General features: G+C 34.3%; 1 protein-coding gene and 2 long non-coding RNA genes across 3 annotated transcripts; all 3 read right to left on the reverse strand.

Annotated features, from left to right (window-relative positions):
- Nucleotides 1–14,562: 14,562 nt before the first annotated feature.
- Nucleotides 14,563–16,532, reverse strand: LOC120260503 (cytochrome P450 86B1). Its single transcript, XM_039267989.1, has one exon. The coding sequence runs from the start codon at nt 16,313–16,315 to the stop codon at nt 14,717–14,719; it is 1,599 nt and encodes a 532-aa protein (XP_039123923.1). The 5' UTR covers nt 16,316–16,532; the 3' UTR covers nt 14,563–14,716.
- A 1,683-nt stretch (nt 16,533–18,215) lies between these two features.
- LOC120262099 lies at nt 18,216–18,728 on the reverse strand. The gene is made up of 3 exons (XR_005536705.1): nt 18,600–18,728; nt 18,346–18,435; nt 18,216–18,270 (listed from the first exon to the last, which is right to left on the reverse strand). It is a non-coding gene; the product is annotated as an uncharacterized LOC120262099 (long non-coding RNA).
- Nucleotides 18,729–20,005: 1,277 nt separating this feature from the next.
- On the reverse strand, nt 20,006–25,462 carry LOC120260797. Its single transcript, XR_005536494.1, has 3 exons — nt 25,440–25,462; nt 21,738–21,891; nt 20,006–20,086 (listed from the first exon to the last, which is right to left on the reverse strand). It is a non-coding gene; the product is annotated as an uncharacterized LOC120260797 (long non-coding RNA).
- Nucleotides 25,463–72,089: the final 46,627 nt, after the last annotated feature.

Genomic DNA, 72,089 nt, shown 5'->3' on the forward strand with positions numbered 1-72,089 from the left:
CTTTACAACCATGCAATGTTCTCAAGAGCGGATCAATCCAGGTACACTATTTCCTAACATGTATCTATACCCTTTGATTGATATCCCATATTCTATGACCTATAAAACAAGGTCATCTCACAAAAGACATACTAGTCTTAATTTATTTTCATTCCCATGAAAATAATTAACTAGGGACATTTAGAATATTGTTCTAGTTTATGCTCCAAGGTTTTACTATCCAAATCATGCATTTGATAACTTTAGTAGAACTAATATTTAAGGATGTTTTATCTTATTCACTATGAATAGAAATAATAATAATAGATAGAATGATGCCTCATAATAATTATCCAAATAATAAGAGTTCATATAATGTATTGGGGCTAGGGCTTACACTAACCGAAGGTACACTTCATTTTTCTTGGTAGCTCTTATGCCACCTCTAGTTAGGATGAACACACCATTTTCAAGCCTCCCAAGGTAAGAAAAAGGTATATCGAGCTAATGATGTTAAACAAGCGCTTTTTGGGAGGCAACCTAAGTTTTAACTTCATGTTCTTGCATTTTTCATATTCTAGTTGTGTGATAGATTGTTGTGTTGTTGTATTTCCTATACTTGTTGTTGTTTGATTGTTAGGTTGCTTGATTTTTAGGTTGTTTGTTTGTTGTTTGAGTTAAATCCATGCTTGTTCTTGAATTTTTATGTTTTGTCCGTTGATTTGGTGCCTCGTGGATGAACTTTTATGCTTAATTTGATGTGGGAAAGTGTGTAGTTTTACTTGGTTAAAGGTTATTAGGAAGGAATGTCAAAAATGGTCTTTTTGAAGCTCTCTGGAAAGGTTCACAGGTTCATTCACCACCGTGAACCAACCCTTGAACCCATCCCGCAAGAACCACAGACAGCCTTTAAGTTGGGCGACCGTCTTCACCATTTTCTTCATAAATCTCTCATTTCTCCTCCATTTTCCATCATTTTTTTACCGTTTTTCTTCATTTTGTTCCTCTTAAATATTATCCTACCTCTTGCAACTTTTATCTAGTGGTTTATTTGAGGTTTCACAATCTATTTCACCGATCTTCATCAATTCATGTTTTGAAGCCCTAGCTTGTGTTTTGAAGCAATCTTGACTTTTATTCTAGATTTTGTATGTTTTTATTATTTAAAACCATGGGGAATGGATGTTTGGTTGTTTTATATTTAATTTACTTGAATTTTAAGTCAATATTTGTAAATTTTTGGCTTCAAAAACAAGGGGAAACTCTAGCTCTTTCAAATCTGTGCTATAGTAACTTTTGGATGATGCCATCTTTGAACTTGTTGGACACTTGTAGGATCTTTTCAAATCCCTAAAAACACTTGCAATAGAGATATTTTGGCATTTTGTTATTGATTGATAAGAGAAATTGCATGGAGTCGTGTTTTCGTATTTTTGTTTAACTTAGTTGTTTTTTTGTGTTTGCTCCCTACTTATGAAATGGTGAGATGAGATATTCTTGTTGATATTTATAGGACTATTATGAAAGGAGATTCCCTCTCACCAAACCCCCCCAATGATTGAACTTACCCTCGTATTCTTGTATGTATTGTCCACTTCTCACCGAAAATAGGGGAAATTTCTTTACTCCATCTCCTTGTGCTTATTTGATAGTTTTCACCTTGTACTGCTGACTTATGTACATTGAGGGCAATGTACAAGTCTAGGTGTGGGGATGATGTATTTTATTTGATTTCATGCTTGATTTACGTATGATAACTATGATTCTTAGTTCAGAACTTCCTGGCTTGAAAGAATGATAGATGTGAGTTCCTTCTATATTTATGCTTTCATGGAAGTCTTGTTTTATCTCTAGTACACCTTTATGCTTTGGCCACGAAAACTTCTACCTTATACAATCCTGCCAACCCATCACTTTGTTATTGCCGTTAGTTTGTTAAATTCTACACTCAATTTTCTTTTAAGAGCTTTTAGTTCCTTTATTGTTTTCCTTTAGCCTTAAGTGAAGTTTTATAGCAGGTTTTTATACCAGGGGACATAAGATATAGTGTGTATATACGAAAAAAAAGGGGAAGAAAGAGAAAAAAAAGAGAACAAAAAGGAGTTTGTGATAGTATTCCTCTGCTAATAATGCACGAATGCGTCTATGTAGACATGTAATTGAGTAAGTTGGGTGGCTCTTGTGCCTAATCAGCATGTGCATCCTTCAGAAAGATTTTTTGTGCAGTCTATGTTAGTCGGGTCAAATAAAAAAATATTTATATACGCATAAAAATACAATAAATTATCTCTACTAATCTCCTAGAACCTATTGTATAGTCACTTCAAGGCTAGAGTTCTATTTAGGAACCGAAGGACTCTTAACTGATTGTTGAGGGTGACTTTAGCATTTCTAATGCTAGTTTTCAATGTGTGTAGGATGAATGGACACCCTGGGGTAATCCATAGTGTGGAGTATACACACGCTCACAAGAGCACTTTAGATGAAACATGACTATTTTTCTACTTTGTCACTCATAGAACAACTCACTATCTTGATTTCTTCTCATTTGTACTTGTGAAGTTCTTTACTGTTGAGCATGGGGTCATACATTTAGCTGTTTATCTTCTTGTACTTGTTCTTCATGGTTGTTTGCTTGGGGATAAGCAAACGCTTAGGTGTGGGGGGATGTTTGATAAACACCTAAATGTGTGTATTTTATGGGTATTTATGTTGCACTATTCATATATAAATTAATGATTCGATGTCATTTTTGTGGTTTAATTGGTAATATTCACGTTACAAGCATCAAGGATGCCCTAATGAGCTCAGCAACGCAAATGAAAAAGAAAACAATACTGAAAATGACGTTTTAGAGCCTGATACTGTAGTAGTCACTGTAGCACGAAGGAGTGAGAAAATGGCAACATCTTAGGTTTCATTGACGGGTTTCCTAACGGCCATGAAGACACTAGTAAACTGGATAAAGAATGTGCACTATACTGTAGAAGTTTGCTATAGCATTTCATTGTAGCACTTTACGAATTTTTTTTTGCAGAAATCCCGAGGCTCTTACGGGTTGCTTCACACCCGTGAACAAGGCCATGAAGCTAACCCGAGAAGGACTTTAAAACAAGTTTTTAGGGCTTTTTGAGTGGTTTCTTCTTCTTGGGCCTTTTGGGCCGCCGCCCCACCCTTCTTGGTGGTGATTTCTGATGATCCACTGCGCAAAACTTCACCAAGAGAGAGCCAAACATCAGAGGAGGGGATTGGTGGAAGATCCAAGGCATCAAAGCGTCGTTTGAGGAGAGATCTCAGCGAACCTTCAAGATCTTCACAATCCAAGGTGATTTAAACTTAGAGGGAGTAGTTCTTGCTTCTTTGCTTGTTTATTTGTTCCTTGGAATTGTGTGAATGCTCCTCTTTCATGAGGAACTAACTTATTTGTGGTTTGGACATGACGAACTCTAGGTTTTCTTGTATGTATTTTGGATGATCATCTTTGTTGATGTATTGTTGGATGTTGTATTTCTTCTATGCAATTCGTAGTTTGTGGTTCAAGCTTTGTGTTCATTAATGTGTTAGATTGCATGAGAACTCTGTGGTTCAACTTCTAGATTGTACTTGGCTACGTGACCATCATCCTTGTACTAGACACACTTAGCTTGGAAGGGATAATGTATGAAAATGCCGTGACCATAGCGTATTTCGTACCCCTCCAACCATTATATTTTCACCTAGTTTGAGTATGAACATCTCTCCCTAAGAGTAATGCAATCATAGGAGGATTTGAGCAGAAGTGATTTTGATCAAATACTTATATGGGATTGTGGGTTAATCGTCATGACCATCGGGGTTGACCTACTTTTGAAGTCTCTTGGTCCAAACTAGCATCTCAACATATCACCCTAAGTTCAGGACTCAATGACAACCCTAGCGGGATTCGTTGTCCAAATCACCCCTTCCTATGTTTGGTTCTCCCTTGATTGCCAATTATGCATAGTAGTAGTAGTAGTAATTCGGATTTCATTCTAGTTAGTTTTTTCTCGTTTTGTAATTATTGTTCATCTTTTGAAGTATAGGCTAGGAAATAGACAAAAGGGAAGTAATAGTAGCTCTTTGGCCCCATGGAATATGACTCCTGTGTCACACATAGGGTACTACTTGACGACCCTGTGTACTTGCAGGTGTCACACCAACCAGCTTACGCTTATAAGCCAGACTGTAAGAACAATTCAGAGACTTTTACGACCCACAGTGTTAACTCTCTTACCGCCGTAACGTAGGTTATAAAGGAGATGGAACCTTTTTGTTGGAGTCCTTATATCCTTAAGCAACCTGTAAAGAGTGAATAGAGAGGTTTACGTTAATACTTATGCCCGTAAGCCACCCGTAAGCAGCTAGGGTTTAAAAACCGTAGGTGATGTTTGGTGTTAATTTTGAATTTTTGTCTCAACTATTCCTCATCACCAACAATCCCTTCTTCACCCATTCTCTTCCCCTTCTTTATTTTTATTTTTAAGCACTTTGGAAGGGGTTTGGACTCTTTTGGAAGCTCTTCACCACATCTGATTTTTTATTTTCTCCTCTTGCTTGAAGGGTATATTGCTTTTCTCTATTTTCAAGGTGAATCTTCAATTAAATTTAATTGAACACTTGCTTACATTTTTTATAAGTTAGTTCTATAGTTTTAATGTAGTGAATGTAAAATATTTGAGCTTCAATGTACAGGAGGGGTCCTTACGACTTGAGCTCGAGGCTACGACTATAAGTTTGCTCGAAAGCAGGCTGTAAGAACTCCTATTTTCAGATATTTTCATTTTATTTTTAACTAAAATGTCATATTCTTTTCTTCTACAAGATGACTCTAGCAAAGAGGACCATCATTGGCCCGTTGAAGAAGGCGAGGATAGAGGTATCCACCTCTAAAGCAGAGGATACCTCTCCTTCCACCCTAGCTCCACTTGCGGAGTTGGCATTCTTTGTACCACTTTCTATGAATGGTACGGTTGCTTGAAGATGAAAGGGTTTGGATAGGCTTACCTTATAGACTAGTTGGTGCTTGCGCTCTTGGGGCTGGAGGACGACGTTCGCCGTATGGTGGATTTTGGTCTATGGAACCGGCTCCTATACATAGAGGAGCCAATCTATCGTGATGTTACTTTGGAGTGCTCAACATCGTCAAAGTCTACAAGAGTTCTATAGGGTTTTTTAGCTTGGGGCCATTCAGTTTCAGATTTTTGGTGAGTCCTGACGCTTGAGCTAGACACAGTTTTCCCTACTAATCGGTCTTTACGACACCAATTTAACAGAGAACCAGCAGTTTGAGGATCTCCTAATCGATTTTCCACCTAGAGTTGGCCTGACAGCAATATGGCATCACTTGAGCCACGGGAGCAACTACGAGCTAGGGATGATAAAGGCGACCTTCCTCTATCGATTGCCACTTTAATATCTGTATGCAGTCATCACTAGATCGATCGTGGGCCGAGCTGACATAATGGGGTGGTAGGGGCGGTAGGCGGTATATTCTTGTATAGCATGATAAAGCGCCGCCCCATTCCTCTAGGATACATGTTGGCTGACTTTCTCGCAAATCAGGGCCAACATGTGTGCCTCAGCGCCATCTTCACCATGTTCTACATCACACGGCTTGTGCAAGAAATGGGACTCATGGAGCAGCGTTTGGAAGTCACACGATTGTCAGCACCTTAGCTCCCCTAGGGAACAAGATCGTACGCTCCATGGGGATGATCATTACAAGCGGATCCCGGTACATCCTTGCCACCAGTACCTCTGGGCTTCCACTAATTCAGGCCGAGGAGGATTCAGATGATGAGTCCAGCGATAGCGACTCTCTACTCTCATCTGCCACCACCGGTCCAAGCACATCCAACCCAGAAGTGCCTCTACGACAGACTACATATTCAGGAGCAAATTGAGGTGCTACTGGATGAGCATCAGCAGAACTGAGTTGAGATGCAGCAACTTAGGGCAGACCAGCAGGGGATCTTCGCCTGCTAGCCACGAATCGAGGCTGACCTCGGCCATGCCCTGAACATCCTGAACCTAGTTATCCTACCTCCTCCAATCGCTACTCCACCGAGCACAACATAACACCCACCAACAGGCTTCGCATCCTCTAAAAAAGTCACCGAGCATTAGATTTTCTTTGATTCATTTGTATCTTTTATTTTTAATCACTTGTATTCATCTTTAATGGCAAGGGTTTGACCTGCCAATTTTGTACTTATTTTTGGACATATTGGTGGATTTTTATTTTTTTTTTGTTATTTTATTTTATTGAGCTTTAATGCTTTCCCTTAGCTTCGCAGGACTAGTAATGCAGCACCCAACACCCTCAACATAAAAGGGATTTACTCAGTCGGTCTTTTCTTAACCTCGAGTGAACCCCAACCACTTGGATACTACAAGGAATGCACCATGTCAGTTCAAGGAGTATTCCCATTCTATTCTAAACAGGCAAAGTAATCATTTTCCATCCAACTCCCATATTATTATTGCATTGTCACCTCTTTTATTCTCATATACACACATTGAGGAAAATGTATGATTTTAAGTGTAGGGAGAGGGGTGTAGGATTATTTGAACTCTTTAACATGCCAAGTTGTTGACTTATGAAGGTAAACTTGAATGATTAGTGGGAGGAGTTTCTTAGTATAAAGGTGGACACATGCTAGAATGTTTCTTTTTGGGTTCTATTTTTTTAGTTTCACCCTACTCTTGGTTAATTGTTCTAAGTAAAGCACACAACTTCTCTATTGTAGCAACTTAGAGCCTTAATGACTTTATATGGTTTCAATTTTTCTTTGAACTTCAAGTGGAATATTTGAGAAAAGTTTTTCAAGTGTAAAAGGATTTTTTTGGAAAAGGAAATAATAGGAATAGAAAGAGCTACCTCTATTAGATATGTGAAGCTACTCTAGACAAGTCGGATGCTATGCATGCCCTAATGAGAGAAAGAGCTACCTCTTTGGGTGAATGAAGGCTACCATCCTCTAGAAAAGATGTGAAAAGAGAGACCACTTTTAAGCGTGAAAGCCACTCTATGGGGCCCCAAGAGAAAAGGCTACCTTAGGAGTTGTGTAAGGCTACCACCTTGAAGAAAAGAGAAGTTATTTGTGAATTTTTGCAATTAAAGTCTCGTAGGTCGAAAGAAGGGAAGTAAAAGTTGTAACACACACACACATACACACACACACAATAACCTTGAATAGAGTTTAACTATTTTTGGAACCTTAAATTTTTAGCATTCTTGCATTGTACTTGCCCGATTACTTTTGGAGCTCCCCAATTTTCGATTACTTGAGGTCATGCACTTATTCCTCTTTGTTTGTAATGTTTATTTTTGCTTGAGGACAAGCAAAATCTTAAGTGTGGGGAAATTTGATAAGTGTACATTCATACATTATTTAACATTATTTCGTACACTTATTCGGCATGTATTAGAGTATTCTTATTGAAGATGGTGCTAAACATGGTGAAAATTGTATTCTCAAGTACTGGGCAATGCTAAAGGATGAGAAAGATCCAAAAGAAACAATCAAGAGCTAAAACGAGAAAGATGGAGCTCTCTCGACATTAACAAATAAAGAACAGGCTAGACAAAACCACTAATAGGAATCTTACGACCGTGCTTACGGCCATAAGCCTCAGGTAGAGAACTTTATGGGCATGCTTATTCCTATAAAGGGAGAGCAAAATGATCAATAGTGGGATTTACAGGCAGGACTTACGCCCGTAAGTCTGACCACAAGGGTTGTCCCAAGGAGCTTACGAGAAGCAATATACATCCATAAAGTGGTCGCAAATGCAATCCAAAAAAGATTACAACATAGTGCTTACGATTGTAAGTTGGACTGTAACACCAAACAAAAGACCTTATGGATGAGACTTTCAGCAAAAAGGTGGCCTGTAAGGCACGCAATCCATCATCTCCAGCTCCTTACGACCTCATTCTTCAACCCGTAAGTGGCTAGGTATAAAAGATTCTAATGGGGGTTTTGAATGTATCTTTGATGATGAAGCTTTTCAAAAAAAGGGAGAGTTTTCTCCAAATCTTTGAGGATGAATCATCAGAGAGAGGTGGCTTACCCACCTTGGAGGAAGAAGATTAGAGCCGTCGAGGAGCACCTTCGCGGTTTTTGTGGAAGATAAGGAAGAAGTTCTTTGGCAATCTCAAGATGAGCAGTAGAAAAGAGGATTTTAATGTTTTCAATGAAACTTATTGTCTCTTGTGAATTGTATGATTGTTCTCCCTTGATGGAGAACTAATTTTGTATTTGTTTGGTCATTGATGAACTCTAGGGTTAGATTTTATTGGCATTTGGTTGTGGATCTTTCATGCCTTATTTTTGAATTCAATCATGTATTCTTATTGTTTTAAATTATATTGAGATGAAAACCCTAGTTTCATATATGATGTGCTTGTGTGACAAGTTGAGAGACCCACCAAGCATTGGCAAGCTGCGATTGGAGGGGATTTGTGAGTAAACCTAGAGATAGGGTACTTTTGAATTAAGAGCTCTCCTCCCACAACCCTCCCAAGCGACTTAGCAAACAATTCCGTATTCTTTGCAATCATAGGGAGTAGATCTAGGAAGATCTCATTTCTACTATGTATGAGATTAGGGGTGATCACTTCGAGAGAAAGGTTGTCTACACTTTGAATTATTGTTGATTCTCATAAAAAAAATGTTGTTTCAAGTCCATGATGGAGTATGTGGATCACATCAAGCAGGGCATAAAATGTATTGGCTAATCAAAAGGCATGGCCATTACTTGTCAACCATCTCGTCCGATTGTATAAAATATGGTAAGGGTGCCAGGCTTGTCAGAAACATGGACCAGTCCAGCATGTACCAGCTTCAGAATTGCATCAGATCCATCAAACTTTGCGCCTCAAGCTTTGATCCATTGTTTAAGATTTCATAGAGTGCAACGTGATCGTGGGGTTGTCTGTATCAACACTATAGTAGACCAGTTACTATTCATCTTTAGAAAGAGGATAATATACTTTAGGATTTCTTTTGGTTCAAATAGGATTGCTAACTTACAACCTTTATCCAGACTTATAAAACCTTAGAGGGAGTCTATGTCCGAGCACCCCGTTTCCCTTACTTGTGTAGCCGTAATCATTTCAATTTTTTGATTTCTCTTTACTTTTCATTATTTGTTTTCACATCACATATTTTTGAGTAGGCTAGCTTTCGAATTAAGGACTAATTTTAGTAGACTCTATTTTCCCTGAGGATTGATACATTGCTCTTTAGTACACTTTATTACAAGATCGGCATGTACACTTGTAACCCTATCAATATGTCAAAGTCTTTGACAAATAAGTTGTATCTGAAGCAAAATCTGTACGCCCGAAAGATGTAGGAGGGTATAGATTTGGTACAACATATCAATTTCTTCCATCACATAGTTAATGATTTGTAGAGAATGAAGATCAGGATTAAAGACAAAGCCAAAGTTATAATTTTTCTACATTTTTTACTGCTATAGTATAAGCATCTGGTGACTACACTGGCAGGGAGAAAGATACAACTAAAGTAGATGAGACCACTATGACATTATTAGCCTATAATCAGCGGAATCAAAATAATGTTGAAGGTTCTCAAACCATAGCGCTATATGTGAAGGGGAACTAGGAAAGTGGGAAAAGGAAGGGAAAAGATGGTTTTAGCAAAGGAATTTCAGAGTCAAAAAAAAATGTTCGAAGTTATAACAGTCAGCAGATGAACATATTAGGAAGGATCATTAAAACAAGAGGTAGCAGATTGATGAAATGAGTGATGATTCATCAAAGTTTGCTAATGTTGTCCAGAACGGTGGTTTAAATTGTAGTGATGGGGATCTGCTTTCAGTTCCATCACATCAAACTTTATATTTATGGCTTTTTGATACGAGATGTTTGTTTCACATGCTTTGAACAAGAACTAGTTAGATCAGGTGATTTTAGTTTTGTCTACATGGACAATGATAAAGCTTGTGCTATTGCTCAAAAGGGGCAAATCAAGATTCGGACGCATAATGGTGTTGTTCGGACTTTGTGTGATATTAGACATGTTCCAGAATTAAAGATGAATCTGATTTCTCTCAATACTTAACATGAAAACTATTTTGGAAATAAAACCAAAAAATTAATATCTACAAGCTAATGGGAAATATAGTTGTAGGTGGAGTTGTAGTCGCATTTGCAAAATCAGATCAAGACTGTAACCATAGAGAAGTTTAGGGATGGCAATTTAAACCCTACCCGATGGGTATACCCGTACCCATACCCGTACCCGGTCAAAGAGGGTATTACCCTCTTTGACCAGCTACGGATACGGGCAAGGGTATTACCAGTTATTTTTTGAGCGGGTACTACCCGTACCATTACCCTTAATCTTACCCGTTGAAGAGGGTATGGGTTTTACCCATACCCATACCTTTATCCTCTCATATATATATATATATATATATATACATATATATATAATTTTTTTTATTAAAATAAACATTTACCCATAATTTACCCAAGTTCTATTTTTATGGTGATTAATTTGAAAATAATACTTCAAATTTTCTCTTAATATATTATTTTAAATTTTATTTAATTTTTATATTTATATTTGATAAAGTATAATATTATCAAAATTGAATTTTGGATATATATATATTAAGAGTTATAATTAAATTAAAAAATAAAATTATAAAAAAAAATTTAAAAATAATGTTATAATAATTTATTCTATAAATTACAAGAACATCCTGAAATATAAGATAATAATATAAAAATCAATTAGATATAACTTATGAGAATTACTTATATGTTTTTTATATTCAAAATCTTACTAGACATTTATAAAATTTGAAGCTATATAAAATATAAATAATAGATATATGAAAATTTTAAAACAAAAACCAAAATAGTTAAACATAAACAAAAAAAAAGGTTGAGTTACCATTGAGTCCTAAATAAACGTCATTTCTATGTGATTATATAATTTAAAATAAACAAATATATATCAACTTATAATTTTGAATTTATGGACATGAGTTTAAAGATTGTAATGTAATGTATAATTAATTTATTATTATTTATTTAAATTTATATTTAAATTTAATTCGATAATTTGAACAATGGGTAAGCGGGTACCCTGCGGGTAAGGGTAAGAGTATGATTTTTTTTACCCTGAAAGGTATGGGTAAGGGTACGGGTATGGGGTAAGGGTTATGGGTGCGGGTAAGGGTTTTTGGCATACCCTACCATACCTTACCCGTTGCCATCCCTAAAGAAGTTTAAGCATTGCTTGGACTTGATCAATGTCTCTAATGCTAAGAAGAAATGACACCCAATCTATCTAGATGATAAAGAGCTCCCTGGTTTATATCTTCATGGGGTATTTTCACCAAGATAGAGATTGTTGTGTATGGCTTATATACAGAAGTAAACAAGCAGATGCACGAATAGAGTATGGAGTGGAACGACAACATCTGTCTTATTGGGGAACATTGGTTTGATAGGTTAGAGGTACGAGGGCAACGCCCATGCAGTACAATACAAGAGTAATTTGTATCTGGATAGAATTAAGATTTTAGTAATCCTGTAAATTGTATCCAGATAGATTTAGAATCCAAATAGAATTTGTATTCAAATAGAATTAGGTTTTTACCTATAGATTCAAATAACCCTGGTTTTTGTTGTGAAAGATTGTGAATAAGAGATGTACAGCTGCTCAACTCTCGGGGACGTAAACACATTGCCGAACATCGTAAATTTTGTGCGTTTGTGGTGTCTTCTTGCTTCTCTTGATTAATTTCCCATGCGAATTCTCTATTTTTCAAACAAAATTGTTCAGTGAAAACCAAAGTCTGGTTAATTTTTGTGAACAGAGGCTTTTACTTTCAAGATTCAATTACAAAACACATAGTTTTGATCAAGTAAACTATTGGAAGGGTAATCTGTCACTCAGTCATGCTCAAACTTTGTTTGTTTACAGAAGACACTTTATTTATTTATTTATTTATTGTATTTATTTTTATTTTTTTTCCTGGTTTGAGGCTAGGTTTGAACCTCTGTTCAATGAATTTCTAGTGGAGTCTAGCTGTCATTCTTCCTGCTATAACCCCCATGCCGTTAATATGGTTGTCGACCTGGCTATTGCAAAATCCAGTGAATGATTTCTAAAAGTTGATTTAATATATTGAAGCTATTCGGATGGACTTTCTAGTCTTATAACCCATTCAAGTAAAAATTCATGTCCTACCCCACAGAAAGCCTGAATTCCAGACATCTATGTTGCATTTGATACTTGGTATGTTAAGACAAACTCATCACATCATTTTGACAACAAAATCCATCTTTGAACGAGCATCTCATGTGCGTTTGGACCATGAGACACAACATCATTGATTGTCTCCTCATATTGTCTAAAGTGGATATGAAAGTTAATAATATTCCTTCTTAAAAAAATTTCTTTCAGGTGATGATGGATGGATTTTACTTCTCATACATAGTTCTCAAATCAATTTGAAAAAACAGCAACCACCTGTTACCAACTTTGTGAGAGCATATTAATTATTTATATATACAGATCCCTCCAATATTGTTAATAAAAACTGTGCAGCCAATATTCCCTGACAGGCATGTAGGTTTCTTTTCTTTATTAATCTTATTGGTTGTAAGTTTGGCAGGCTATAAATCCATGGGCCATCTCTTATACATGATTGCATTTTGTAGAAATGTTATATATTGTGTGGTATCACATGCATGCATTTATATGATGCATTGGCCTCTTAATATGTACTGCACCTTATTATAGTATGTTACAGAAAAGAATGAGAAAATGATATATACACGGTGGGAGGGTGCATCATCATCTTCTCATGAATGAGTGCTCTTTTTCTTTAGTGAAAAGGGAGTGGAGGACTTTAATATTGAAATTCTTTACACTGAACACATGTAAAGCTGTAGAATGTGCACAAGCAACAGATGATGATAATATTAATATGATGTAGACATGGCATGAAGAGTCTATACGCATGACAAGGACACATCAAATGCAAGAACAAGAATTCAAGGCCTCAAAAATATTGGTGTGATGGTCTAGGTATTCATGCAAAGGCGGTTTCTCCTTATTTACCTTCCTTTGCTTCGCTCATGAATAAGATGTGTCATATTTCTTTTATCTAATTACCCTTGTTTCTTCATAAAAGACATTTTGTTCTAATATTTATTTTTAATCTGTACTTTTAAAATTTTCAAAGTGGTTTTTGTATTTTATTAATTTATTTTTCTCAATATTAATTTTATCCTTAATTTTTACAATTTTTTCTTGAAAAAGAATTTTATAATTTTTCATTATAATGTTTGTATTTTACATTTTCATTTATTATGGTCCGTAAGTCTTAATGTGGAAAAATCTAATCACTTCCGTAAACTACGTTACCATCATTTGTCTAAAATTTTAGATCAATTAAATTAAAAGTAATAATAATAATAATAATAATAATAATAATAATAATAATAATATAATTGTACAACTTGGATTTTATAGCAAGTGATGGATATAATTTTTTAAAAATACTATAAGTGTTATATTAAAGATTTTGAAAAAAAAATATATATATATATATATATATATATATATATTTTGTCGACAAACATTTGATGTGTTGGCAACATGTTTTACTGAGAGGGTGGATTCAACACATGTGCACATTTTTAACCAGTAGCTCCTTCATATTAATAAAAAAATTAAAAATAAAAACATGAAAATACAAAATTATTGTAAATAAAAATATCAAAAAAGATTTAATGATTAATTTTTAGCTAAAGATTTATGTTCACTGATTTGATGCACGCAAGATTCAACGGTTCACTGATGTACGTGAGACGCTTTCATCGCTAACGCATACACAAGTCGTGTTCTAAATGAAGGTGTGGTCCTTTAACTCGTCTAGTTGTTATCCTCTAGTCAGTCCCTTCATGAAACTTTGTGCCATAGGGAATTACATTAATATGTGATGTTACGTCATATTTAAAAATATCATATCATCAATTGGAGAAAGTTATGATATCGTGTTTGAAAAAATAATTTTAATTTTTTTTAATAACATTTAAATTTTTATTTATATTACTTATAATATTAATAATTAAAAAACATTAATTACACATAATTATTTATGTAATAAATGTCCATAAAACTTTTAAAATCCAACTTATAAAATAGTTTATATGATAGGAGCTATTTGATTATATTATTTTATATATAATATTGTTTCAAGACTCACAAAATTTTAAAATACCTAATTATTTATGCATGAAATGTCCATAAGATTTTTGAAATCCAAAATATAAAATAATTTCTATGGTATGAGTTATTTAATTGTATAATTTTATATATGATATTGCTTCAAAACTTACGAAATTTTTAAAACTCCGATGCGAAGCCAGGGAGAATACCCGTGTATATATATATATATATACTGTTTAATTAAAGAAGTGCTTCTTCCTTGAAATAATAAAAATAATCAAAAATCTTGAACAAGACACCAAGGTCACAAGTTTGTGATTTTTGCATCTCAGACACTAGATAATTTTAATTATTTTCAGAAATAGAAAACTGAACAAAATCACAAACAACAAACCCTTCATACAGTCTTGTCATTTATTCAGTGTATGCTATGTATATATAACTATGTAAGTCTAACTCTAAACATAAATTCACACTTTTAGCAAGGAAAATTAAAGAAGGAAATTAACTGAAGCTTTATCTCTGGGCTTGAATCGAACTTTGAGACCGTTTTTCATGTAAAGAGTGGTGGTCATCTTTGGTACCACCTCTTGACCAGTAACAACCTCAACATGATACCTTAACAATATATTGGCAGCCACCATCTTCATCTGCATGTACGCAAACTTCTTTCCAATGCAAAGCCTTGGCCCTGCATTAAACACAGCATACTTAAATTGGCTCTCACTGATGAACACCCCATCCCGGAGCCACCTCTCCGGCCTGAACTCCATGCAATCCTTCCCCCATATAGACTCTGTCCTTGCCATTGAATATATTGAATACAGCACTCTGGCTCCCTTCTTCACAAAGGTTCCATCTGGGAAAACATCATCTTCTACTGCTTCTTTAAAGTCGATTGGCACCGAAGGGTAGAGACGGAGAGATTCTGATAATGCCGCTTGGAGATACTCCATCTTCTTAAGATCATTAATAGAGAACACAATGTTATCTGTACCCTTCTTACCTGGTCTTTGCATGATAATTTTACTGATCTCATTGAGAATGTTATTCTCAACATTCGGATGAGAATGCAGCATCCAAAAGAACCAAGCAAGTGCAACAGAGCTAGTATCTCTCCCAGCCAAAATAAAACTAATGCAAAAATCCTTCAGAAACTTATCAGAGAAACGAGTTTTCAATTCATTATCAATTCGCATTAACCTTGACAAAAGATCAGCCCTGTCATTCACACCATTAAGTTTCCGAAACTCAGCTTGGCGAGCCGCCACTGTTTTCTCTGCAAATTCATGAACAATCCTAATCACAGCCTTAAGCTTCTTCTCGGACCCAACATCCAAAACCTTCATAGGCTTCCACACAAAAGGAGGCACAGTGAACCGAAACAAAGTGAGTTCCGTTGCCTGCTCAAAAGCCTTGGCAAATGGAACCACAGGAAGATCAACAGCAAGACAACCAGGATCAACACCAAACGCAGCGGTACAAATGTTATCAAATGTGAAGCGGAGAAACACGTCTTGAAGATCAACACATCCTTCATCCTTAGCCACCTTATCAATGAACCTTAAAAGTTTATAATGAACCAGTTCTCTTATAGTCTGCATCGAGTACTCAACAAAACGGCTGGAGTGCATCTCAGCAGTGGCAGCACGGCGTTGTCCCTTCCAAACCTCATCGTCGGCGTTGAAGATCCCTTCACCGAGGAAGTCAGCAAAGCGTTCACGGTAATACTTTCCTTTGGGGAAGTTGCTGAAGTGTGTCTTAAGCATGTACTCAATGTTGGCAGGATCAACAGTGATCACACCGTGGCACCGGCCAAACCACATTCCCCGGTACAGGAATGTGCCGCCGGAGCGAACGAGTTCATCGGTGACCCAGTCATATATGCGGTTGATGTTGATGAAGATGGTAGGGAGGATGCCGAACACCGGCCATAAGAAAGGGCCTTTGTTTGTGATTTTTTGGATTGTGACGCTTGATAAGAAGATAAGGACTGTTGCCACGGCCATGTCGATGAGGCCAACGTGCTTGTAGAGGAAGTTCCATGAGGGATAGGTATCTTGTAACAAGCTGATGATGATGAGATGCATGGTTTAAGGTTTGAGATGGTAGGAATGGAAGGGTCGTTAAATAGACTGTTGGAGAAACAAATGCAGTGTGTGGCATTGGTTTGGTAATTAGCGATAACTAGTAATCCAACTGCTTCATTGACCTGATTGTTGAGGGAATTAAGTGGAGGACTTGATTTAGTTGGGGTGGCCATTAATGGCCTCCCAAACAAGTAGCATTAAGGAACCTAGCCCATGATATTTTCTCTAGCTGGCTAACTTCTTGCACTGATTTTTATATTCTTTGAGTGGATTGGTATGAAGCATGGGCTGGTGGAAGTCATCTCCCTTTAGATCTGGAACCATGACAGATGACTTCAAGGCTTATGAGAGGCACCTCAAAATCTTTTATTTGGCTCTTTTTCATGGTTGATTTCACTACAAGAAAAATCATAAATCAGCACGGTAAAATTGGCATGGAAATGGAGTTAAAAACCGTGCCAAACTAATTTTGGCACTGTATTTGGCACCAAAAATTAACCGTGCCTATAGCCCCCGTCACAAATACATTTTGGCACCGTTTTTTTAATACCGTGCCGAACTTTGTGACGGTTTTCGGCACGGTTTTTTTACGATTGTGCCAACCATATATTGTCATTGATGTTTGGCACGGACTTTGATTCTACATTTGGCACTATTTTGGCACTGTTTTATTGGTTCAGTATTTGGCACGATTTTTAACACGAATTTATATAATATACTTTTTTTTCACGGTATTTGGTACAGTTTTTAATAAAACTTTTTTGTTACGGCTTTCGGCACACTTTTGTTTAATCTGTGAAAAAAAATAATTTATATGAAATTAATTTTATTTAATTTTTTTTTAATTGCACTAGTTAAAAATTTTGAATTACCAAACAAAAATCATCTTATTAAATTAACAATCCATATAGATGCCCTATATATACATTGGAAATCATGTAGTATAACTATACAAACACTTGTATCAAAACAACATTAAAACTCCATTCCTCATGCAACATTAAAATTTATTATTGCAGCCTTGTTGCTGGGGAACAAACAAGATCCAGGCTGATAACATTTGTAGAACAAAAATTTTAATTAGATTATTTTGATCACCGAAAACAGGGTCTCTTCCCCGGAAATTCATATAATGAACATTAAGAGTGGCACTCTAGGTAGATGATTTCACGGTCACGGATTTGATGATGTCGATGAACTCCGGCTGCGAGGAAAACAAAGAGAACAAAAATGAGACAAGTGAAAGTTAAACAAACTAATCTTGACAAGCAAAGTGTTGAAAACCAGATTCTCTCCAATGGTTTTTGATGTAAATTAGATGAAAGGAAAAGTAGTACTTCAAAGAAGCTCCACCGACGAGGAATTCATCTACGTCAAGCTTTGCTGCTAGTTCTTTGCAGTTTGCACCGCTAACGGAACCTAAAATAACCATGAACACAACATTAATGAACTAATGCCCATAAAATCATCATATTAAAAAATAAAAATCTCACCAACTGGTACTGCTAACCACAAGAGCAGGCCTATTTGGCTTCAAGAAAAAATCATTGCCGACATGGCCAGTAAATATGCTTTGGCTTAATCTGTCCATTACATGGACTGAGGTACAGCCTTTCAAGCCTTCAGCTCCTACCACGTTGGAGATAGATGAAAGTAATAAGGTTATAACTCAAAAAGATCAACTCACAAATTGACAGTAAAGCTGCTGACTTTATAACCATTAATGAAAAAATTTTACCCATAAAAATTATCAAAAGAAACACAATCACATATGTTGTCTTGATGACAGATGTTGTTCCCTAACCAACAAAACAACTATGATATTTCTGAAGATCATGCATTTGAACTAGAGATTAGGCAACTTGCAAGCAAACTTAGAATCAAGTAAACCTCATGTTTCTCCTCAGTTGAAGCAGGATGGAAAAATTTAGGAGGCTGGTCACAGAGGACAGTGGCTATGAAACATGACAAAATGACTGCATAAGAAATTGGATTTTTCTGGTGAAAATGCCTGCAAATATCTAACTCACTTGATTCCCCAGTTTTGAGCAAGCTCATGTTGCATTGCCTGTGTAACACATAAGGATCCATCGGCAGTCCTCCCAAAAAATTTCTCAAACCTAGAAAACAGAAAACCAGTAAATAATGACAAGAATTTATAAGACCAAAGGTGATGCTCTATGAAACAAGCTTCTATGACGGAGCAAAACGATAAATTTTTTTTATTCTATAAATAGGAAAAACATGCAAAAGCAAACATCAGTATAAGAAACAGAGAGACTACCAAAAATGTAAGAACTATATGAATTGACTGGTGAATATTGACATCAATTTTTGCTGTGTAAGAACAAGGTCAGGCTTCCATCACTGCATGTAATTTGAAGCTTAATGTAAGTACAAATACGAAAAAAAAGAGACATACTTATCCTACAAATGAATAAGGAGTATATTAAGAACAAGTTCTGCGAGCTGAAGCAATAGCTTAATGTAAGTGCAGTCACCAAAATTTACATAAATTTAGAGCCTGTGACCAGAAATCTTAAGTTACTTGTGAAATTAGCATTCCAGGCATCTTGTTTCCTTTTTCTTTTTCTTTGCCTTCTTTTTTTTTTTAATAATTTTTCCCAAAGCCGTCCTAGACATCTTAAGTTACTTGTAAAATTAGCATTCCAGGACTCTTGTTTTCTTTTTCTTTTTCTTTGCCTTCTTTTTAAAATTTTTTTTCCCAAAGCCATCCTAGACATCTTGTTTGCTACATAAACTTCCTACCGCAAAACATTAAGAGACAAATTTAAATGCTCATTTAGATTGTCAAAGCAAACAAACATGAAAGTAAACCCCGACCTTTTTCAAATGTTGTCAGATGGAGTGATACAATCTTGTCTCATGTATATACTGATGATCATTTCGTCAACTTCCTGCCTTAACAGTTCATTGATATTTTGAATCTAGGACAAAACAAATAATAGATCAATACAATAGGACATGGAAAAACCAGTAGAGATAAGCTACATAACCATAGAAATTTTATGTTAAGAATTTTCTCAAATACCACATAAAAATAATGATTAGCCATTCCCATGTATGTATCAAAAATTTTACTAAATTGACAAATTCTATATTTCTTTAAGAAAAATTTAACTAATGAAATTTACTGCTACGTTGCACCAGATCTTGGTCTGTTTGGCATAATTATGGGCTACTACCATAGATTTCACAACCACAGCTTGAAAGTTCAGAAAAAAGCAAAGTTACTTTTAATCCTTCTTACCTTATTAAGCAACATAAATCTCTCTTCACCAGCTTTTTCCAGAGCAACATTCACTGAATTAAGAAGGCTGGTAAGTAAGAATAGTGTCGGTTGCTGCTGACTTCCAGATACACCAAGTTCACCTGAACTTTCCAAAAATCTACTTTTAAAAAGTGTTGATGAGGAAAAACCAAAAACATGAAGAAGAAAAAAACAGCGCTCAGGGCATTAAATACATGTTGATATTTAAATTATGAGAATGCCAACCATCAAATAAATTTTAGTTAAGAAGGTGAAATAAATCAATAATGGTATTGCGTATTGAACAGAGGACCAATCAGTTGATTCTATAGAAAGTACAACAAAGGACTACCATCTGGAACATCAATAACACTATGCAAAGATACTAAGCAGCTCAAGGTGAGAAAGGAAGAACCATAAAAAGTGAACCTTTTGCTTATATCAATCAACTACCAGAACTGTTTTGATGACACCACAACTTCCTGTGATAATGCTATCTCCTGCAAATACATCATAAGAAGGTGAGGTTAATCCATATATATATATATATATATATATATATATGTTACTTTAAACATAGACTGGAGTTATGAAGAATAACCAAACAACACAACCCTAAGATTCACTTATTCATTAACAGAACAGTAAGAGACCTTATGACTATGTTTGTCCTATAAAGATATAGCCTTATGACTCCTAGGATTTTCAAATTACCTAGCATTGATAAAGGCCTTAAATTCAATGAGTTTAAAATTTGTTTTACAAATCTCAAAAACAACAGCCCAATAACAGATTGTCCTCTTAATATTCCTTCTTAGAGCTATTAGAATTTTTTTACAACATTCAAGTTTCAACACTAATACAAAGCAAACAATATAACTCAAAAAAATATATACCAAAATAAATGACAGGGCAATAACCTTGAAGACTTATATGGCATTAAAAAAAAAGATCTTGGTGAATTTGAACCACCATCTTCTCCAGCATTTGTGAGTAAACTTATAAAAGTTACAACCACAAATGCAAGAGCACTCTGCCAATTTTGAGTTTAAGTTGCTACATCAGCACCAGAAAGTGAACTTCTAAATGACACCATATACAGCAAATCTTCAAACTTACCCTAAGAAAAGAATCTTTCCAAAGAGAAATGGATATAAGTTCATATACATCCAAAAGGATAAAGGAATATTTTTCATGTATAAAAGCATTCAAAATGAACATTAAAAATGCACCATATAGATAATACTAAGCTAATCTTGAACAATAGAATAATTTAAGGAATATTGATAAGGAACCTAGCATAATTCCAACTTCAGCATTTCAAATTCCACAAAACAACGGGAATAATCCAGTACTAGGTGTAAGAAAATTATTAGTTAGAGCTACTACCTTTTTTTTTTTTAATTTGATAAAATTACTAGATTACCTCTATAAAAGCGAGTAATGGAAACTATGGTTTTATAAAAACCATATTTATTCACATACCCTCCAGTATAATTTTATTTGCTTATAATGAATATAAAATTAAATTAATTAGTTATTTATAAATTCATCCTTATGGATAATAATCAATTTAAGCACTCTGTTAAGAGATGACCAAATTTCAACTCAGTAAAGATGCATTTTGGCACTTTTCAGTTCATCCTCATTTTGTTCAATAGTATATTTGTAGCTACACATGACCCAATAGGTACATAACAGATCTTTTAACTCAATGTACACTAAGATACTTTTAAGACATCCAACTCCCTTCAATCAAACAAATAAAAGAAAGTCCCACCAAAGCTCCAACCAGTGAAAAGCACATAAATGAATAAATAATGAAAGACTTCGACATAAATGAGCTAAACTTACTACTAAAATGAAACATCACAACCTGGTCAGACATTTGAATACTAACAGTTCATAAGTTTCACAACAAATTGATAATTAAAACAATTTTTGCTTTCACTTAGCAAATAATTGTTTCTATTTAATTTCTTTTCCCCAACCAAACGAATCATCAAATGCTTGTTGCCTAGTTTTGAGCCCAAATTTTTATAGATCTATCCCTGTCAAGGGCAGCAAAAACAATTTTGTTCTCGGTCCGATGGCATGATACAGAGATGACAGCATCCTTGTGACCTTCCAGTTTTTGAACCAAATTTTTACCTTGCAGATCCCAAATGTATATACAATTGTCCTCTTAGCCACTGACAATGTATTTACCATTTGTAACAGAGAACATGGATGTGATGCAGTAAGCTTGGTTGACATGGCCTGTATATACTTTCAAGAACTTCCCAGATGCATAGTTCCAGAGTTTCTGCAAGGTGATCAAAATATAACTCAAAACAGATAACCACATAAGATAAAAGCTATAAAGAGAATAAATCAAAACAGGTAACCACATACGATAAAAGCTAGAAAGAGAAGGCCAAACAGGGAGTGCTTAAATAACATGCAACATCATCAACATACAACAAACAAGTAACAACAGCTTGAACATCAGGGTTTTGTCAATCAGATTACAATGGCATCTGATCAATAACCTTGGAAAGGAAAATCCAAGGATCATTCATTGACAGAAATTCATTTATTATAATGAACCTAATGAAACCAGGTTCTATTGTTTATTCTTTTGGCAATTTTTATGCAGATTGAGGTCGGATCACATTGTGATCTCTAAGGGAGGAGGAAGGTTGGGTGAATCTTAATGGGTGGAAAGATAAGTCAATTATTTATTTAATGGCTTTTAGCAAAAAAATTTAACAAATTAAATATAATTGCACTTAAAAGTAGATATTAATAGATTTCTGGAGATTAAGAAGGCAGTTTGCGATGAACAGCAGCAGCAGATATGAGCATGATAAAAGATTACATTGGACTATAAATCTAAGTTCCTTGATTCTCATGAACTATTTTACTGCACGCCACTGGAAAGTAGTTGTCCCTTCCCTCTTGCGAGAATTTTGATTTCATTTCATCAACAAAGTAAATCAAGTTATGGATAAACACACACAAAATATGCCAGGTATCAATACATAAACATCCCACTGCATCTCTCATTTCCCTGTCATTCTTTCGCAATACAAATTGTTTAACGAACTCACACCAGTGGGTTGAATTGTTAGCAGTCTAATTTTGTGTGAACATAGAACCAACTCTGATCGAATACATAAACTACAATTCCTATGTTAGGATCGGGATCAAGGATGAGCAGCACACGCACACTCAGTTTTGGGATGTACCAACTCACAAAAGAGTTGGAAAGAACAAACACCAGAAGTGACGCTCAATTCTCACTTAATTGAATCACAACATATTCATTCAATGATAACAAATGGAATGAGAAAGAACTCAGAAGTATTTCCACACTCAATAATTCACTTCTTTCATTCATTTAAACACCAGACATTTATACAAACACCTGGCAGACCAACCATCATGGTTGCACAGTACAGAGCTAGAGAATATTCAGATTAACCAAACATTACAAACAAACTTAACAATAAATAAGATCAAGCATCTCTAGATGCATTACAAACAAATACATTGAGTTAAACAGCATCCAAATCTTCCTTGTTTTCGGTCCCGACAAGCAGCGCAGCAAAGCTGAATTCCTGGAGACAAACTGGAGCAGCAGCAGTGTGAGCAACTTGAGTCCTCGGGATCTGATCAATATCTCCAACATCCTAATCATAGTAAAAACATCTAAAATGATTCATTGCGAAGTAAGATAGCTAAAGGTTCATGCTTTAAGCAATAGATAAGCAAAACAGAGGAAATTCATGCAACTTCACAAACATTTAAAATTTCAACCAACTAATTGTAATTCACCTGAAAAAGAACAGTGAATGAACATACATGCAACTTCACAAACATTTAAAATACTGAATGGAATAGCCTAGTCTCGTTGATGGAATTGATATACAAAAAGTCAATATTCAAAGCAAGAAACGATAGTAGCTTATTTATCTGAGTGAGATATGCCCCCTTGAAAATAAGGAGGAATAGTACAATAGTACATTGCATTACAGCAGTGAATAAACAGTTTGACATATCTCTAAATCAGGAAAACAATTAGAATAAACCTTAAAATAAAATACATGGAGAAAGTACTAGAATAAACCTTGATTTTTGTGCCTGAAGAGAGATTAAATACCACTACAATATTTTAAGGGTAGTATAAATTGAGATTCTTGTTATGTTTCCTATGATAGCGTTATATAAATTGATTAGTTTAGACATATAATATGCTATTCTAAATTAGTTTAGACATATATATTTTTCTTAAGAAACCTCATTTTGTTTCACATTAATTAGTTAATGTGATGAAATTATGCCACAAATAAACTATAAATGGTTAACTTTGAGGCTTAGTATACACTTAGCCTTGACAAATAAACCATTAGCTTAATTAAATTAGACCATGGTGTCAATCATAGAGTACTAAGCTTTGGACTCACAACAAATTAAATATAGGCAGTATTATTTAGTGTACTGAGCCTTAATTGGTACCTAGGCTAAATTATGGAGTTAAACACAAAGCTTATCAAGCTCGGCATGCATTAGAAACTAATAAAGGACAGATTTTTGAGGCATTAGCTTAATTAAGTGGAGATGTAATTAAGTTAAGACGTCACAAGTAAATCATATACTTAGATACTTGGGTCTATGGGTAATCAAGCATGTCTATATGAATGAGTCTGCAATCATTCAAAAACTAATTGGACAAAGATTACAATAAACGTTGTTAACATGAAAGCATACCACTGGCCTATGACTACATGGAATATAGGAAACACCTCATCAAGGATATCTACTTCTAATAATCCACTATCTATTATGTTGAATTGATTTACCAATTATGCATGATTTAGTTTATGAAAAAAAAAGGACCATATGAATTCAAGTTCAATGCTTAATGAGACTATTTTAAATTACATTTCCTACATAAACTTAAATATTGCAAGAATGAAGTTGTAATCTACTAATGTTAGGTCCCTTATCATTTATACTTATCACAGCTGTAATAAGACATAAGCAACATGTTAGTTTTATTATTAGTTAAGCCCAAAAAGAAAGATGGATTTTTAACAAGTCTGTTAATTAAGTTTTAGAAGAAGATTAGTTGCTTGTGTCCTAAGAGATAGCTATGGATAAGGCTGGAACTATATTCCAAGTTCAATAATATATAATTAGTATATAAACCAAGTTCAGACATTAATAAATTAGTGCTGTTCTAGTTAAATCTAAATGAGCATATTCCAAAGTTTTAGGAGAAGATATGTAGTTAGGGTTAGGATAAGAATAAGGTTCTATTATGAATTTTAAGCATCCTATATATACAAAAACTAAGTTCAGAATCCGGATTCAAACTTGAGAGATACCATGCAGGATATATTATTGTATACAACTTTCGAGATGGCAAAATTAAATAGAGCAAACTGTTTACATAAGTAACAAAATGTGATAGACTGCAGCAAATCCAGATTCAAACTTGAAAAATAATTCAGACTCATAAGCCAATAGATGTAAAGAATAATCTTGCTCTAACAAGAGCTTCATTAAAAAGAAAAGGTAAATCAAACACAAGATACAGGAAAACGATTCTGGCAAACCCATGAAGCAAGCAACCTAGCCTAATTTTTTTTTTTTTTAAACAAAAAACTTGTGCAATTCTAACTCAAGTTCTAGTAACGTAAGCTTTTCAAATAACCCATATCAAAAGCAAAGTGCATGCCTCGAATATTTATCTTCCCCGAAAAATAGATCATTAAAACCCAACTCAACCTTGACAATCATTGTGCATAAAAAAAGAGAAATCACCAAGCGAACTCAATATTTTTGAAAGGAAAAAAATCATCATACCTGGCAACTTTCTTGGCTTTCTCGATGGGACAAACTTTGCACCAATAGCTAGTGCAATGGGTGATCCAAATATGAAGCCTCTGGCCTCGATTCCTAAGAAACTCAAACCATCACCAAGTTAGTCATAACAATAACAACATGAAATGAAATGAAGAAAAGATCTAGAGATCGCATAGAAAAACCCTTATAAGGAAAAGAGCTTCTCCACCACCATCATCTTCTCCTTTGAAAACAATATTTGATACCTAAATCAATGAACCCTAACCCTAGAAAAAGTTAATTAATCACCAAACCAACAAAAATTTAGAAATAAATCAATCAAAAGGTTTATAGATCACAATACCACTTCGGAAGCACTCTAGGCCAAGATTGTCAACTTGCGATCAAAATTATAGTCATTCGTTAGCAGATCTAGAACCAAAACACCACAAAAATTAGGAAAACTCATAAGAAAAATTAGGTAAAGAAATTGCAATACTTTAGATAGATCTCCGGCGAGGTAGGCGTCAGTCGAAGTTGAGGGCGTAAAGAGGATCATACACGAAATCCTCGAAATGGCAACAATGGTGATGATTGTGGGACATCCGAGACACCAAGCGGAGAAGCAATAGCGGTCGCCCGATCGGATCCAAGTAGAGTCATCACTCGGGCTTGGCTGCTGGGCAGCCCCGCCCCGCCAATAAAAATGGGCGGGTCGGGTTGGTCTTTTATAGGCCCGCCGAGGCGGGCTTTAAATGGGCCAACCCGCTGGGCGCGGGTTGGGGCGGGTCGACCGCTGCCCGCCTCTAGTTTATATATAATATATTTTATATAATATATTTTATATAATATATATATATATATATATATATATATATTGATATTCAAATATTGTTAAGGATTTAAATTAAAAAAAATAAATAAATAATTTTTAATGAAGTTTAATATGCATTTAATTATGTTTTTAAAAAGAAATATGGAGATAACAAAAACATTTTTAATGACTTATTGATTTTTGATGAATATTATGATTGTAATGGATGTTTTTTTATTTTTGTGCTTTGTTAATTTTTGCTAAATTTTTTTGTTGATTGTAATGGATGAATGTTATAATTGTAATAGATGTTTTATCTTGTGGTTTGTTGTTGTTGTTTTTTTAAAATTTTGTTGATTGTAAATTTATAATAGTGTTTTTATTTAGAGATTTTGTAATTATTGTTGATTTTGTTAGGTTTTGAATATTATAATGGATGTTTTCATTTTGTTAATTATTGCATGTTTTAATTTTTAATTTAGTTTTTTTATGAATTTATAATGAATGTTTCAATGTTTCATATATTACAACATTTATAAAAATAAAATAAATTATTTATTTTGATTTTTTAGGTCGCTCGCTCGCCCTAACCCACAACCCGAAACGGGTCGGGTTGAGTTGGCATTTTGCCGGCCCGCCCGCCCCGCCCCGCCAAATGGCGGGTTTTATGGCCGCTGGGCCACCGCCCGCCAAACCCGCTTTTGATCGCTCTAGATCCAAGTGGAGGAGGAGAGGATGAGGAAGGCGGCTCGGCGATCGTCGGCGCCACGATCGATCACGGAGATGGAGGTGGCTTTGTCTGAATCTCGAGAGAGGGAGAGGATAAGACAAGTATAATAATTATATAATATAATTAATTATAATTAATTAATTATAATTATAATTCCAACCGAGGCATCAAGCGGATGGAATTATAATTATATAATATATTATATATATAATATAATTATATATAATAATACAAGTATTAAAAAATTATTATATTTATATTTTTTGCACTGTATTTGATACGACATTAATCAATTTAGTACTTTTGGCATTGTATTTAGCACGGTATTAATAATTTACTATATTTATATTTTTGGTACGGGATTTGGTACCGTGTTAATATATTATTATATTTATATTTTTGGCACCATATTTGGCACGGTATTAATATATTATTATATTTATATTTTTGGCACCGTATTAATACATAAATATATTTATATTTTTGGCACGGTATTTGGTACGGTGTTAATATATTATTATATTTATATTTTTGACACCGTATTTAGCACAGTATTAGTATATTATTATATTTTATATTGTTGGCACGGTTTTTGGCACGGTTTTAGTATATTATTATATTTTATATTGTTGGTACAGTATTTGGCACAGAAGTAATATAATATTATATTTATATTTTGGTATGGTATTTGACACGGTATCAATATACTATTATATTTGTATTTTGGAACGACATTTGGCACAATATTAATATATTATTATATTTGAGTTTTTGGTACGGTATTTGGCACGGTAATAATATAATTATGTTTTTTTAAAAATATGTTTGGCACTGCATTTGGCACTGTAATGTAAAATTATTAAATTTATATATTTGGCACAGTATTTGGCACCGAATTAAAAATTTTTTTTAAAAAAATTCATATATTTGACACTGTTTCTTAGTTCCGTACCAATTTTACCGTGCCAATTTGAAATTTTTCTTGTAGTGTTTGTTAAAAAGATATTATAAATATTGGGAAACATTCTTTTGTTTATAGATTTTTTTTATATAAACTTAAAATAAACCTTTTTTTCAAAAATAAAAAAAAAATCACTTTGCAAATCTGAAAACAATTTTTTTAACAAAACAATATACATATTTTGTTTTTGTTTGAATTGTTATATATAATGATTGATTTTTTTTTTTTTACAAAGTGGATACAAATTATTAAAAAACTGAACAAGAGAACAATAGTCTATCTCAAAATAATAGTATATAATAAAAAGTCTACTAGTAGTGGAATACTTATAGGAAAAGGCACATAAAATAAACATAACCAAGGCTAGACCTAGAGAATCGTGTTACCCTAGATGGCCTAACAAATTGACAATCATACTGGCCTAGTGCTAATGTGCATCTCTCCAAGGCTACTCGGCTCAATCCTTCCGGGGTCGATGAACTCCAAGTTTCTCTTCACAATTTGAACACACTCATCCAGCCTTTGCCTTTTACACTCAAGTGTTGTATATACCCAAAAAATAAACATGTATGTGATTTTAAAGATCAAGGTATGAGAAGATAGAAAATAAGAATTAAAAACGTGCATATTCTTTTCTAGCCAAACATTCCAAAGAATGGCTTTGGCTAGAGCATCCCAAGTGTCTTTCATAAGTCCTCTAAAGTGGGCCCTCCATAGACTCCACACATTAGTAAGGGAATTCGGGAGGTATGTCAACCCAAGCTTCGACCAAAGTGTTCCTAAATGTATAATGTGAAGGGGCATCACAAGAATATGTGATGCATACATGTGTTCCCAAATGCGTATATGTTAAGTATTTTTTAATATATGTGTAATTTTTTTAACATTCTCTATTTTTTTAAACTTACCCTTAAAATATAGGTTATAACATTTTGGTCCATTTATTATTTAATTTAGTTATGTCAATCTCTCTAAACCCTAAGCCCTAACCCTAAATTTTGAAGAAGGATTGACATGGCTCACTTAGAAGTAGTACTGGAAGGAGTGAAAGATTACAATTTAAAATGAAAATATAGAAAAAAATTAAAAAAAATAAAGGGACTATTTAAAAAAATTATACCTTTAAAATATAAATATGAAAAAATAAAAGTCGTGTAAAAAAAAAAAACAAACAAACAAAGAACACCTTTACAATATGAGAGTTGATATTTTATTTTATTTTATTTTATTTAGAGGTTGAGTGTGACATCCCAAGGTTTGTCCATACCTTTTAAAAAACAGAAAATATAAAAGATTTTAATATTTTGATTTGTGAAATTAAATTTTGCATTTTTAATGAGTTATTATTAAATTAACTAGCAGATGTATTTGACATAAAGTGACTGATTTTTAATGAAATATAGAAGGACAAAGTTGCATCACATTGGAAGGAAATTTTATAGAGTTTCATCGATATATAGTCCAACTTGGAGACACGTATATTTGAGATAGTGGTGTGGATGAGAACACATTTATAGTGGTTGATGCATGCATGGAGAAGGAAAAGGCCTAAGTTGTGGACATGTGGTACATTGGACGGAAATTTTACAGAGTTGCATTCTGATACAGCGGTATACTTGAACCCGTTGATTCGCCTTCGAATGCTGGTAACAAGTTGTCCAAGCCCTGTTGATAAAAGATAGCCATGAATTGGGAAGAGTAAAATCTTATTACACAAGAAAATGATGATCACAAAACTGATTTTTCTTTTGCCCGTAGACTTACATTAAATAAGCGAAAATAGCACTAAGAAAGGAGATAATTCAAAAATTTACCAAAAATAGTAAATTCTCAAATATCAGCAAGAAATAAAAGATCTAACAAAATAAATACTATTGCCACAAACGGCTCACGAATCAGAGATTTCTATCATAAGATATGACGAAATTAATTATTACTAAAAAGGGCAAAATTAGGGTTTTCGAGGCCTAAACGATGGAATTTGGCCAAATTTTGGTATGACCCAGTGACTTTTGTTCCTTGACCCGTTTCCCATCAAATAGACCAGGTACAACCATAAAATCCCGTCACCCACCAAATTACCAAAATGCCCTTACCTCGTACTTCTCCATGTATGCACATGCCACGTTGTCAATACGCCCGTTATCACATTCAATATATATTCTAAGTTGGAGACTCGTATGTTTGAGACAGTGGTGTGGAATCTGCGGATGAGACTACATTTATAGTGGTTGATGCATGCATGGAGAAGGAAAAGGACATGCCACTTGTTGCCGGTGCCATGCCCGCCGCTTCATTTTGTACACACATGCATACATCTAGGGTATAGTGCATTATTATGGAGTTGTTTTTTAGAACATATAATTAGATTACAACATATAATCAATTAATTAAAATATTATATCCAAATTAGAAACTCCAAGCTTGAGATTATGTATGCTTAGCATTATCTTAGGATAAATATTTTGAGCGAGTACCGTACCATGGTCATTTTTCATTTTGAGCATTGAACATCAATTTATATTATATATTTTGATCACTCGATATTAATTTGTATTCACCGAATCATTGAAAGAGCAATGAGAGGATTACCAGAAGAATTTAATGATATGTATACTGAATTTGTCATATTAACACCAATTCGCCGTGTCATCTACACACATGGACACAAGGGCAGTCTTATTGAAAATGGGTTCTTAGGCATGATAATTTTTTTAAAAAATTATTTTTATTAACTAATAAATTACATAATAAAAATAAAAAATATATCATTATTAATAATTAGGGAAAATTACTGTTTACCCCTCAATAATTTCAAAACTTTCCAAACAGCCCCTGTGAGTTTTGCATACCTCAGATATCCCTTCCTTTATTGTTTCACTTCCTTTTTACCCCCTGCATTATGAAATTCCATCATTGCCCTTAAACCTTTTTGCATACATTTTTTTCATTCTTTTTTGCATTCCTTTTTGCATGTACTTATTTTGTTAAACAGAGAGCTCATTTTTTAAACAGAGAACTCATTTCTTAAACAAAGAGTTCATTTCTTAAACAGAGAGTTCATTTCTTAAACAGAGAGCTCATTTTTTAAACAAAAAACTCATTTCTTAAACAGAAAACTCATTTCTTAAACAGAAACTTCATTTTTTTAAACATAAAACTCATTTTTTAAATAAAAACATTAATATTTAAACATAAAAACAAATATTTACGTGATAAATTAATCCTGGATATAAAAACCAATTAATCTTGGTCACTCGTACATATTTAAATAGAAACAATGATAATTAAGCACTTTTTTAAACGTAAACGCAATATATTAAACAGAAACATCGATAGTTAAACAAAGACAAACAAGCATATAAACAAAGAATTCATTTCTTAAACAGAAACCTCATTGAGTAGGGACATTGAGTATCTCATCGTCGCTGATCTCGCGCGAACGCTTGAGTGCTGAGCTCCAGATCTGGCGAGCGATCTCGAAGGTGGCCTGCTCATGTGGGGTCTTAAAGGAGAAATCTTTGTCGGCGTTGGAGATCCGGTTGGCGACGTTCCTCGGCGGTCGGAGTGGTGAGGTCTTCGGTGGCGACGTTGGATAAGACGGGTTGAACTTGAACGGAACCATTCTCGACTGCGGAGACCGCAACATGGATAGCAATAGGATTAGGGTTAGGGATCATTCCGGGGTTTGGATACATGGTGCCTAAGTCGGTGACGGGAACGAAGGGAGGAAGCGGCGCCGATGAGGGTTCGATCTCGCCGTCTTCGTCTTCGTCTTCATCGTCTTCCCTGTCGTCGACCTCATCTCTTTCATCTTCTTCGTCGTCGACCTCGGGGAAGACCGCACGCTCCTCGTCGTCGAGCGAAGGCATCAAAAGGTTGCATCTTTTTCTCTGGCAAGATCGAGATCTAGATCGAGATGGAGATCAAAATTCTAGGGTTCGAAATCCCATTTTTCATGCAACGTGACTGTGATTGTGAGCCGCATGCTTTTTCTCACTAGCCCAGCCCAACTGCAATAAAGAGATTTTGGGGTGATAAATACACCCCAAAAAACTCATTTCTTAAACAGATACCTCATTTTTTTAAACAAAAACCTCATTTCTTAAATAGAAAACTCATTTCTCAAACAGAGACCTCATTTTTTAAAACAGAAACCTCATTTCTTAAACAGAAAACTCATTTTTTAAACAGAAAACTCATTTCTTAAACAGAAAACTCATTTTTTTAAACAAAAAACTCATTTTTTTAAATAGAAAACTCATTTTTTAAACAGGAAACTCATTTTTTAAATAGAATCTCATACCTCATATTTTAAATAGAAGCCTCATTTTTAAATAGAAACTCATTGCACCCAAGGGCATTATAGTCAAACCCTGTCACACTTGCCACAACTTCCCACGCAAGGGACAATTTCGTCCAAAAAATTCCAAATTAACTCTATCAATCACTGTTAGATGTTTGAGGGGTTTAAAAAACATTGTATTCAAAAGGAAGGGGTTTTTATGGATAGCCAATTTTAGGGGGAGAATCTGTGCATATTGCAAATTTTGAGGGTGTTTTTAGCAATTTCCACTAATAATTATAATAAATAAAATATTGATAAAAAAATATTGAGATTTGAGGTTTTCTTTTATTTAACTACTTGCAATGCATAAAAAAATCAGTCATATATGATGTTATGCATATAGGATAATAATATATATATAGTAGTGAATGAAAATTTTAAATATAATTTTTTTAATAAAAAAATGAATTGCGGGGACCAAAAAAATTATGGGGCCTATTATAAGACCAAATTTATTGCATATTGATATTATCATAAGTATTATACTTTAAAAAAATATTTAAAATTTTCAAGGTTATAATTATATGTATAGGACAATACTAAGTGAAAATTTTAAATATAATTATTTAAAAAAACATGAATTGTGGGCCTTAGAAAATTATGTGGCCCTATTGTAAGACGAAATTTATTGCATAGTGATATTATTATAAATTAAATTTTAGGTAGTGTTTGGATGCAAGTAATAATTCCCCCTGGGAGTAATTATTACTTGATTTGATAGATACCCATGTTTTGGGTATCCTTGATAGGGTATGAATTACCCCATGGAGGGTAATAGGATCCCTCTTGCGAGGGTAATAGCCATTCCTTTCATGGGAAATTCCCATTTTACCCTCCCCTCAATTAATTTAATTAATTAATTACAATAATTATTCAATTAAGTTAATTTATTTAAATATTTAATTAAAATAATTAAAATTAATAATGATATTTAAAATGTTTGTAAATAAAGAAAATTAATTAATTAAACGTTAATTATAATAATTATATCGTAATGTGAGAAATTTAATGAAATATTTAATCATAATTAAATATTTTATAACTAAATAAAATTAATTGACTAAATTAGTTAATTATAATAATTAACATTAATAATACAAGATATTGTTATAAATAAAAATTGTTTATTATTAAGCATAAACTCACTATTTTAATTAGTATTATTTGTTTATATTAAGGCCACAAACGTAATTTAACATTATCCTTTTTTTTTTTTCTCATTCCCATTGAATTACACTCTTAACCCAGCATAGTTTTTATTCCCATTACTTTCATTCCGATTGCCCTTCTGATTTTCATTCCCATTCCTCTCAATCTCATTCTGTGAACCAAATAGACCTTTATTGTTTAATAAACACTTAAAATTTTCAAGATTATAATTATATAATAGGATAATAGTAAATGAAAATTTTAATTTTAATTTAAAAAAATGAACTCTAGCACCTCGGAAAATTCAGGGGTCCTGTTATAACACCAAATTTATTGGATAATGATATATCATAAATTAAATTTTATAGTTTAAAAATCAGTTAAAATTTTTAAATTATAATTTTGTAGATAAAATAATAAATAAAAATCTTAAATATAATTTAAAAAATTTATGGTGCCCTAGACATGATATTGATGCAGCACATGCCACATCAGATCGCCAAACTAGTTAATAAGAGTGGTCATGAGGCAGTCTTTGATGATACTGCATATCCGCATATGTAGATGACGCGCGAACTAGTGTTGACATAGTAAATCTGGCATATAAGCCATCAAATTCACCCCCCAAAAATTCCCATGGTACTTTCTCAATAAACACAAATTAAAGCTAGGTGACCAAAATAATACAAATTGAAGTTTGATTCTTAAAATGTATAGTACAGTACCCACCCAAAAAAATTACTTTATTATCTTAAAACTAATTTTATCTTTTTTTCCCAACGATCTTGTGTGTTAATCTAGTCCTTATAGGATAATTAACTCAAGGATTAGAATATTAGCACATCTCAACAAAAACCAGCTCAAGTGCCACCTAAGTAAAAGGAAGTGAGAAATTGAGTGATAAACAAAGAAAAAGCTTTTAGGGTTTTATAGTAATATAGGAAACAATGGAACAATTAGTTTGATCACGAAAAGTTGGATATAAAAAACCATTGGTTAGCCAAGTGATTGTTACAAATTAGTGCATGGGCAAGGTTCACGGTTGAATCCTTGTGCTGAAGGATTGCATAAGTACTGTAGTAATGCGTATCAGTACTGTTTATGCACTATTCTAACCTAGGTATTGTTTACTGGGTCTGGATAGGTCTCCTTTGGGAAGTGGTGTATCCCCCCCCCTCTGTGGTTGCATAGCAGAGTGATTGTTTAAGTCACCTATAGTGCACTTGAGGCAGTAGTTAAATCACCATAACTGGTTCACCTCCATATCAACTTGTTTCTTAGCAGAGCTTGTCAATTTCATTAAAAAAAAAAAATTGGATATATATATATGCCAAGGTAAAGCATTCAATGGTAAAAAAAAAAAGGGAAAATTTCGCTAAAGTATCTTGTGGTTTAGCCCTTTTTTAATTTAGGACTTGTGGTTTTAGTCTTAGCACTTTAGTACCCTGTAGTTTGAGAAGTTTGCAAAAACATGCCAAAACTCTTAACATCATTACCATTTGCTGACATGGCATAAAAATACATATAAGTTTACCTTTTTGCCCTTATAGTTATCTTTATCAAATGAGGGTTTGTGAATAGAGTTTTTGGCACTTTAATACCCTATAATTTAAATCATTTGGAATATTTGTGCCAAAAAGCCTAATCCTTTTTTTTCACAACACTAATTGACATTTTACCTAATTTACAAGCAATGTCATCCTTTTTTGAAGAACATAAAAGTAATATAATTTTTGAAGAACATAAAAGACTTGTAGTTAGCATAATCAAAATTAATAATTATTAATATATCTTTTATCAAAAAATATATTTACTTTTATGTTCTTCAAAATAGAATGACATTGCTTGTGAATTAGGTAAAATGTAAATTAGTGTGGTGCAAATAAAAATAAAAATGGATTAGGCAATATTTGGCACAAATATTGCAAATGATTTAAACTATAGGGTATTAAAGTGCCAAAAACTCTAACCATAAACCCTCATTTATGAAGATAACTTTAAGGGTAAAAAGGTAAAGTTATATGTATTTTTATGTCATGTCAGCAAATGGTAACGATGTTAAGAGTTTTGGCATGTTTTTGCAAACCACTCAAAGTGCAGGGTACTAAAGTGCTAAGATTGAAACCATAGGTCCTAAATTGATAAAGGGCTAAACCACAGGGTACCTTAGTGAAATTTCCCCCAAAAAAAATAGCTATTTAAAGATAAAGAAACAAAAGAGTAAAATATAAAAATGGAAATATATATATATATATATATATAGGCCGTTGATGCACATTCATGTGTGGTAGAAAATATGGCCCAACATAAGTTCAAAACATTAATTCACGAAGATAAGGGAGAGAAACAATATAAGCATGCCAACTTTTTGCTTTGTTTCCAATGGCGCGCAGACTATTCTCAAGTGTAAAAACCAAGATGGTTTAGGCTTGATTGTAAATAAATGAACTAGGTTCAACCTAACTAATATAATGGGCCTAGGTCTGGTTAACCTAGTTCGAACAACCATCCACTATAACAATATATAACCTAAGTCATAATAACATAATATATAATACATGAAGTGATAATCAATGAGGAATCTATGAAAATGTTAAAATTTCAATCATTATAGTTATAAGAATTTAGGCCATTTAACAAAGTTAAAATAAAATGTGGGGAAAAGGCCAAGAAATTGGGCTTTCATATGATTATAAATTGAATTGTCCTTACAAGACATAAACCATAGCTCACAACAAGAAAATGGGGCCATCAGAGATGGAAATTTCCATTGTTGATAGTTAAAATTCCATCTAAGATAACTTTTATAAATGAAATATTCTTAAAGAAATTTCTATTAGGGAAAAACATTACACTAAGGGCTTTCCATCAAGGAAAAAATTCCGCCGCTAATGTTTAGCTTTCACCTACAGAAAAACGTTGATGCAAATGCTATCAATACTAATGGATTTTTCATCTATGAAAGTATCTATTACCAATGGAATTATGTAGCCAATGCAACACCCTCTAAAAGTATTTATCACCCATGAAATTTCATCCCTGAAAGTTTTAATCACCCACTGAATTCCATCTCTAAAAGTCTTTTTACACACAAAATCTTGTCTTTAAAAGTTTTTATCACCTACTAAATTCCGTCAATGAAATTTTTTACTTTCTAAAAGTTTTTATCACCCATGGAATTCCATCCTTGGAAATTTTTTATTCTGTTAATAATCTTGTTTTTTTGCTTTATTTCCCTGTAATATATATAATCTTAATACCATTTTACAAACACACTATAAAGTCCAAAATGATTTACTCATAATCAAACACCAATACAGCATATTGGTTGGTGTACACTTTACGTGTGTATATACTTCAAGTGTACAGGTTGGCAAGTAATACCTCGTGGGTGAGCATGAGGGTCATATTCCTTAAGGAACGATGAGTGACTCCTATTACTTTTTTTACACGTAATCAATAGCCTGGCATCTATGTTGGTTTTAAATCTATTCCTACAAACTAGTTACTAAAATACAATTGAGGATCGTGAAGTGCAATTGGAAGGAGTTGGGTAATAGTATGACAATTCCTTCAACAATTACTTATGAAATAGCATTAAAAGGTGACAATTTGATCTAGTATTGGACTGGGGGAATTCAAAGGCCTACTGGTCCCAATCTCTTAGCAACAAAGTCTAAAACACTAGGAACTTAAGATATAATCTCTTCCACCTCAGCCTCCTATGTCTATCTTAAGTTCAAGATAGAACTCTACTAGTAAGGCTAATCAAACCTTAATCCAGAAACCTAGCTATGCCTAATCTCTTAGTGCATGGATAAATCTAACAAGGCATAAGTGTTCTAATGCGTGGGAATCTCTTACTCACAACATCAATAAAATAACATCAAACAATCATGCAACGAATCCAAGACAAGTAGAAAGAACATATTAATTCCAATAAAGAACTCACAAGTAAAAGGCGAAGTACATCAAAATGCAATTCACCTCGAATTGAGGTCCTCTAATGGGTATACAAGTATCAGTCAATGAATAATAAAAATCCAAAGGAAAAGAATAGCAAAAGAACTCCTAAACTAACTCCCTCCAATAGATCATCGATGGTTGAGGTTGAGAAGATCCCAAGATCGTCATAAGAACACCGAATCTCTTCATGCGCTCTCCACTATCAATGCACAATGAATCCTTCTTGAGACATCACCAGAATCCGCTAAATTGATGATGAAACTCATCTCCAGCCTTTCATGACTTCAGAAATCCGAACGTCTCTCCCAAATTCAGCAAAAGAATCTCTCCTGATTGTAAAATCTAGGGGTATTTATAATTTGAGTCCACCATAGCCTCAACACACCCGTTGTGAAGGCCGTGGTGAGTAAATTTTATTGCTTGAGCTGCAAGTTGCATCCTGGCATGATATGGCTCGCATTGTGGGAATTGGCCACGGGTGTTATGATTCATAATGGTCGTTTTAAAGGCGGTTGTGACTTTTGTGCTGCCTTCAGTGGATCCACACTAGCATGTCTTAGTCACGGTTTAGCAAGTTGGTGACATTTGATCACGGCCTTGGTGAGTTGTGATGGTGCTCTGATTTAGCAAATTGGTCTTTTTTGCTTCAAAACACTTCCAGGTTCACTTCTTTAGCCCTAAAATGAAATAATATCCCATAGTGAACAAAAAAATGGAAATTATGTACTAGTGTGGTACTAAACATGTAAAATCTCATGCTAAATGTAGGTATAAATGCTATGTAAAATACGCATATCCAAGCACTTATTATTGTCCAAATTAGTATACATATCTTGAAAGCAAGTAGAGTTAATGGATTCCTAATAACATAAATAGAGTAGTAATATTAAAATTAGAAATAGATGTTCTATGAAATACTCTAGCATCACTCAATCTTTATCATCAGAATCAATGCCTTCTTCTATATAGTTTTCGTCATTGTATCCTAGCTAAGAAGATCTAACATAAGCATTCTGTGCAAGCATTGCAGGAGTTAACATCTTAGTAATTTGAAGAAAACATCCCTTGATTTCATTCGTATCCTACACTAATTGTCAATGCTCTATGCTTTGTAGTTTGTCCTTCACAATAGTTACTTCTTCTAGTAGGAGATCAACTTTGGTTAAAGAAGGTGGCATGGGTATTCAGGTTTTGGACCACAAGTTGAATATGATGCTTCTCTAGTATATATAGAAGGAGATAATACCAAAGCCATATATATGAATATGTGTAGCCTCCATTCTCCATGTGTATTAGCCTATGCATGACCAAGGACAATGGAACAATTTTATTCATTTTGAGGGTTGTGATCATTTAACACATCAAACTTTTTATCATAGACAATACACGATAAACAATTCTATTTCATTTAGCAAAGTTTTATCCAATGCACCAGAGTCAGTGTTTGGGCAAACACTAGCAAGCAACAATATACAAATCAAATATGCTTCAAAATGATATGAATAAAAACCAAACCATATTGTTAGAGCTGACGTTTTAGACTTGCATCCTTTGACACTTGTTGGTGATGATGTGGCAACTGTAGATGATGTGACAAAAGCTTTATGTTGTGGCATGGTGACATAGCAACCAAGATGATGAGGCTTAATGATGTGGAAACTTGAAGGAGATATGTTGGTCAAAATTATTTTGAGAAGATGTGTCTTGAAGAGCAAACAAATAACGACCATATGGAGGAAAATCTAAATCAAGGCACAATCTATATTTGGTAAGAAGATTCAACTTGGTTTGCAACCATTTAGAGTATAATATCTTACTTGATGAACAATATCTTTTTGGAGAACAAGATTTTATTGTGAAGACCATATTTAGACAACCATTTGAAGTCCAGATTTAGAGGAAAGATTGAAGCTAATTATGGGCAGAGTGACAACGCCCCTTGCGCATGTCCCGCAAGTGAACAGGTTTGTCGAGTAATAAAATCCCAGGTGAGTGGGTATCGTATCCACAGGGAATAGGGAGTAAAAATAATTAAGTTGTTTCTTAACTAAGAGAAATATGAATAGTGATTTGTGTGATAAGATATAATGCAAACAAAAGTAAAAGAGACAAGAGAGAGAGCACAAGTAAAGAGGAGGTAAAGCAATCGATATAAATGGAGTACTCGGATATTGATCCGCCTCGGACAATCATTTCAAGTGCAAAAACCATTTATTATGCTTCCTAACTAATGCATTAATGAGTCGTGGAGATCCTTTAATACATGGTCCCAAATCTAAGGTCAACCATGCCTAACACTATACATGTTCTGGATGAGAAATTGAATAATCTCTCAACCTCACACTCGTATAAAATTGCAATGAGTTCTAGGGATTCCAAGTGATAAATCCTCTTCCTATATGTAGACCTAACCCTTTGGTCCAGGCGGAAGGTCCCTAGCCATAATTAAGCCTTAGATGTTAAACTCACTTCAACGCTTCACTCCATTGCACTCGCAACTAAGCCCCAGCGGAAGGTCATCCCTTAGGCCATTCACTCTATTATGACCGCAAAGAACTCTAGGAATTAGAGGTAGAATAAATCACACCGGAGGGGAAAGGGAATGCTCCGCAACCTCTCGACTCATCCTCTCAACCTTCTCCAATCTAGCTTTATCTAACTCTCATAGTTTGTCGCTCACTCACAAGGGTTACCAACAAGAACTCTCAACCCTAGTGTCACTCTAAGGGAGTATTCATACAATCAATGCATTCAAGATTGGAACTCAATAAAAACATCAATTAATGAAAGCATAATAACAAGGTTTAATGAAATGAATACATCCTAGGGTTCACAATCCAAGTACCCACTAGGGTGTTTAGCTCTCCATAGAGCTAAGTACAATCAATGAAATAGAATGTGAAAGCAATGAATCCATAGAAAACCCCCTAGATAGCCATGACGATGGTCTTGTGGAGAGTCCTCTACTCGTCCAAATGTCCCTTTGTCCAGCCTAGGATATACCTCGCTGGATTGGTGCCAACGAAGCTCTCCCACTAACCTTCTTCCAAACGGAGTGCGATGTCAGAGCCGTAGAACCTCTCCCAATCCCTAGCCAATACCTCTCAAAACCCTAGCCACAGCCCTCTCTCAAGTTGGGGAAAAGTTGGAGAAAAGAATCCTGAAATCGGGGTTGAAATCGGCCTTAAATAGGACTGGAATCGGTAATCCACACGCCATGTGAATATTTCACACGGCCCGTGTGGAATTAATGCACGGGCGTGTGGAATTTCCACACGCCCGTGTGGCTTCTCTGGATAACTCCTTCTTCGGCCAGTCATGAACAACACCTGCTACAGTATTTTGCTACATTGCCCTACTACAGTACCTGTCCGAAACACTCCCGAAACCATGCTTTCATCGAGGTAACATAAACGGCCACACGTTTACGTCGTAGATCGCTTTGCTTCTTCAATGAACGCCCGCGTTAGTGGAGATCTTGTTACACATGTACAAGCCGGAATACTTAGAATGTGACTGCCTCTGTGCCCCTCCAAATCATTGTGCTAGCTTGAATACAAGGAGGTTGCCACACATTCTGGCATCTTGAATCCAACTTATGTCTTCGCGTTTGAACCTTCTCAAGATTTCCTCCAAATGGTGCACTCACGATCTACACTGGCTTCTTTCTCTAAGATTCGGCTTCATAACTCTATATGCATAAAAGTAACATAAATACACACATATTAGCATTAAAACCCAATAAAAGTAATGCTCATCATAAGGAAAGAACACTTTGTATTCTTATCACACAAGCACTTATCACAGAGTATTTGAAGACATGACTATACATAGAGAGGATTAAAGACAAGATTATGAAAAACTAAACTTTGCTGAATGAAGATCAAGTTTGGTGATAAACATCTAAACACACAATATTTTATTGATATATCTTATACACTTTCATGCAATTTTATTGGTAACACCATTGGCCGTTTAGATACTTTTCGCATTAATTTTGTTTTAGGATATCGGAAGACCATTTGGAGCTCTGAGAAGTACTTTTGAAATGTGTTGGAAGACAAATTATTTGTATTTGAAGCTCATTCGATTCTCCAAACACCGGGTGAAAAGGAAGAAAGACTTGAAGCACCTACCTCAACCAAACTTCCCCCAACACAGTTGAACTGCCTCTATGCAGCCACATTCTGCCTCTGTGGGTCAAGCGGCCCTCATGTGGCTGCATGGCACTCGCATCCCCCCTGAGCTCACCCAGTTCACTATTTTTAGCCCCAATTCAAGTCTAGTACAGGCACCTTGCTGCCGCACGCCTGCCCACATACCTAAGAAAGTATAAAAATTGAACCTAAGGTTTTTGGAGAGAATCTTGGCCACCACATGACTCCACACACTCCTAACACCCAAACACATTGGAGAAGGTCTATTCGAGCTAGAATCGAGGGGGAGAAGAGAGTGAAACTCAAGGGCAACATCAAAGAACTCGACGACGTGGATTCGAAGAGTTCTCATCACCACCAAGCCAATGAATAGGGAGTTTACTATACATTTTCATTGTCTTGGCTTATATTTTTTATTTTCTTCTTATTTGATGTCAAACTAAACTCCCAAGGCCACCGGGTATTAGGCTCCAACTTGGTAAAGAAAAAAAAAGTTCTAAATGATGGCCCAATCTTCACGACATAGGATCTAGGTTGAGGGATAACTAGTTGCCAACAGTCGGGGATTGACGTGACCCGTATGTTGAGGATAGACGATCCGAAGCTTCAAGAACTCCAAGCCACTATCCAACCAATCACAGAACCACAAACCAGAAACTAACCCACACAAAACGCCCAGTAGTGTAGAGCACAAATTTGGAGAAAGCCGAAACTTTCCTCTCGCGAATCCGGGAGAACTCATAAGAACAATGGTAATAAGAGAACTCTTATTACGTGAATAATGATCGAAGTTTGGTCCTCCAAGGGAGAAGGTACAAGACTATTTATACCCAACTTAAACTTGAGATATAAGAACACTATCTTATTAAAATTGGCTAAGGAATCAATCTAAAAATAGTATATAAAAATTTGCTAGGAAAACAAACTAAAAATAGGAAAATAAAATTTGCTAAAAAATCAATCTAAATATAGGAATAGTATCCCGCGGTACTGTAGTACGTGAATATGACAAGTGCAATCTTTCATCCTTAAACTTAGAATACTTGATTTCCTGATTGATTGTGATTTAATTTTGTATCTTTCCAGAAATTAGGTTGGTTTAGGAAAGAGATATTTTGGGTTGATTTGTCATTAAAGGAAACCACAGCTCCTTTGGTTTGCGCGGGGTCAGCAACAAATAGGCACAATTTCCTTCTTGAATGTGCACGTGAGTGTGAGGCCCACATGTGACGTAGCTCCAAATGCTTCTCTCTTGCTATTCTTTTGTTTGACTAAGTCTGGAATTATGTCCTCACTTCCAATATACCTAAGTACAATTAAGGTAGAAGAAACTGGAAACACCATCATTTCAATATAATTTAAGAATAAGCTTAAGTTAGCGTTCACCTGGTTTTGGATTTGTTTAGCACGGTTTCATGTAAATAGTCCTTGATATGTTTCCTCTTTTATACCAGCTGAAGTATTACCATTCGTAGGTGGTGTAGTTGGCATGGGAGTGATGTCCACATCACCGGGCTCCAATGAACCTTGAGAGAATAGATTGTATGGATGATTACTTGATTTTATATTAATTGTCGCCTTGAAATTTCTTTGGTTTTAGTCTATTGTTCTTCATGTTCAATCTACAATGGATGGATTCCATATATTTGATTTTTAATAATGAGTATAGAGTGGGATGCATGTATGTATTAGATCATACATAGATTAGAGAAGGATCCAGTGTATATTCACGCCGGATGTTCCGGGTGTTGATAGCCTCACGCATTAGGGTTTAGCCCTCGATTGAGACTCTTTCTACCCAAAGACATCGTAGGGGTATCAGACGTATGAAACATGTATGGGATTTGGGCTATCACTGTTGGTTCTGAGGTAGTCGACTTTAGAGTCTCACATAGCAAAGCTTAGCCAACTTCATACCTTATTCCCATTTCATCCTTACTTTGCTATTCTCCTAAAGGAATCCTTGCAAAAAGCCTTCCTTATCCTCTGTGTTTACACATCTTTTTAGTTCACATAATGGCTTTTATATTTTTTTCTTTATTTGTTATTTTCAATTAAACAATCATCTCTATTTCATAGACTAGATAATGTTGTTAAAGAGGAAGTAATAGTACTTTTTAGGATCAAATGGAATACAACCCTCTCTTGCTTACACACGGGAGGTTTATTACTTAACGACTAGTGTACTTGCTTCCTGGGAGCGGTGTAGTCGTCCTTCGATAAGACACGCTCACCATCATTTCTAAACTAGATAATTGTGAGAACTGAACTTGGATGAATAAGATCAAATTTGGAAGCTAGAAAATTGAAGACCGAACTTGGATGAAAAAAGATCATGTTTAGAAGATTGTGAAGCCTAAACTTGGATAACTTGGAGATCAAGTTTAGTGAAAGATTTGAAGATCATTTAAAGATTCTTTGAAGACTATCTTTGGTATGAGTATGGCCCATTATGTGGGGTGCCTTCTAAGGGTCTTGCTGATAGGACATAAGGAGGCAAAATTAAGTGCTGGTGGGTCAAGATCGGGAGGATTTGACTGCATTGACTCAGACTTAGACACAATCAAGAGGACTGGAAGCGTCTGCAGGTCGCATTACAATGGAATTTAGAACTCTAGGAAGGTCAACCGTTGAGCCGCGCTGCAAGCTCGGTTACAATAGGAGTTACAACGTCTAAGTTTGTAAGATGTTCAAATTAGGAGCCACAGAGTATCTAAAAGAGGGATGTGCTATATTCAAGATTTCTCTAAAATTTAGGATGGACTACTGAAAAGACCCAAATGTGTGGGTGAGAAAAAGTGGGTATAGGAAATATAGAGAGAGTTCTTGTATATCGTTGTGAGGATGAGTGACAATGTTTTACTCATTTTTATTCTACTTTTTTAGTTGATTTTTATCCTTGGGCTGTCACAAATTAGTGCATTCCTCCAAGCATTTGAATAAGTCAATGATTGTTTGATATTTTCAAATGTTGGTGGATGAATTAGTCTTATCAGTTGAGAAAAATGAGGAGTCATAAGTTCTAGTTGGTTGAGAAATGTAAGCAAGTTAGTTAGCTATCTAGCTATAAATAAGAGTTTATAATCTCAAGTTAGAGATATGAGTCTTCTTTGTTTTATTATCTTCAAATTTTTGTTATCTAGTTTTCATTGAGCAATAAACAATTTGTCTTCTATTTATTATACTTGTTTTGTTATATGGTATCAGAGCTTGGTTGCTCATTATCTGTTCTTAAATTGCTCAGAGATTTGTTGGGTTTTGTGTATTTTTTTTTTGTATTTTTCTCTCTAATTCTCAAAATGAATGGAGGTAGTGGTGCTTCTCAATTGACTATTGAGAAACTTATTGGCACAAATTATCAATATTGGAGATTGTGCATGGAGGCTTTTCTACATGGACAAGATTTGTGGGATCTTATTACTGGCGAAGATTCACTTCCTGATGATACTCCAGAATTTGTTGATGCAAGACGAAAATGGAAGATAAAATGTGGGAAGGCTTTGTTTGCTCTCAGAACTTCAATTAGCAAGGAATATATTGATCATGTTCGTGAGCTAGATTCACCAAAGAAGATTTGGGAAACTCTTGAAAGATTATTCACTCAGAAAAACACAATGCGACTTCAATACCTTGAAAATGAGCTTGCCTCGTTAACTCAAGGTAATTTAGCCATTTCTGATTATTTTCTCAAGGTCAAAAATGTGTGCAGAAATTTCAGAATTGGACAGTGAAGGAAAAATATGTGAGGCAAGGCTACGACGCTATTTGATTCATGGCCTAAGGAAGGAATTCATGCCATTCATTTCTTCTATTCAAGGATGGGTGAAGCAACCATCTATTATCGAGCTGGAAAATTTGTTATCCAACCAGGAAGCTTTGGTCAAGCAAATGTCTGAAAAGTCTACTTCAAATGTTGAAGATACACTTTTGGTTAAAGAAGGGTGGAAGACAAGGAATGCTCAAAAATACTCATCAAGTTGTAGTAAGCAGCAAAATCTTGAGGGGGAGCTGTCAAATATAACCTGTTATAGGTGTGGAAAGGTGGGACACATAAAGGCAAATTGTCGTGTGAAGATAGTGTGTGAAAGGTGTGGAAAATCTGGGCATATTAAACCTAATTGTCGTGTTAAGCTTGCAGAATCAGATGTAAATATAGCACATGAAGTGAAAGAAGAAGATGAGTTGAACTGGGACAAATGTCTTTCTATTGAGGTAATTGATCAACCTGATAATATTGCTTCTGTTTTGCATCAAAATGGCAAATTTGCAGGAAATTGCATTGATTATGAGAAAGAGTGGATTGTTGATTCGGGTTGCACACATCATGCCACCGGAGATGTAAAATTACTCTCTGATGTTCGTCCCCATTTAAGAAATCGAGTTATTGTGACTGCTGACAATTCGATGCACTCTGTAATGAAAGAAGGAAAGTTCAATGTCAAAGCTGAAAACTTGAATGGTGAAGGCCTTACTCTTCAAGATGTGTATCAAGTACCAGGCTTGAAGAAGAATCTTGCCTCAGTTTCTCAAATCACTGACTCTGGAGAGTTTGTTCTGTTTGGTCCAGATAAGGTATGGATTCTTAAAAATTTAAGGTGTATTGATGCTGATATTCTCTTTATTGGAAGAAAGAAAAATTCCTTGTATGTGCTCTCTGCTAGTGAAGCTTATGTTTAAAAAACAAGCCAAAACACTAGTGTTGCTCTTTGGCATACTAGACTTGGGCATGTTGGCTATCAATTATTGCAGCAGATCTCAACAAATAGATTGCTCAAGGGTGTTCCCTTTTTTAAATCAGAATGCTCAGGTGGAGTATGTGCCGGTTGTCAATTTGGTAAATCTCATCGTCTTCCATTCAAAACTTCTGTGAATCATACATCTTCAATGTTTCAGCTTGTTCATTTTGATCTCATGGGACCAACTAGTAGTCCAAGTTACAGTGGTCTTCGTTATATGATGGTTGTTGTTGATGACTTTTCTCGGTATAGTTGGGTATATTTTTTGGAAAACAAGAATGAAGCTCTCACCTACTTCATGTAGTTCAAGATGATGGTGGAAAAAGAGTTCAATTCTGTCCTTAAATGTTTGCGAACAGACAATGGAGGAGAGTTTTTATCTCAAGAGTTTTCAAGATTTTGTGAAGAACATGGCATCAAACGTCAATTCACATGTCCAAATACCCCACAACAAAATGGGGTTGTTGAGCGGAAGTTGGCACATCTTACCGCAGTCACCTTGTCATGGTTGCATGATAAAAATCTCCCTCGAGAGCTATGGGCAGAAGCTATGAAATGTGCTTGTCATGTGATAAATCGATTGCCTCCCTGGCCAGGTACATCAAAATCTCCTTTTGAACTGTTGTTTAATACCAAGCCTAATTTGAGTTATTTTAGAATTTTCGGCTCTATTTGCTATGTCCATGTACCTAAACATAACCGAGCTAAACTTGACCCAAAAGCAAGGAAATGTTTGTTTGTTGGCTATGATGCTCACAGAAAGGGATGGAGATGAATGGATCCTATTTCTAAGAAGATTGCTACTTCTCGTGATGTTATATTTGATGAAGTCTCTATTTTTTATCCAAGCTCTGTTCATGGAGAAACTCCTAAATCCGTGCGTCTTACGGATTCTAATATTGAATCATCCTCTGCTGAAGCTGTTATCAGTGAAAGGGGGAGTGTGGAGCCCATCTCTCAAAATGATCCAATCAATGATGAAGTCACTGCAAGAAGGACATCAAGACAACGAAGATTGCCTACTCACTTAGATGATTATGAAGTCCAGCTAAATCAAGGCTCTGTCATTGCGAATTTTATGATGGAAGACACAATTAAAAGTGAACCCACATCTTATCATGAAGCTCAAGGGAAACCTGAGTGGGAAAAAGCAATGATAGATGAAATTACAGCTTTAATGAAGAACTCTACTTGGGATTTAGTTCCCAAACCAAATGATGTTGATATCATTACATGTAAGTGGGTTTACAAGTTAAAGAAGGCAGCAGATGGAAGCATTGCAAGACATAAAGCTCGCTTAGTTGCTCGTGGTTTTTCTCAACAGTATGGCTTGGATTATGAAGATACTTTTAGTCCTGTTGCAAAAATGGTCACAGTTCGCACTATTATTTCTTTGGCTGCAAACAAAGGTTGGCCTCTTTTGCAATTCGATGTGAAAAATGCCTTCCTCTATGGTGAACTAGATCGTGACATTTACATGGAGCAACCACTGGGGTTTGTGTCAGAGAAGTTTCCTAAGCATGTATGCCGACTTAAGAAGGCACTATATGGTCTCAAGCAAGCGCCTCGAGCCTGGTATGGAAAGATTGCTGAGTAATTTAAATTCTGTGGCTTTTATCCTTCAAATTCAGATTTGAGTCTCTTTGTTAAGGTGAAGACATCATTGTCCATTATGATACTTCTTTATGTGGATGATATGATAGTTACAGGAGATAATGCAGATGAAATCATGGGTCTTCAAGAAGATTTATCTGTTCGTTTTGAAATGAAAAGCTTGGGTGATGCTCATTGTTTTTTGGGTCTAGAATTAGAATATTCAGATGGCTACTTCCTTTCACAACAAGGATATGCTACAAAAATTCTAAAACGCTTCGGTATGGAGAGATCAAATTCTACAACTACTCCCATGGATCCAGGTTTCAAGCTACAAAAGAATGAAGGAGAATTTTTGCATGATGGAACAGAATATCGTAGAATGGTGGGGAGTCTATTGTATTTGACAGTTACTCACCCAGATATCACTTTTTCTGTAGGCATCATTTCTCAATTCATGGAACGACCTTGTGTTGGTCATATGGCTACCGCAAAACGTATATTGAGGTATATGAAAGGAACTTTGAATCATGGCTTGTTTTATCAACACAAAGAGATTTATTCTCTGCAAAGTTATGTCGATGCTGACTGGGCTGGAAATGTAAACGACAGACGTTCCACCAAAGGCTATTGTTTTAATCTTGGTTCTGCAGTTATATCCTGGTGTAGTAAGAAGCAAGCTACAGTGGCATTATCAAGCACAGAGGCTGAATATGTTGCAGCTACTTTGGCTTCTCAGGAGTGTATTTGGCTTACAAGACTTCTTCAAGATGTTAATGAAACTACAAAGTTTCCAATTTCCATCTTTTGTGATAATGAAAGCGCCATCAAACTTGCTGAAAATCCAGTGTTTCACTCATGTACGAAGCATATTGCTGTTCACTATCATTTTATTCGAGGAAAGGTTTTGAATCAAGAAATTGAGTTGCATGCCATATCCACAACTAAGCAGGTTGCAGATGGCTTTACAAAAGCTTTATCTAGAGCCAAGTTTGAAGAATTTCGAAGAGCACTTGGTCGTGTTGATCGAAGGAATGCACTAAGGGGGAGTGTCACAAATTAGTGCATTCCTCCAAGCATTTGAATAAGTCAATGATTGTTTGATATTTTCAACTGTTGGTGGATGAATTAGTCTTATCAGTTGAGAAAAATGAGGAGTCATAAGTTCTAGTTGGTTGAGAAGATGAAAATAAGAGTTTATAATCTCAAGTTAGAGATATGAGTCTTCTTTGTTTTATTATCTTCAAATTTTTGTTATCTGGTTTTCATTGAGCAATAAACAATTTGTCTTCTATTTATTATACTTGTTTTGTTATATGGGCTTGGCCTCCTTTCTCTTGGTTTGTGTGAGTGATTACAGGAGAGATTGAGTTAATTCACTCAATACATCCGGTGAAACTAACACATATCATTAGTTGATTATGATAATGAAGGTCAACAAAATTTTAGCATGATCACATGACGCAACAAACATTGTTTATTCTGATAAATATTAAATTAGCAGAAGATGAAAATGCAAAATATAATTACAAGAGTTAATGAAAGAACGGGTAGGTTAGGTAGCTACTGAATTTCTCTTATTATTTTGCTTTTCAGTCCCTTAAAGTTTTAAAATTTGCTAAAATTTTAAATTCATGGTTTATATATATATATATATATTGAATTTTCAATGTTGGGTATTATTTTACCAATTATCATATTAACTTATATATTCTATTAAAAAATTTATTTTTAAATATTAATTTATACAAAATAATGGGTTAACTTATTTACATACGTTAGTAAGCTAATTAATTAATTTATGCATTTTAATCGTTTTCATTAGTACCCCATTATCTAGGATATATTTACAATTTATAAGATAAATAATTATATTTTTATATTTGTCGTATTAAATGATTATTTATAATTTGATTTTTTTTAATTATTTATAAATTTTGATGTAAATCATAAATTCAAATTTTATAATACTATTATAATTTAGTTATGTTCCACTAAACATACAATAAAAAATAAATTAAAATAAATATGTTGAGAGAAAAAGTCAAGTATTATTTAAGGAAGTTTTCAAACCCAAGCCAATCTAGTCAGTCTAACCTTGTTGAGTCAAAACCATCTTAAGACTAATCTTATTTAACTAAAAAGTTTGGTTTGAAAAAACCTTAGGGTGAGTCAGTAACTGGCTAGTTAAATCGCTTAGTCGGTGATTTGGCCGGATTTTTTTGGTTCAAGCATGCATTATCTTTTTTTGTTAACCACTAGAAATTATTTAGTAGTAATATGACTTATTAAAATACTATGAAATTTTTATATTTTTAATGAATTTTTAATGGACGGCAAATGTATGAGAAAAAAAATAAAAATATTTAGAAATAAATCATAATCATTTAAAGACTTAAATATTGGTGGTTTCAACTAATATATATATATACACACACAGAAATTATATTCATATTGAGATACACTTTTCATAAAAATTTAAATATATAATTTGACTATGTGCATGTTGTATAAATGTTGTGTAACAAGCAAAAGATTAAAACAAAGGAAAACCATGAACACAAGAATTTATATGGTTCGGTCGATGTGACTTACATTCACGGGCAGGGAGACAAATTTTTCTTATTCTTTCTTGAGAAGAACTAATACAAGTATTGGAAACCCTAAAATCACCCTCCATAAATCAAGTTCCGGTTGCTCCAAATAATACATAGGAAATAAAAGTTAGGTTCATACCCACCACAGACCTCCAATTTTTCTCTCCTTTTAGGCCAAGCTTCTAAAATGTTGGGTCTCATCATAATTAGGAGCAGGTCACCAGGGAATTCAAGGCATCGTAATATTAAATACCTACATTAGAATAATAATGAAATTGCATTTGTAACTAAAACTTAATGCCATGCATCAATTAAACAAATATGGCATTATGTAATTCCATATGGTAATGTTATATATATATATATATATATATATATATGTGTGTGTGACATAATGAGATTAACACAAAAATTTATATTTGTGTGGCATATATACACGTCACATAATAATTAAGACATACATGGCAAAACCCTATGGTCACAAATAATGTATAATGTTATTAGCAACACAGTGTTATTTGTTTCAAAAAACTGACATAATATAATTGTCACAAAATATACACTTCCTTCTGACAATGTTATATATGTGTATGACACAATGAGATTGTCACAAAGACTCATATTTTAGTGACATATTTACTCGTCACAAAATAATTAAGACATACATGATGAAACCCAATGGTCACAGATAATGTACATTGGTATTAGTGACACAATGTCAAAATTTGTTTAAAAAAACTGATGTTATATAATTGTCACAATCAAAATACAATTCCTTCAGGTAATGTTATGTGTGTGTGTGACACAATAAGACCAACACAAATAGTTATATTTTCGTAAAAAAATATTGTTAGTGTCACTAAAAATATTTCCCTCAATCTCTAATTGGCTGGAAAATTTGGCGTCACACATTGTGTGATGCTTCGATGTGACGTCAAATATAGTTAGGTACAATATTCAATTTGTGGAATTGAATTACAATTTAGGATTTTAGCCACATTATGTGCACTTTATGTGATGTATTAACAATACGTCACATATCAAATCGTCAATAATTGTCAAATTTGGTGTAGTACACCACACAAAGCTTTAGGATCAGCCGAGAGCACCGATCTCGAGGCGATCCAAAATATTCAAAATACACAAATCTCAGGATCAACTGAGAGCACTGATCTCAAGGCGATCCAAAATATTCAAAATACACAAATCTCATATCAGCCGAGAGCACCAATCTCGAGGCGGTCTAAATACTCAAATCTCAGATTAGCCGAAAGCACCGATCTCGAGGCGATCCAAAATATTCAAAATACACAAATCTCAGGACCTGTCGAGAGCACCGATCTCGAGGCGGTCTAAAATATTAAAATCTCAGATTAGTCGAGAGCTCTGATCTCGAGGCAATCCAAAATACCCAAAATACTAAAATCTCATATCAACCGAGAGCACCGATCTCAAGGGGGTCTAAAATACTCATATCTCAGATCAGCCGATAGCACAGATCTCAAGGCAATCTCAATCCCAAAATCGCCATGAATAGAAATCACGAGGCAAAAAAAATAAATAAATAAATAATAATAATGATAATAATAATCATATATATATTAATAATTGAAAGAAATATATAAAAAATTATAATACAAATAAAAAAATAATAGAATATATATATAAATCGATAAAGATAATAAAATTAAAGTAAATATAATTGTAACAATAAAAGGAAAATATAAATAAATAAATAAATAAATAATCTAAAAAAAGCGAGATAAAGATAATAAATAAAAATAAAAATAATAAAATATATAAAATATATAAAATAAAAATCAAATGGAGATATAATAAATTAAAAAATAATATATATATATATATATATATATATATATATAATAAAAATGCAATTTAGAAAAAGTGGGGTGTGGGGCGTGGTCGCCCCACGATCAACAAAACATAAATTTTTAATATTTAATATATAATTATAATATATATAATTATTAAAAAACATATAAAACAAATAAATATATAAAATAAATTAATAAATAAATAAAATATAAAGAATATATATGTTCGTCGTGGCCGTCATGCTCATGTGGAACCGCTCCACGTTGCCTCATAACCGACGCGTCGCTTCACGATCAATGCAACCGCCTGTGAAATCTTTAAAAGAGGACGAAGGCGAGAGAAGAAAGAAGAGGAGAACCGGAGAGAGTTTGAAGAGGAAGAGCGAAGGAGAAGAAGACGAAGATAAGAAGACTAAAGAAGAAGGAAGAACGAGCAAGAGAAGGACAGAAAAAGAGGGCAAAAGAAAAAATAGAAGAAGGTTGTTATTCTCTCCCTACCTTATAGATATATATATATATATATATAAAGAGAGGTTGTCGCCACCATTGCCTGTTGCTGCTGCCCTCTGTTGTTGCCGCCGTCACCCGCTGCTACCTATTACTATTGATGTCTTCTGCTGTCCGCTGCCGTAGTTGTTATACTGCAGACGTTGCTGGAAATGATGCTATTGTCGATGTCGTTACCTAATGCCATCGTTGGTGTTGTCGTCGTCGTTTGATGTTGTTGCTGCTCGCCACTGATGCTGTTGTCATTGCTGCGATGTCGCTGTTGCCGCTTACCGTAGCTATCACTGCTACTTGTCTTGATGATGAACCCACGAAGACGGAGGAGAAATGAAGAAAGGAGCCAGGGAAGGAATCAAACAGAAAGAAGATCTGAATAAGAAGAAAGAAGAAGACGAAGGGAGATATTTTCTCTTCCCCTATACATCGCTGCTTTTGTTACTTGCCTCCACTGTTGCCCTGGCAAACCCTGGAGTCTGTTGCCCTTGTTACAATTTTATTGAGATAATGATGATCACCATTGTTGAGAAAATATCGAAGCCGCTATCGCTGTTGCTCCATTGAAGCCGAAGTCGAAGCCGAAGCCGAAGCCAAAACCAAAGCCAAGCCGTCATTCGTTCTGCACTACAAGTCGTCTCTTTCGCCACCAACCCAGCACCATTACTCTGTGTGAGATCATGAGTTATCAGAAGATCACAGAGTTGCTGATAAAGGAGCTACCTTTAATTTCCGAAGCCTTATGAGGGAAATCATGTGAGACTTTAAGATGGATCCATGCCATTCTCGCCATGCAGGAAGCCGCTGAGGCATACCTCTTCAGGCTGTTCGAAGATACCAACCTTTGCGCAACCCATGCCAAGTGTGTGACAATCATGCCCGAAAATATCTAACTCACCCGTTGGGGGGTTATGAGAAGAACCGATGGGTTACAGTGATAGTTGAGGAGTTCATCAAGAAGTTTGAAAAGCTTATTGGTTCTCAGGATATGGAATCTATTGTGGATTTTCAAATGTCTACCCAGGCTACATGATGCTGATTTGGACAAACTCACACATCTTTATGCTAAACTACTAAGATATTCTCCTCACGGTCGAAAAATTCCCACAGTTGTGTATCATGTTGAATCCATGATACGAGTGTCAGAAGCCCATGCGAGAATGCATCTAAGAAATGATGTATCACAAGAAAATGAACACGTGGCAATACATATCCAAAAATCTCTACAAAAGAGGTTTAAGAACTACATGACATTCACGAAGGACTTCAACGAGTGGAAGAAGCATTGCAGTATGATGAAATTTTGTTTGGGTTTGCTGGAGTCAAGATACGGTGCCATTAGTGAACATGGCGGAATCACTAGAAGATGAAGAACCAGATAGGTTGAAAATGGAACACGAAACGTCTTCATCTCTCGCCAGAAAGGAAGAGAAAACAGAGAGGAAGGGAAAGAATGAGAAGCATGCCGTCATATGCATGCTTAATCATATGTGATTCATTAAATAAAGAATCTAAAAAGAAGGTCCCACCATAAAAGAGATGAAGTGCTCCATTGTAATTCCAGTCACTCTACATGTAATATTTTGATTAATATGTATTTATATGTGCGTGTGTGTGAATAGAAAGGACAGTGACCCTTGAAAAAGAATGGGTAAAGGTTTTAATTATGTTGTCTGCATGTGGTTTATGCAGCCTGGTTGTCAAGGTTGTGAGAATATATTATTATCCTTTCCCTTTGAAATATTGGATTGCACAAGCTTTACTTGCAAGCACTGATTTGATGAAGATGGGGCTTGTCTAATAAAACACTATTATGAAATGCATGTACTCTTCATTATGCATTTGTTGTAAAAAAAAATAATAAATAAAAATTTAACAAATATGCATGGCATGGACGTGATGGCCATTTAGCCTATTGGCAGGATGGCAAACCCAATATATATATATATATATATATATATAAGAACACATGGCAAGTAAAAAAAAAAAGGGAGCCCAATGCCCAGTTCATTTTGTGACAATATATATATATATATATATATATATATATATATATATGAAGGAGAAGCATGCATACCCGCGTGCATTAAAACAAAGAATCCAAAAGACTCTTATTAGAAGAAGGAAATGCAACCTAATATCGTATATAATCATGTATAAGGGGGACCCACCACTAGCCATAGTTATTGATGCAAGGAATGTTTGAAATTGTGAATTGAATAAAAATAATAATAATAATAATTAAAAAAAAAAGGTTGCTTCAAAATAATCAAGGAACATGGGGCCACCATTGCCCAATGCATGCATGGTTATAAAATCAACTTAATGTTAAAAATATATATATATATATATATAACATTGAAGGACATGCAAAAACAAAACCACTGTTTTAATGAAAATGAATGAAGGTTGGAGAATTGAGAAAGTGACGGCTAAAAAAAAAAAGAAGATGGTGGTGATTTGAAGCCTTTGGCTATGTGGTTTTAAGCTAGGGGTATTTATTTCTAATGATAATGTTTGCTTATGGTAAAAATAAAAATAAAAAAAATGATTCTAAGATATGGCTCCCAAGAATAATGATGAGCTAAAATCTTATTAAATTAAGTATGAGCCAGAGAGGGTTGGTAAGTCCCGATGGTCGGATTGATCTGAAGTGGATGATGTATTCATGGCAAAAAGCTTGCATTCAAGGAACATAAGATCTACCATTGTCCATGCATGGATATATACTCATGTGGACATATATATTTGAGAAATGATGTATTAAAGTGATCATGTATGAGGATGCATGGACCAGTTGATCCCTTCATTTATATTCCTGGACTACATCGATGTACTGTTGCACATGCTTTGCAACTTTGGAGCTTACCAAATATTAACCCAATTTAAGATGTCTCAAATTTGAGCTATGTAAAATTGATGCATTAGCGACCTAATGCAATGAACCTGTTCCAAAGCAATGGCAAGAAAGCGTATTTCAAGGCAGCGACAATTTCTAAAATAAATATATAAATTTCAAGGCAATGAGGAGATATGTATTTTAAGGCGACAACAAGGCATGCAACGCGGTGATAAGGCACAAGTAGCGGCAACGATATATGATATATATATATAGAGAGAGAGAGTTATATTTTGATGTATAAATGATGTAATGAATATATATGTATATATATAATAATAAATAATATATTTTCTTGCCTTTACTTATACTTGAGGACTTAATCGGAGGTTCCTAAGATTTCAGTCTAGGGTAATTAATAATAGAGGCTTGCCTCTATTAGGAATGGAAGAGCCCACAAAGATAAAAATAAATAAAATAAAATAACATTTGTGAGTCGATGTATCGCATGGTATATCTTTACCGACAAGATGCCAGGGCGGGTATTTTCGTTCCCACAACGAGCAAAAGCTTAAAGTCTAGGGCAGCTGATGAGTGTCAAATGGGTGGTATTTTTAGTATTCATTTTTTTTTTTGAAATAGATTTTTTAATGTACTTTTGAATGATTAATATATTTTAATCTAACTAAGTGAAGAGCGAAACATTGAGTTTTACCAAGTGAATAGAGATCCAAGATCGCAAATCCCTTTGTTATTATAAGAATCTATCCATATTGTGTTCCATTTTTTTTTTTTTGGTTGCTATAGGGGAGGAGAGTGGAGGTTAGATTCCCACTTGGGTGGACACAACAAAACATCAAGGTCTAGCCAGCAACCCAGTTCCTAGTAAAGATATCACTCTCCTGGAGCACACTCCTCAACTTGTTTGACAGTCGCAATGGATTCCTCCAACTTCATCTTCTTTGTCTTCGAAGCTACATTAGACCACAATAGGATCATATGATCAATTTTCAAGATAATTAAAATTATCAAGAGTAATTTAGGTTAGAAAATACATGCATTATTCTCAAGCCAAACATTCAATGTTATAGCTCAGGCAAGGAAACCCCAAGAGACCCTTAATGTTAGGGACCTCATAGGTCCCTTAGAGACCATTTGGGGAAGGTGATTGACCCAAATAATTGACCAAACTAGCTCCAAAAGTACATAAGTGATGGTTTGCAAATTATTGCAATGTCTTTTCACGAGATTTTAGTAGATGGAGAAAATTAGGCCTATAACCCTGCTTGAGGACAATACTAAGTAGGAAGGCACTGTGGTTCCATTAACAAGGATGGTGAAAGAGACCCTGGTTAAGTACAATATTGAGTTGGAAGACCCAATGACTGAAGATCTCCAAACCAAGGAGAATATAGTTCCGAAGATATAGACTCAGACTTCGAGGAAAAAGTCATGTGCCTTTTGTAAGCAAATCATGTCGAAGAACGGCCTTCTCACTAGAAATCCCTAAGAAACTACAACACTCAAGGGTCAAGATGGAGTGAATGCCAAAAAAGCCTTCCTCTAGGTGGAACAAAGTGGTAGGCTATTTGGCTCCTCCACCCAAATCAACCAAAAAGAAGGGAATAGTAAGTATATCCCATAGGTATAGATCATCCAAACCCTTTCTAATTTCAAAATGGTAAATTGTTCAGTTGATAAATATTGTGATGAATGTTGTATTGTTTTTGACTCTAATGACCACAAATCTAAATGCTTCTCCCATGTTCAACAATTGGAAGCTATCTAATCTTCCCCATCCAAGGGCACAGTAGAGAATACCTAGTTGATCATTGTCTCAAACGTTTATGCCCTTTGTAATGAATATCATCTCTTGGAATGTCAAGGGCCTTAACATGCATTGAAACATTTCCTACTTAAAGACTTCTTGCAAATTCAGTGTTTAGACATCAATTACATTTAACAATTCAATTTGAGTGAAATCTCATAGTGAATATGGCAATGCATTGGTGACGCACAATTAGATCACCTTTCATATATCCCTTCTTAGGGATAAAATGGAGAAGTGGTTATAAGATTGAACATCTCTATGCTGAAAGGAAAGGTAATTCATTCCAGCACCTATCGTATATAGGTGGAATTCCTAACACTAAAGGACAATGCTAGATGGTTGTGAACAACAATTTATGGGCCAAATCCAAGCTAGCTCAAACAAAGCTTTTGGGTTGAGATTCACTCCAATAAAGGCCCCTCGGGCCTCCCTTAGGTTATATGTGGGGATTTTAATGCCATATTCGAGGTGCATGGTGAAATAAATGGTGACCCAAACCTCAAGGGTAGTTGATATGCACAAAAGTTGATATAGGACCCAAATCTCATCGAAACCCTTCCTTCGGAAGAAGATATACCTGAACTAATAGTAAGTGGACCCAATTTAGGTGTAGCTAGATCGCTTCGTAGTTAACCTTGATTAGATGGCACTCTTCCCTAGGATATCACAGATTTGTCTTCCCAGTCTTGACACTGACCAAGTCACAATTCATTTAGAATCTAGCAGGCATTCCTTTAAACCTTGGACATTTAGATTTGAGAAAGCTTGGTGCTCAATGGAATGTTTTAATATCTTGATGAAAACTCCAACTAAATGGACATGGCTTTCATCCTTGCTAAGACGATTTCTAAGGTTAAGGAAATGCTATGATATTAGGCAAAGTTCAAACTTGGGTCTATCAAACTAAGGAAATTGGCTACTTTGCATGACTTGGAATTCTTAGATATCGGCAGGGAGTCCCATAGACTCTACCCCAATAAACTAAGAAAGAAGGCCGATATTAAGCTAGCCTTTGACTCCTTGCTGAAGCAGGAAGAACTACATTATAAGCAAAGAGCAAGAGTGATTTGGTTAAAAGAACACCAAATACTTCCATGCAGTTACAAATGGTCAAAACAATAGAAATGTCATGTCGAGTATCCTTCAGAGGATATCAAAGTCTAAGAGAATGATGAACTTGGGAAGGTCATTGCCTCCTTTGTTGCAATTACTATTTGGTTCCATTTTATCTTAACAGATATATTATCAACTTAGAGTTCTTCTATATCCATAGATGCCTTTTGGTCGAGCTATAGAAATACTAAACTTAGTTTACCAATAGGTAGTTGTAAGCCCTTCCCAATGGTCTCCACTATCTACACTAGGTGAAGATCTAGTTAACTTAGATTTTATGCGACATATAAATATATTTCTATCCTACAAAAAAAAATAATCAATAAATTAATCATAAATTATTCAATTGAAATCTTTATCATAGAATCCTCTTTTGAATTCCTCCAAAGATATCATGTTATCTATTGATGGATAATCAAACAAAGTATTGAGAAATAAACTAAACAACCAACGCAATATTCTATATAATAAGATGAATAGAAATACTTCACCATTTTCTTAGATAACAAGGTCTTTTGCAACCCTAGAATAGGCTATTTAGTTTATGATAAATTAAAGAAAAATAAATAGAAAAAAGGGGCATCATACTAAAAACAAATTTAAGTTGAATTCATTACCTCCTTGTCATTGTCGAATTCTCTTTTGATCTTGAACATTTATTTCATTTTATGGTCCCTTGATGATGGATGATGGATCCCCTTTCTCATCAAATGAAAACACTTATAGATGATTGAAAGTCATATCTAGAATTCAAGATATGTTTGAATTTGGTTTTATTAATACTTCTTCTAGTCTTATTTATGTGTCTACTTTAACCAATTTATGCCAATTAAGAAAGTTGGCTAAAATTAGTTGATAGCCTTAAATTTATAAAAAATTATACCAACTTTCTAAAACTACCTTTATTTAAATGCTATCAAGATTCCATTAATTTCTCTCTATTTTAATTATATCATTTTTTCCTCTCTCAAAATGGTGCTTTACATTTTTCAAAAAATATTGAAAACTATAGAAATACATTAATGATAAAGGTAAAAATTAGAGAAAAATAATTTAATAATGCATAGATTTTCTAAATGGGGATATAAAAAGGAACAAGAGAAGAAGACATATAAATAAGACTAAAAAGAGTACTTTGGATAATCTTTGCCCAATTCAAAGTTGTATAAATTTGAATTATGTTTGAAAATCATATTTATATGGATACTCTTTACTTAATTCAGCTTTTAATTTGAATATACTTTGAATGGATGCCAAACAATGGATTGTATGTATGGATTGATGAGCCAAAATCAATCAAAAACAAGAGTCTGATTAAGCTGGCCCCTGGCGTAGAAAAGGTTTGCTAATTACAACTCTAATCTATCTGATTTACCAGAAAACAAGCACCCCTAATGCCCATGAATTGGGCATCGTGGCACCAACTCCTAGGATAGACTTCTAAAAATCAAAGAATGGAGCCCCACAATGCCCAATTATTAGGAACCACAATGCCCAATCTCAAGCAAGGAAGTCAAACTCGGTCCGGCCCTGCCGGTTCAACCAAAAAAAAGGGAACCCACCATGTGGCATGTCCAGGCATACCCCAATGAACTGGGTATGAGGAAACCCAGTACCAACCTGGTGATCCAACAAGTTTGACCATGAACTAGTTGACTCGGTCTAGTCATCTACATCATAATGCTAGGGTTTATTTTCTTCTTTTTATTATTATTATTTTTATTATTTATTAGAACTCTTTTATGAGTTCACTCCTCCAACACTATGTTGAGCCTGACTCCACCAACCTCTTGCTTGCTTCAAGGGTGCTCGAGTGACTCCACCAACCTCTCGAAGACACTAGATTTGCATTAAGTTTTGTTTATATATTGTTTTTCTTTTCCTTTGTTACTCATTTATATTTGAGATTTTTGAATGATTTGTAATCTTGTACTCATGCTTCGAAAATCTTCGTCGTAGACTCATAATTTTTATCTTTTGTCTTTTTTTAATAATTTTTAGAACTCCTTACTCTTGATCTTTTGAGAAGAAGCTTTGCATCTACAAGGTGTTATTCAGTTTATTAGATTAAGGTAAATAATGACTTCTTTTTATTTTAAGAATTAGTGAATTACATGAAAATAACTTTGTTAGATTTTGAAACATTCATGTGAATAGATGCACAATTATTAGAATTATCAATATCTGCCACATAAGAATTAAGAAGGTTTTGGATAATACATGCATTCCATCTATCTATTATACCAAACATAAAAAATATAGAAAAAAAATTAGTCTCTAACTAAACTACCCTTAGACTCCTGCAAGTGACAAAGGCAACAGATAGCTGAGCAGGTATTACTAGACTTGCTTATATAATTTAATATAGAAGAAAAATTGCCTTTTGGTATATTAATTAATTTTCTATAATTTAGCTTCTCCTCACATTTGTAAGATATCATTCTTGTAGGTTCTAAAAAAGGTGAACAACTAAAAAGAGGCTTTTATTAATCTTATTATGCTCATGACATTTGGTAAGTTGGTAACATTTCTCCTTTTCACTGTTCATTTTAAAAAAATATATATATGAGTATATCATGTGTGTAATGTATTGGAGGTTATTTCATAAAGATGTATCACAATAAAGATCAAACATATAAATTGACAACGTATATAGGTTGATTTTGCTTTGTATAGGCTCCAAAGACCTACAGTACACAACCTTCTATTTGTTCAAGTGGCAATATTCGTTTAAAGACTGATCCCGCTTGGGAACATTTCAATGTATCTAATAATGCTCAAGAAAAAAAATATTTTCTTGCACCTTTATTGTGGATCAAAATATCAAGGTGGTGGAATTTATAAAATAAATTATCACCTAGCTTGTATTCGGGGAAATACAACGACTTGTAAAAAAGTTCTTAATCATGTTCACAAGAAAATGGTCCTTTCTTCCTCAAAATAAAAGAAGAAGGATTCATTTGAAGATGCAAATGAAAAAGTTGAAGAGGATGATGTTCAAGAGTTTAATCCACCAATGAAGTCACAACAGAAGATAACAATAATAGAAAAAATATTTGGGGATAAGGAAGGTCAAGGATTCTATTGAAAAATTTGTGGTTCCAAGGACAACCCGAAGTCTCAACCAAGAATCAAGAGTGGATTTGCTAACAAGTAAGCTACCCAAAAGGCATATATGGCTTTTGCATTGTGCTTTTATGACTCATACATTCCATTTAATTTATGCATTGGGGTCACCCTACTTTATAGCAACGTTGGATACCATTGTTGAGATTGGATATGGTATAGAGGCTCATCTTCTGATGATATGAGGATTCATTTACTAAATAATTGTAAAAAAAACAATGCCAATTGCTTGTTGATAACTTTAGAAGCGCTTGGTCTAATTCTGGATGCACAATTATGAGTGATGGTCGGAGTGATCAAAGACAAAGAACTTAAATCAATTTTTTGAAGCATTGTCCTAATGGAATATCCTTTATAAAATATGTTAATGCATCGGATATTGTTAAGGATGCCACCAATTTGATGAATTTGTTTTCAGAGATTGTGGAATGGGTTACGTCTTCAATTGTTGTATATTTGGTAACGAATAATGTTAGTAATTATGTTGCTGCAGGTATGTGATTTTAAATGTTTTAGCTCGATTGTTATTTTATTAGCAATAGATTTTTATATTATTTACTTAACCATGCTTCTTTGTAACCTAGTTTTTTATATTATTTCATCATTGCAAGGAAAATATTACATGAGAAATAATCACATTTACTAGTGATGGGGACTAATCTCACCTACAATGCAAGTGCACGTGCCAATCAAATATTAAAAATGTGGTTCAAGTAGGGTATCAATCCACGAAGAAGTCAGAACTGCTAGTACTAATTCTAATCCTTCAATTCAACCTAACTAAAGTTTGAAGATGTCAAATTAAGAGTAAAAACAAGAAACTAAGACTTATCTAATGCAAAAATGAATTGATGACTAATCACGGATGAAGGAAGGTACTCGTACATAGCCTTTCCCTAGGGTTTCATTAGGCCCTAGACAAATTTGTACTAATAAATGTAATTCAAGTAAACCAAGAGAGTTCCTAAAAGATATTACCCCTTTCTCATGGTGAGCAATAACTAGCCCTGTAAAGTACTGATACAGACTACCCTACGATCGCAATGCACTCTATGAACTCTTTCTAGAGAAAACACTTGTTCAGGGGAATAAGCAATCTTTCTTTCGAAGCAATTTCCCCTAATCCAATAGATAGTAAGAATAAGAATCTCTTTCTAAAGCTTACTCCCTATGATTGCATTATGTATAGAACACTAATGTTAACTCACTCAAAAGAAACACGAGGAGAGAAATCTCAATCCTAAGCGCCCTATTTTTTGGAAGGACTTGTGTTTTCCTTCAATGGTGGTATGTCTATACACAATGGATCTCTCAGTCATCACTTGCATATATCATTTATGAAACTCTCGGCTTTCACTATAATAGAGTTCAAGGCAAAAACACGTAATTGAATTCAAAAGCATGATATTGCGATAGAAAATTCAATACAAAATGAAAGATCTACAACCAATGGCATAAAAGAATAAACCCTAGAAAATTTAATGGAGAATAATTATACAATTCAAATGTCACAATAAAAACAAAGAAAATCATTAAAACTCCCTCAAGTGACTCCTTCCTTGATTGATAATCAACCACCACATATCTTCCACAAACACAGCTGAGAACGCTCCTTGATGGCTCCCTTGATGTCCTAGACCATGGATGAAGCTCCAAAGATGCTTGGATTGTTGAAGAAAGGCTTGGAATTTCTTCTCCTCTCTTTCTTAAGCTCTTTCTCTAAAAGATCTCTCCAAAACCCTCTATAAATCCTTTTATACCTAACTTCTTATGAGCATATTAACAAAACTGTAAGAACCTAGAGATGAAAGGTTGCATGCTTTATGACCATCTTACATCCATAAGCTTCACTTATAAAGTCTTTTATCTGGGTATCACGGTCCATCTTACAACCATAAATGCTAGACTATGACCTTCTCTGTGTAATGCTGGCAACCTCCCTTATGGCATATGTCATACATGTAAGCTCCTTTAGCTGACCCTTATGCCCTAGCTTATAGGTGTAAGCTTTGCCCGTAAACCTTTCTACCTGGCCATTATGCTCCGTAAACCTTTCTACCTAGCCATTATGCTCCTACTTACAAGTATAAGCATACCCGTAAGGTCTTCTGTTTGAGGCTTACAGCCATAAATGTTGGCCCTAAGTGGGCCGTAAGATGTCCGGGCTAAAGTTGATCTTGAAAGATATTGGGAAGATGAATCATATGGTTGGCAAGACCTCGCCTCACAGTCTTCTAAAGTAACCATTTTTATGTACAACCATATTTATATGTTGAGTTGGTAAAGAAAAAGGTCTGGTTAGAATGAAATTATGCACCCAGGATAGACTCGTTTCGCTATTGTTTGTATCACTCTAAAAAGCATTTATAAGCACAAGCATGATTTGTAAGCTTTGGTGATAGACAAATACTACACTGGTCATAGATTGTCCAAATCCGCCATGGGCAAATTGGTTAGTTCTGTTATTTTAGATAACAAATTTTGGGAAGATTGCTTGTTGATGGTGAAAATAACAGTTCCAATAATTAAGCTACTTCATGTTGTGGACACTAATGAGAATCCCTCTCTTAGTCATGTCTATGATGGGATGTTTAGAATTCGTAAAAAAATCATGTCTATCTTCAAAGAAAAACAAGGTTGTATGATCCTTATATCAAAAACATTGATGAAAGATGGGATAAACATTTGCGGCGCAACGTTCATGCAGCCACTTATTTTCTCAACCCTACTTTTTTATATGATGAAAGCATATTTGTGAAAACTCCAAAAGTAATGCAAGGCCTTCTTGATTTGTTAGAGAAAAGAAGCATATGTAGCAATAGTGAGAAGACAATGAAAGAGATTAATATGTATCGAGATTGATTAGGGAGTTTTAGTCATGGATCAACTTAGCCAGCAACTAAAAATATAAAACTAGGTCAATTCTAGACTCCCAATTGTATTTAGTATCAAATATTAATTTAACTTATACCTTGTTATTTACTTATGTAATTTAATAGCTTTTGTAGATGAATGGTGAAAATTATTTCGATATAGTGCACCTCACTTGCAAAAAGTAGCTATTCAACTTGTTAGTCAAACTACTTCTTCCTCAGGATGTAAGCACAATTGGAGTTTTTTTAAGTGCATACACACTAAAAGAAGGAACAAATTGGAGCATCAAAAGTCAAATGACCTTATGTATGTGACTTATAACTTGTGTTTATGACAAAAATATCAAAAGTTCTCATTTATAATTTAGTTATTTTTAGTTTTATAGTTTTATTTATTATATTTTTAAATTTACACAGACATCAATACATGAAAAGGAGCTATGATCCAATCGATTATGATTGAATAGATAAGACATATTTTTAGGTAGCAAAAAATGAATTTCCTCCTAAACTTGATTATAAAGAAATCATGGATGATAGTGTTTATCGAGATGATGTTATTCCTATCTTTGATGATCGTCATGGTCAAGGATAGTGAAAGCTTTAATAGTAAATGTATTTGTAGTTAATAACTTAAAAATGAAATTTTCTTTCTCATAAAAATTCAATCTTTTTAATATTATGACTTTTATTTTGTTTATTAGATGATGTGGATATCCAAGAAGAAGTAAATTTGCAAGCTTTTGGTGATGTTGGTGGTAATGCAAGCTTTGAGCAAAGATTTGATGGAAATGATGTTGTTAATATGAGTTTTGATATAAGTGCGTGGATCTAACTCATGTTAGTTGTAGTTGTGATAATTTTGTTATAGTTGGTATGTGCTTGTTTTGAGTGTGGAATTAAACTTTATCACATATTAATGCTAATCACTATAAGGAAACCTGCAATTAGAGGTGATTATTTTGGCATTTCCTGGCAGTTCTACCCGCCGTTAATTGCAATCAGTGATGGTTAATAAACCGCCATCCATTCAAGCGTCGATAGGCCCATTTGCGGTGGTTTTTTCCAACGATCGGAATAACCGCCACAAATTGCGTTTCCGTTTATCGGCGGTTATAACCCACCATCACAACTAACGCCACATGTCATCGTTACCCTTCCGGTATGCATTTGCCGGCTATTGTGAACTTCCATGAGAGCAGCCACCAAATGCAAAATATGGGAATTACGATTTTCGGTTTCCATCGGTTTCAACCACTATGATTCTTAAACCAATTTGATTTTTTATATTTAGAATCTCGGCAGTTCAAACCGCCATGATTGTGGATCCATTTTTTTAATAAAATTTTGGATGAATGATAAAAATGCGGCAATTTACTCATCAAACAAATATAATTAAAAACTTACAAAATTCATTGACTAATGAAAGCACAAGACTACATTTCATTAATCCACAAGTATATGTACAAATACAAGTTTTGAAATACATAATTCAATTAAATACAAGTTTTTCCATTAACACAAACATACATGAGAAACTCCAAACGGATCCAAAACGTAGAAACCTACATGGGCTCACAAAATTGGAACAATATGATGTTTGTCACACCTCTAAAGTTTGGTGCTCTAAAGAACATAACACCAATGTATGGATAAGACTTTGATCTGATGGATATCAATTTGATCCACAGTTTGCAAGGCTTGTGGAGTATGATGACAATTGATTCTACTCAAGGCGGCAATATATCGTATTCTCAATCTGTGCGCTGCAATGCAACAAATTTTGTTAAAAAGATGAATTCAATACCAAAAGGAACCTTGTGATGACATTGTCATTGCTTACATAAGTGTGCTATTGTAGCTGGAATTCGTAGTGTATAACATGATCTCATTGTGTTATAGTTGAGGACTGTGCTATTTGGAAATTCACAAATAATGTTTTCATGTTATGATAAAAACTTATAGAGCTTCAAGGGATTGAACCAATAATATAGTTGATGGTATTTTACCACTGAAACTATTCCTATCAAGAAGTCTGCCCAAATTATATCAAGACAGTCGGATAAAAGCTAACATAGAAGCAAAAGACATGGAATAAGTAACAACTTATAAATGTATCAGTGTCATTTATGAGCTGAAAAGGCTCACTGGATCAAACCATCCCTGACAACTGGTTTTTGCTGAAATAGTTGTAAATAACACAAAACAGAGAGAAGAATTATATCATTAATAAGTCATGACAATGAAACAGATTCAAAACACTCACAAGTGCTTTGTCTTGACAAGGAGATCTAAACCAGTAGAGGTTCCTATGAGAATGGGAGATTCCCAGTCAACTGATTGTCAACTAAGTCCAACCGGTAGGATTGGAAAGACTACCTAAAGAAGTAAGTATCATGCCGTTGAACTTTTTTGAGTTTAGAGCTCTGTGAAAAATCATTGCAGGCCAAATGAAAGCAGATAAATTTCATGTTTCAAATTATTATTGTTTTTTTCCTAATCATATGAAACTTACAAGAATAAGTAGGCCCTGTTTGGGTACCTCTAAATTCCATAGGAATGGTGGTCATTCCTATGGAATTTAGTATTACACAGGAAACTATAGAAATAGGTGTTTGGACAAACTTTTTACAGGTTAAAATTCCTATGAAATCATATGATTCCATAGGAATTTTACAAAGGGGTGGGAACCAAAAAAAAAATTTCCTTTATTTTTCGTGTGGGCACTGCAACTGAAAACCTAGGCTATCATTTCGGACTGGCCACCACGCCTCCCACTCCGTCCGCCTCCATCTTCTCCGCCATTTGGATCCCGACGATGACGGCACCGCATTGCGCCAGTTGGAGAAGAACTCCAACAATCCTGGAGTTTCTGTGCTGTCTAGCTTCTTCATCTATGCTGGTTCAGTTTCAATTTGAGGGTTAGAAGAGGAGTTAAAGGATTACGCAGGAGAGATTTGGTTTTCATCCTCAGTAAGATTCAAAGGTGGCATCTTTTTCATTTGATTTGACTTGAAAATCATTCTTTTCATGCTTGTTTGTGTTGGGTTTCACTGATTTTGGGTCTTTGAATCTTTCTTTTTCTTTCAGATTTAGCAAGAGCTTTGGTTTTTCATCTCATACGAGGCCAAAGGTGCAATTTTCCCCCCTTCTTTGCCTTATAAATCCTTCCTTACGGGCTTGGTTATCTTTGTGCTAAGCTAATTGTTTTTTACTACTTCTATGGTTCATCCTTTTGTTTATATTTGTATGTTTTTTTGTAGATCATGATGGGTTCTGATCCTTGAGTTGTTGAGGAAATTAGAGTTTTTTTTTTGTTGCAAAGTCACAAATTTCATTCAATTCTTATCTTTATGTTTTTGTTCTGTTTATGAGTAGTGTTCCTGACAAGTGAAATCAATCAACCATAATTCCTTGTTTCAAGATGGCTACAAGAAATCTTCAGTAATTGTTCCTCTTTGTAATGGTTTTCTTTGATAGCATTAGAAATTGTCATGCTGTGCTTTGATCCAATATTGACTTCTTCATTTTTTTTTTCTACTTGGATTTTTGATTCTTTATTATGGTTTTTTGCTATGAAATTTTTTTGTTGATCCTTGTATTTTTTCTTAATTAGTGAGTGATATGAAATGCAGATTGAAATTGTTAGATTAAGCTTTGCTTGATGTAAAAGGAGTTTTTTTTTTGTTTTTCCAATGCAAACTCTTGAGATTGACTTATTGAATTTTGCATATTTACAGCCTGATATGATTATTAAAAGATTTTTTAAAAGCTGTCGAGTTGAAGCTTCATGTGAAGCTTTTATTTAGTTATTCTCCACAATCATGGTTTCCTGAATTTATTTGAGAGCTAATTAATATGTTTAGAATTGGTTAAGTGACGTTCATTTTTTTTTTAATAGTATGTTTCAATATCTTGGATTACTCTAGCTGAAGATTGGCAACTCTTCTTACTGTTACAATAGTATTTTTGAAATTGGCATAGATTAGTTTGTGGCTATCATCTGCACTTGGAATAAATGGTTATGTACCAAAATTTAAAACAGTTTGGATGGCTTTATTTTATTGGAAGATGGGGCTCTAGCTTATTGTTGTGGTCCCAACATGATAGGTATAGTTTGTAATAGTTTGGAGCTTTTGATGTTAGTTTCCTGTTTTAATAGTTGCTTGAATGCATCTTACCAATTTCCCATTTTTGGTTGACAAGCTGGCTATGCTATACTATGAGTGTAGACCATGAAATGCTCATGAGAAATATGTTTGAATTATTGAAACATATATAAAATTGTGTCATTGTTTAATTAATTTGAGTTGACATTTCTTTTATGAAAAAACAATTAAATAATTTGCAAATTTGAGAAATAGAATTAGAGGTTGCCTGTTTCAAGAATGAGCCCTTGTTTATCAATAGGCTTTCTATTTTAATTAATGCTTGAAATATTCAAAATCATCTATAATAAGTTTTAAATTAATGTTCTATAGTGTTATTATGCATATCCTTATTATCATTTATGTCATCCATGAAGTTACTGATGTCTCTACAGTAGATATTTTTTTAATTTATTTATTTGTTTAATATTTAGAAATTGAAAAATGCATTTACTTTTATAGATGACAACTCAAGAGAAGACCGACACAAGGGCCAGATGGAATGAATATCATAGGGCTCATCTAGTGAAATTATTAGGTGATTATAACGTTCCAGCGTACCGCTCACAAAATGGTTGGACTAAGGAGGCATGGAATAAAATATTACGTGACATGGTAACGAAATTCCCTAATTTAAAATGCAATGTTGTATAAGTTAAAGCATTAGAGCAAGACATAAAAAAAATTTACAAGCTTCTGAAAGGGTTTACCGAATTAAGTGGTTTTGGATGGAATTATGAAAAATATGGTAGAAAGCCACTTTGAAGAAGTTTGGGCACCACTACTTGAGGTATATTTTTTTATCACATAATTTACAAATTTTTATGCAATAATTTCTTTTTGAACATTTTTCATCAATATATACGAGAGAAATAAAGAAGCAAGATGATGGCATCAAAAAAACCCTTTCCATATTTCCACGGCATTACGGGAGATTTATGAGGGTAAAAAAAGTGTTGTTTACTAATATTTGCTTTAAAGATTTGTAATAAATTTTCTAATCATTTGTATATTTATAACATAGGAAGATATGTCAGAAGGAAGGCGCTCTCGTGATCGCAGATTATTATGCAAATGTGCCAATGGACACTCCATCTCCAAGCATTCCGGCTCAAATGATCCCATCAATCATTGTCTACACCCGAAATAGAGATAGAGGATCATGATTTATCACAAGTGGAGCCTCCATGTAGTCAACCAAATATTTCTCAACCCCAAAACTCATGTAGTGCAAGCCGACAAAGGTTAGGAGATGAAGTGCAAAGAAGGAAAAAGGACCTAAAGCGAAAAAATGTTTAAGGGTCATTCTTAGAACAATATATAGATATGCGTCGAGCTGAGACGGATAGATATATTGATGCTATGAAAATGAACAGAGTAGAGGAGAAGTACACCATAGGAGAATGCATGGCGGCATTTAATGTGTTGTGTGATCACTTTCCGGATGAAGATTTTTGTTAAAATTACGACATTGTTTTAAAAGATAAGGATAATCGTGAAATCTTCTTGAGTCTCATTAATGAAGAACGGAAAGTGTTGTGGCTTCGGCAAATGATTAATTAAAAACAATGTTATGTTTTGTGTTTTTTATATTTAGTTACATGTAAAACGTTATGTTTAATGTAAGACGTTATGTTGAAAATGACTTGAATGTTTTTATATGAGACATTATGTTTGTAAGATGCATTTAATTGTTTGAGATATACTTGTTTATTTTGTGGCATGTTTTTGAATTATTTGTGGATAATCTATTACTTAATAACAAGAAAGAGGATTTTTATAAATACGACAACATTGATAAAGTTACATATTGATAATTGTAGCCCCAAAAATAAAAACAACATAGACAAACTTACACATCAATTAAATTACATTTCTACGATAGATTCTGATGAAATCATTCCACATTTGCATTGCTATTTCATCTCTTTTTGCGAGCACCTGCAATACGATCAGAGTTCGATACGTTGACATCATTTTGATATGTATCATCTCCATTTGGGACAGTAACTTCCTCGAGCTCCATCTCGATTTCTTCGATTTCATCACTGTGCCATTGTGTATACGTATGAAATTATGCAATACACATCGGCAACTACTATATCGAGTTTGGGAATCTATTGGATGAAAGGTTGCAACTTTAAGTATAGGAAATCTCATTTTCAAGACACCAATAATCGTTCAACATGATTTCTCAATGAAGCATGTCGCCAAATTAAATAGTTCTTTGTAATTACTTGGTCTACATCCCTGCCCTAGTCCCTTGCTCCCGTAAGTGATAACGCTACCCCGGTATAGAGCAATAAATTTTGGAGTATTTGCATAACCTGCATCCACTAGGTAATATTTATTGGGGGGACATGGAATCCGTGATCGATTGAATGCTGAAGTACTCTAGCATCAGAAGCAGAACCTTCCCAACCAGCCCGAACATATACAAAACGTAGGTTAAAATCGCATGCGACTATGACATTCTGGGATAATGTTTGTTTTCTATTTCTATAAGGATCTTGCAAGGCCAAAGAAATAGTGATTGGAACATGTTTTCCATCAATAGCACCAATACAATCCTAAAATAAAAAACCCATAATATTTGTTAAGAGAATATATAAAAAACGTAAATAATAAATAAAAAGACAGTATAAAGATTTCTAACCTTGAAATATGGAAAAAAAAATGTCTATTATTCTGGATAACTGGTGATGTAGTTGTTGGTGGCAATTCTATATATGTAGTCGCAAAGAGGTAGTAATAGCTTGAAGAACTTTTTAAAATAACGGCTAACCGTTTATGCTGAATGTTGAAAAACGTTCTTGCGTCCGAGTTACTAGCATTGTCGCTAAGAGTGTACATAAACATTGCTAGTTGTTCCTTGATTGTAACCCTTTTCGAGCTTTAGAAGAGATCTTTCTCTTAAACAATTAGCAAGTGCTTGAAATATCACGAGGCTCCATCGAAATTCACGCTTACAACGTGCCTCATGACCTTCAAGAATTTCTTGAACATATGCATCGCTTTATTAATATTGATGTATGACATAGGCCTAGTTTACGAACTTACGGAAATAAACTTGGTAAAATGGTGAACATGAATTCGTCATCATTTTCATTAATATTTCTCCATTGATCCGGATCCATATTGAAGCAAAAAGACTTTTGAGATGTAAAAATTTAAGTTGAAGAGAGATAAGTTTACAATTGCCATAAGAGTGTTGGCTTTAAATAGAGAGAAATTGTTAACGGCTAGTTTTTGAAAAACTCCAACGGCTAGTTTTTGAAAAACTCAACACATTTTTTCAACAAATCTAGTGTTTTTTTCAAAATTAAAAATTCCTATGGAAAAAAATTCCTGCGC

This window comes from Dioscorea cayenensis, chromosome 5 (assembly GCF_009730915.1).
Source record: "Dioscorea cayenensis subsp. rotundata cultivar TDr96_F1 chromosome 5, TDr96_F1_v2_PseudoChromosome.rev07_lg8_w22 25.fasta, whole genome shotgun sequence".
NCBI lineage: Eukaryota > Viridiplantae > Streptophyta > Magnoliopsida > Dioscoreales > Dioscoreaceae > Dioscorea > Dioscorea cayenensis.

What these genes read in the sequence shown, in the direction of transcription:
- LOC120260503 (XM_039267989.1), bottom strand. Translation starts at nt 16,315, where the DNA reads ATGCATCTCATCATCATCAGCTTGTTACAAGATACCTATCCCTCATGG.